This window comes from Ovis aries, chromosome 2 (genome assembly GCF_016772045.2).
Source record: "Ovis aries strain OAR_USU_Benz2616 breed Rambouillet chromosome 2, ARS-UI_Ramb_v3.0, whole genome shotgun sequence".
In the NCBI taxonomy this organism is placed as follows: domain Eukaryota; kingdom Metazoa; phylum Chordata; class Mammalia; order Artiodactyla; family Bovidae; genus Ovis; species Ovis aries.
Window position 1 is genome coordinate 105,850,798 of NC_056055.1, and position 72,089 is coordinate 105,922,886.

Genomic DNA, 72,089 nt, shown 5'->3' on the forward strand with positions numbered 1-72,089 from the left:
ATAAATACAGAAAGAAATGAAATTACCCTGAGTGTTTTTAAAATTAATTTTTAAAATATATAAATTTATTTATTTTAATTGGAGGTTAATTACTTTACAATATTGTATTGGTTTTGCCATACATCAACATGAATCTGCCACAGGTATACACGTGTTCCCCATCCTGAACCCGCCTCCCTCCTCCCTCCCTGTACCATCCCTCTGGGTCGTCCCAGTGCACCAGCCCCAAGCATCCAGTATCATGTATTGAACCTGGACTGGCGACTCGTTTCATATATGGTATTATACATGTTTCAATGCCATTCTCCCAAATCACCCCACCCTCTCCCTCTCTGACAGAGTCCAAAAGACTGTTCTATATATCTGTGTCTCTTTTGATGTATTACTCAGCCATTAAAAAGAATACATTTGAATCAGTTCTAGTGAGGTGGATGAAACTGGAACCTATTATATAAATTAATTTTTATTGGAGTATATAGTTGCTTTACAATGTACTAATTTCTACTGTACAGGAAAATGAATCAGCCATACATATACATATATCCTCCCTTTTGGATTTCCCATTTAGGTCACCGTAATGTATTGAGTAGAGTTCCCTGTACTATACAGTGAGTTCTCATTAGTTATCTATTTTATACATAGTATCAGTATTGTACATGCGTCAATCCCAGTCTCCCAATTCATCCTATCTCCCCTATCCCCCTTGGTATCCATATATTTGTTCTGTACATCTGTCCTGATATTCTTACTGAAATTAAATCTAAGAGTTGCAAGAATACTTTCTGTCAATTTTTGTCCAAGTGTGGTTTGAAAACTAATGATATATTTTCAGTACTGTACTGTAAGAATATTGAAATGGCAAGAAAACTATGTTACTCCTGAGGGACATTCTCTGACATTTTCTGACAGTAGCAGATTTCCTGAAATTTATATTCCCTTAGCTTCTGATCATGTCCACATCATACTTTGTTTGTTTGTCCTTATAGATTGAGAGTTTAAGAATGTAGAACTCCCAGATCTAGCATGCTGATGCCCTATTCATTTAATCAGGCTAGAATGGCCTTGAATGTTTGCTTTATTTTTTTAAATTAAATTTTTATTTTTACTTTATTTTACTTTACAATACTGTATTGGTTTTGCCATACATTGACATGAATCCACCAAGGGTGTACATGCGATCCCAAACATGAACCCCCCTCCCACCTCCCTCCCCATAACATCCCTCTGGGTCATCCCTGTGCACCAGCTCCAAGCATGCTGTATCCTGCATCGGACATAGACTGGCGATTCGATTATGACAAATAGAAACTATCTGAAATAATCCATAAGAATTAACAGAGGTTTTTTATATCTTACAGTCCACAGAAAAACTCTGTATTACATGTGTAATATAGAGCCATTTCTCTTACATATCATAACTGGAAATTTTTATCTTACTCTTTTCCCTAAATACATTAGAATGTGTATTAACCGTTTTTTCAATAAGAAAAAAATAATATGTAGGGAATATCATGAATTTTAGTCATCTAGGTTATCCTGAAGTACTCCAAGAACATCATCATATTTAAAATTCTTAAAACATGTCTTTTGCATGTAGTAATAAAACTTGCCTATATTTAAGAATGTTGCTGTTTTAGTCACTAAATCATGTCCAACTCTTTTGCAATCCTATGGACTATAGACTACCAGGCTACTCTGTTCATGGGATTTTACAGGCAAGAATACTGGAGCTGCCATTTCCTTCTTCAGAAAATCTTCCCAACCCAGGGATTGAACCTGCATCTCCTGTAGTGCAGGTAGATTCTTTACCTCTGAGCCATGCGGGAATCCATATGCAAGTATAACAATACTGAAACAGTGAACTGGAGAAGGAAATGGCAACCCATTCCAGTATTCTTGCCTGGAGAATCCCATGGGCAGAGAAGCCTGCTGGACTACAGTCTGTGGGGTTACAAAGAGTCAGACATGACTGAATGACTAGGCACAAATAGTGAATAAAACATGCCATACAGTTTTTTTCTACTCTCTTTCCAAGTATTATCATACTGTTAATACCAGTAGGTAGGTACTATTGTTAACCTGAGAGGAAGGCCTAAGAGTAGGGCCCAACAGTAGTGCTGAGGGAAAGTCTTTCAGAAAGTTTAATAGGAAACAAATCATGTAGCAAATTAGGGAAAGAAGAGAGTTTTAACTTACTGTTTGAACCTTTTTTTTTTTGCATACCATTACTAATCTCTGACCTAATAGAAGCAGAAGATATTAAGAAGAGGTGGCAAGAATACAAAGAAGAACTGTACAAAAAGATCTTCACAACCAAGATAATCACGATGGTGTGATCACTCACCTAAGCCAGACATCCTGGAATGTGAAGTCAAGTGGGCCTTAGAAAGCATCACTAAGAACAAAGCTAGTGGAGGTGATGGCATTCCAGTTGAGCTAATTCAAATCCTGAAAGATGATGCTGTGAAAGTGCTGCACTCAATATGTCAGCAAATTTGGGAAACTCAGCAGTGGCCACAGGACTGGAAAATGTCTTTCATTCCAATCCCAAAGAAAGGCAATGCCAAAGAATGCTCAAACTACCACACAATTGCACTCATCTCACACGCTAGTAAAGTAATGCTCAAAATTCTCCAAGCCAGGCTTTAGCAATATGTGAACTGTGAACTTCCAGATTTCAAGCTGGCTTTAGAAAAGGCAGAGGAATCAGAGATCAAATTACCAACATCCGCTGGATCATCGAAAAAGCAAGAGTTCCAGAAAAACATCTATTTCTGCCTTCTTGACTATGCCAAAGCCTTTGATTGTGTGGATCACAATAAACTGTGGAAAATTTTTCAAGAGGTGGGAATACCAGAGCACCTGACCTGCCTCTTGAGAAACCTATATGCAGGTGAGGAAGCAACAGTTAGAACTGGACATGGAACAACAGACTGGTTCCAAACAGGAAAAAGAGTATGTCAAGGCTGTATATTGTCACCCTGCTTATTTAACTTCTATGCAGAGTACATCATGAGAAACGCTGGGCTGGAAGAAGCACAAGCTGGAATCAAGATTGCCAGGAGAGATATCAATAACCTCAGATATGCAGATGACACCACCCATATGGCAGAAAGTGAAGAGGAGCTAAAAGCCTCCTGATGAAAGTGAAAGAGGAGAGTGAAAAAGTTGGCTTAAAGCTCAACATTCATAAAACAAAGTTCATGGCATCTGGTCTCATCACTTCATGGGAAATAGATGGGGAAACAGGGGAAATAGATGGGGAAACAGTGGAAACAGTGTCAGACTTTATTTTTTAGGGCTCCAAAATCACTGCAGATGGTGACTGCAGCCATGAAATTAAAAGACACTTACTCCTTGGAAGGAAAGTTATGATCAACCAAGATAGCATATTCAAAAGCAGAGACATTACTTTGCCGACTAAGGTCCATCTAGTCAAGGCTATGGTTTTTCCAGTGGTCATATATGGATGTGAGAGTTGGACTGTGAAGAAAGCTGAGAGCTGAAGAATTGATGCTTTTGAACTGTGGTGTTGGAGAAGACTCTTGAGAGTCCCTTGGACTGGAAGGAGATCCAACCAGTCCATTCTGAAGGAGATCAACCCTGGGATTTCTTTGGAGGGAATGATGCTGAAGCTGAAACTTCAGTACTTTGGCCACCTCATGGGAAGAGTTGACTCATTGGTAAAGATTCTGATGCTGGGAGGGATTGAGGGCAGGAAGAGAAGGGGACGACAGAGGATGAGATGGCTGGATGGCATCACTGACTCTATGGATGTGAGTCTGAGTGAACTCCGGAGTCGGTGATGGACAGGGAGGCCTGGTGTGCTGCAATTCATGTGGTCGCAAAAAGTTGGACACGACTGAGCGACTGAACTGAACTGAACTAATCCTCCAAATGTGTGGGTTGTATACATATGACTTTCCAGAGTGAACTCTAGGTTTTTCAGCCTCCAAGCAGCCACATATAGCTGGCCATGTATAACTGTATCCTGACAATGAGACAGAAGAGGAAGCAACCTGTGATAGTTTTTGATCGACTTTCTTAAAAGATAGCTAGTATGTATGTTTGGTATTTTTCTCCTCATTTTTTCAAGGTGATGCTGGGAATAGAAATTAATAGCTGGAATTCCATATTGGATCATAATAAGTTCTAAACCATGAGCTTTACCTGGTAAGGCTAGTCTTAAAATACTTTGGGTACTTTATTCTAACTCTCAATTGCTTAATCCCCAATATTTCATGAAAAAGAAATTTAACTTATGTCTTGTTTCACTCCCTATTTTCATCTCTGTATTATTTATAGCTGAATGGAATCCTTACTGATAAATTCATTGTTATATTAAATAATATGAAGTTAAAATATTTGAGAACACTGGTTATATATGTTTATATTCACTGTATTAAAATTAAAAGGAAGGAATTAAAAGCATGTATTAGCTAATTTTAAATGATAGTAATAAAACATTACATGTTAATATACTTAATGAAGAACAATTATATTTTCCAAAGCAAAAATGTAAAGAGAAAAGTGACAGTTTTTAATGTCAGGTTTAATAAAAGAGATGTTGAATGGATTCTTATATCTGATGTTTGAATTTAATTTTTTGTCATGTGATTTACTGGTTAAAGTATATGAACAAAATTTAGCCTCATAGAAATAAAACTGCTTTTGGAAAAGAGAGGAGTATCAATATTTTTGGGTAATTATGGATATTTTCGTCAAGTACTATTTCAAAACTCAACAAATGGTAATTTCTTAAATGTTAGCTGCAATCAATGAAACTGAAAGCACATCAATAATAATTTTATCCAGTTACATTTAAAATTTATTGGCATATCTTACTTTTTGGATGAATATTTTACCACTTTGGAAAATTACTAAGTAACAAAAAGCTTCCACATTTGATACATTTCAACAAAAGAAGAAAAAAATTAAAAAAAGTCACAGCTAATCTCATCAGGAAAGACATTGTTAGAAAATGTGGTGGTTCCAAATTTTTCAAAATTCTAATATTTGAAAGCTTAAATGTTATCATTAACAAAAATAACTGTCAGTTGCTGTCACAATAGGCTTTGTTCATTTTAAAAGAAAATACCCTTCAGATAACTAGAACTGAATAACTATTGTTAATTGGTTGTTCTTTCTAGTAAAAATTGAATTCTGTAAATGTAGCTAGTTTAGTTCTTGTTTAAGACAATCTCCATATCTCAGTGTTCACCGAAAATGCTTTACATGAGCTCCCCATTTTATCACTTATAATAATAAAAAGATGTGTCCTGAAGTGTAACAGAGCACAGTGAGCTCGGCCTTTAGCACGGCAGTCATTGCTGCGCATCATTACTCTGCACCCTGTTACCAGGCAGTGGATCCTGCTCAGCCATTGGGCAATGCAGCAGTGGGCCCTGCCCAAGGCAACCAACTAAGAAACCACAGTTAGTGAGGGGATTCAGACAACAGCGGAGTGGTGGTTGTGAGGTGGGGAATGAGGTAAGAGGTGAATCCTGGCCTTCCCTTCCAGGCCCTTCAGGTCACCCAGCCTTAGGCCAGCAGATGAGCTGGGGACCCTAGAGAACATGTTTGGGGCTGTGTCCTGCAGGGCTTCAGAGCCCTCACGAAAGTCACCCACTAGCCTCAGCCCAGGCCTTGGGGCAGCAGTGAACCTCTCTCCCATTCTGCTCTCTGCAACCTAATAGCAGTGGCAGTCTGCTGGGTCGCAGTCTGTGGGACCTAGTCTCCCACTTTGGGTGTCATGAGAAGCCTGAGAGCCAGCTAGGTTGGGCCCCTGGCTTCTTTAGAGAAGACAGCTGGGTGGAGTCTGGGGACCCAGCCCTGAGGGAGCTGCCAACTGAGCTCTGTCTCCTCTTAGCCAAGATCAGGACCTTGGAGGGTGAAAGTTGTACCTTGGGACCTTGCCCTTTCTTGTCAAGTCAGAGAACAAGATTCATTTGGTAGAGATTTACAGAAACATCATCGCCTGGCCATGACCTGACCTCAAGAACCAAGGATCTAAGCCAGGAGATTTGCAACAACTAACCTCATCCCTCCCTCACCTTTTTTTGCTTTCAAAAGGGCTTTGATGAGAGCTTTCAGTAATTTGCGGGGTTTGTAGAGCGTGAGCCCTCATCTGTTTACATGGCCCTGTAATAAACCTTTCTCTCTTCCAAACTCCAGTGTTTTAGCATTGTTTGGCCTCACTGTGTGTCGGACACTTGGACTTGCATTGTTCAGCAACACAGGGAGAAATATGCAATAAGATTAATGCTACTGTTTCATCAGGCAGAAAGCGGCTTTTTAAAAAGTTCTGAGTGAGTCACCCCATCATGTAGAGGTCCTGGCCAAAAGAGACATCAGCTGAGGGCAAAGAGAACAAGAAATGGAAACAAGGAATCTCTGTCATCCTAATACACATACATAGCATCTGTTTTATATATCCTTGCATATATTATAAATTAAGCAGCATTATCATTTTTTCCTCCTTGCTTTTCTCTCTTACTTTGGGATATGGCAAATTGGTGTTGGTGAACTTTATAATTTGGTACTTAGAACACAGACTATCAAGGTGAGATTATAAGTGACTTAGAAAAGGAATGAACATTATTCAAAGATAGAGACAACAGGCAGATGGCATATTTGATATTTCTTTCTGAAGCCACCTTCCTTCCTCATGGAACTGCCAGTTGGGTTCCCAACTGGAAGTTACCCCTGCCTACAGCTCTTCCACTTACTTTTTGGTTTTCCAGTTTGCTGCCTACAGATTTTGGGGCCTCTCAGCCTCCCTACTCCGGTGACCAATTCTGAGCTCTGTCATCAAGGAACGCGTGAAATGGAGAGCAGGAAGTGTAACTTCCTGTGGGAAACAGGTGGGCCAAGTTCTGAGGAGAGCTGCTGTTTCACTTCACTCTGAAGGTAGGCCTACCTCAAAAATAAAAAAAAGTTCAGGTATTCCACTTATTGTCTCTGTCTCAAGAGGACCATTCATTTCTTTTCTGGTTCACTCATATTTGTATCACCTCTTGGTTCTGTTTCTCAGGAGGACCCAGCTTTATGATTTTGGTCTATGAGTCCTTTCAGACTCAAGTTTAGAGTCTCTTTCTCTAGCCCTTAGTGTGAATTTTGTACTCAACCAATTCCCAGTATTAAATCTTCCTTTTTAATGTGGTGGAGGGGTTTTTCTATTTTGCAGTGGAAGCCAGGCTGATGCAAATAAATTAGTTGAACGTCACTCCAAATTGTAATTACTTCTTTGTGATTGTTTCCAGTAAACATAATTTTAGGTTGCTTATTACCCTGGTCAAATAATTACTTGAAATCTCAGTAGGAATCAGTTCAGTTCAGTTCCGGCACTCAGTCGTGTCCGACTCTGCGACTCCATGAAATCACAGCACGCCAGGCCTCCCTGTCCATCACCAACTCCCAGAGTTCACTCAAACTCATGTCCATCGAGTTAGTGATGCCATCCAGCCATCTCATCCTCTGTCGTCCCCTTCTCTTCCTGCCCCCAATCCCTCCCAGCATCAGGGTCTTTTCTAATGAGTCAACTCTTCGCATGAGGTGGCCAAAGCATTGGGTTGCAACTTCAGCATCAGTCCTTCCAAAGGAATCCCAGGGTTGATCTCCTTCAGAATGGACTGGTTGGATCTCCTTGCAGTCCAAGGGACCCTCAAGAGTCTTCTCCAACACCACAGTTCAAAAGCATCAATACTTCGGTGCTCAGCTTTCCTCACAGCCCAACTCTCACATCTATACATGACTACTGGAAAAACCATAGCCTTAACTAGATGGACCTTTGTTGGCAAAGTAATATCTCTGCTTTTGAATATGCTATCTAGGTTGGTCATAACTTTTCTTCCAAGGAGTAAGCGTCTTTTAATTTCATGGCTGCAGTCACCATCTGCAGTGATTTTGGAGCCCCCAAAAATAAAGTCTGACACTGTTTCCACTGTTTCCCCATCTATTTCCCATGAAGTGATGGGACCAGATGCCATGATCTTCGTTTTCTGAATGTTGAGCTTTAAGCCAACTTTTTCACTCTCCTCTTTCACTTTCTTCAAGGGGCTCTTTAGATCTTCTTCACTTTCTGCCATAAGGATGGTTGTCATCTGCATATCTGAGGTTACTGATATTTCTCCTGGCAATCTTGATTCCAGCTTGTGCTTCTTCCAGCCCAGCGTTTCTCATGATGTACTCTGCATAGAAGTTAAATAAGCAGGGTGACAATATACAGCCTTGACCTACTCCTTTTCCTATTTGGAACCAGTCTGTTGGTCCATGTCCAGTTCTAACTGTTGCTTCCTGACCTGCAAATAGGTTTCTCAAGAGGCAGGTCAGGTGCTCTGGTATTCCCATCTCTTGAAGAATTTTCCGTAGTTTGTTGTGATCCACACAATCAAAGGCTTTGGCATAGTCTACAAAGTAGAAATAGATGTTTTTCTGGAACTCTCTTGCTTTTTCCATGATCCAGCAGATGTTGGCAATTTGATCTCTGGTTCCTCTGCCTTTTCTAAAACCAGCTTGAACATCTGGAAGTTCATGGTTCATGTATTGTTAAAGCCTGGCTTGGAGAATTTTGAGCATTACTTTAGTAGCATGTGAGATGAGTGCAATTGTGCGGTCATTTGAGCATTCTTTAGTATTGCCTTTCTTTGCGATGGGAATGAAAATTGACCTTTTCCAGTCCTGTGGCCACTGCTGAGTTTTCCAAATTTGGTGACAGATTGAATGCAGCACTTTAACAGCATCATCTTTTAGGATTTGAAATAGCTCAACGGGAATGCCATCACCTCCACCAGCTTTGTTAATAGTGATGCTTTCTAAGGCCCACTTGACTTCGCATTCCAGGATGTCTGGCTCTAGGTGAGTGATCACACCATCATGATTATCTTGGTTGTGAAGCTCTTTTTTGTACAGTTCTTCTGTGTATTCTTGCCACCTCTTCTTAATATCTTCTGCTTCTATTAGGGCCAGACCATTTCTGTCCTTTATCGAGCTCATCTTTGCATGAAATGTTCCCTTGTTATCTCTAATTTTCTTGATGAGATCTCTAGTCTTTCCCATTCTGTTGTTTTCTTCTATTTCTTTGCATTGATCGCTGAAGAAGGCTTTCTTATCTCTCCTTGCTATTCTTTGGAACTCTGCATTCAGATGCTTGTATCTTTCCTTTTCTCCTTTGCTTTTCACTTCTCTTCTTTTCACAGCTATTTGTAAGGCTTCCTCAGACAGCAATTTTGCTTCTTTGCATTTCTTTACCATGAGGATGGTCTTGATCCCTGTCTCCTGCACAATGTCAATGAACCTCTGTCCATAGTTCATCAGGCACTCTATCAGATTTAGTCCCTTAAATCTATTTCTCATTTTCACTGTAAAATAAGGAATTTGGTTTAGGTCATACCTGAATGGTCTAGTGGTTTTTCCTACTTTCTTCAATTTGAGTCTGAATTTGGCAATAAGGAGTTCATGATCTGAGCCACAGTCAGCTCCTGGTCTTGTTTTTACTGACTATATAGAGCTTCTCCATCTTTGGTTGCAAAAAATATAATCAGTCTGATTTCGGTGTTGATCATCTGGTCATGTCCATGTGCAGAGTCTTCTCTTGTGTTGCTGGAAGAGTGTGTTTGCTATGACCAGTGCATTCTCTTGGCAAAACTCTATTAGCCTTTGCCCTGCTTCATTTCGCACTCCAGGGCCAAATTTGCCTGTTAGTCCAGGCATTTCTTGACTTCCTACTTTGCATTCCAGTCCCCTATAACGAAAAGGACATCTTTTTTGGGTGTTAGTTCTAAAAGGTCTTGTAGGTCTTCATAGAATCGTTCAACTCAGTAGGAATAATTCCTTTAAAAATGATGAAATTAGTTCAACTTATCAGAAAATGTATACATCTCCTATATTTCCATTAAATGTTTACATTTTACGACATTGTCTTCTCTATTCACTGATTTTTAATATATATGACAACTGTTATTTGTATTGACCTGTAAGAATCCTTTACTTATTGATTAAAATATTTTGTATTTTCTAAACTTTTTTTCTTAGCTTTTAGAACTTTTATAGTAGAATTTTATATGTAGAAATTCATGTAAGCTACACTTAATGACAGTTTTTATGTTTATTTTTCAGTTCCATAATTTTTAATTCTCAATCTAATTTTTCTGGGTCCTGAAATAAAAAGTTAATATGAATAGTGACATTCACGTTGCTGTACAGCCGAAACTAACAGATTGTAAATCAACTATACCTCAATAACAATTTAAAAGTGGTGACGAAAAACAACATTCATGCATTCCTTTTCACTGTGAACTTCATTTTAAAGAATGTTCAATGATTAATTTTCAATGACATTTATTATTAGGTCAGGAAAGCTTGCTTTTATTCCTACTTGGCTATGAAATACTTTTCATTGTCAGAAGAGTTGAAATGTTATTTAACGCTTTTTTTTTGTATGTGCTGTGATGAGCATATGTTTTATTTTTTTAATATCCAGTAAGAAATTATATAAACTATGCTTGCCTTTAAAAAAAAACCCTACTTTATGAAAATGTTATTTTCTTCCTTCTGCTTAAGATGTTATTTCCTCATTTTTGCTGAATTTGATATACTTGTTATTTGTTACTTTTGCTCAATCTCTGTACATGAAGTCAGTATTTCTTTCTTGTATTGTTTTTGTCCAGATTTTTACTGGATGCATAATATTAATGAAATACCTTATCCTTTAGTTTTATCCTATAAAGTAATTTCTGCTTGTGAATAACTGAGATCTGTTCCTTAAGGTTTAACACTCAGCAGCTTACCTTTGAGGACTACTGTTTGCGGGTAAAATGTAGGGAAAATTATACATTTGTTATTAATTTCATTTTGTTAATCAGATGTTTACTTTTTATAAATTGATATTATTCATTTATAGTTTTACTTAAAATGACACATCCTATGTATGTTTCTTAGTAATTTTTTCATATGTTTAAATATCTGCTATGGTGGCTCAGAGGGTAAAGAATCTGCCTGCAATGCAGGAAATCCAGGTTCAATCCCTGGGTCACAGAGATCCCCTGAAGTAAATGGCTACCCACTCCAGCATTCTTGCTTGGGAAATCCCATGGACAGAGTAGTGTGGCAGGCTACAGTCCATGGGGTCCCAAAGAGTCAGACATGACTGAGCAACTAACACTTTCAACTTTCTTTCACTGTTGCAAATAGTGGAGGTTTTGCTGTCCAGCATTTGAAAGTGGACTGCCAGCTTTATGACTCTAATAGCAACAAACATAATAACAGTCCCTCAGAAATGTAACACTGAGACCAAAGAAGGGCACAGCTAAGAAAATTCCTCCTGGGATCAGAGTCATCAGCATGTGTCTAGAAGGCTATGCACACGTGCTAAGGAGTAACTATCCACTTAGAACAATGGGAGTATGGTATGGGCAGACTTGAAACATTTCCAGGCCACAGTGAAATTTATTAAAAAAGGGTGAAACTCTCATTGGCTACTGGGAGTCAAGCACATTTTGACCAAATACTAGCTGTAGAAAAGGCCACTCTGAATATCAGTGAAGGCATAGAATAAAAATGAATATTTCAGACCAAATGGAGAATCTTAAACTGAAGTAGAATAGCCAAAGTTAAAAATAAAATTAAACTCCCTTTTAAAATCAAAGGGAAGAGGTAGTCTTCTTGGGATCTTTACAGTAGGTCCTGTGGGTCTAGTATGTGATCCCTGAGGAAAGGGTTAGCCTACCTGGTACAGGAAACTCAGGGATTTGGTGAAGATTTAGACCTGGGACTCAAAACTGTGAGGCTACAATGCTTGGTAGCAGTGCCAGTGTGTCTGAGACTTATAGTCTTGCTGGTTCTGAGTGTAACCGAATATGTATATAGCAGAAATTATGGTTGATGCTAAGGCAAAAGCTGTTAATGAGGCAATTCTGACATGAACACAAATCAAATTTTCCCTGGGTTTCAAATCTTTCTCTAGTTCCTGCCATTGGCAGAAAGGAACAGGAGAGGATTGTCATATAAGACATATAATTTGTAGGTTACCAGTCCTTGTGCGACAAGGCCAGAGTACAAAGAGGAAGGGCATGTGGGATAGAGGAACAGTAAATCAGTCACACACACGAACACCATCCACTGACTGTCTCTGCTTAAGACACACACGGAGAATAATTCCATAAAAATTGACCACATAAAATCGCTTAAAATAATGGAAAGTAGAAATAGGCTAGGGATTAGCAAATTTTGTTTACTGGTTGTTTATGGTCCCAAATGATTAGAAAAAGTTGGAATTTTCCACCAATGATCTAGGACAAATGTTATATCATTGTTACTTCCAGGAGATTACAGTTTAATACTTGGGAAAGATCATTAGGCTTTGGTAGTCTCTTGAAATAGGAGCTATTGGTTTTTCCTTCTTTGTTGTTTTTCCAGTGGGGCACACTCTGTGTTTCTTCCTTAGGTAAAGTTAGAATATTCTGTGCTTACATCCTAAGTGAAACCGTAACACATGTCTATTCTTTACTCAGTTTTAGGTGGAACAGGCGTCTCTGCTTTAGCATCTGTTGGAACAGGCGTCTCTGCTTTAGCATCTGTTGGAACAGGCGTCTCTGCTTTAGCATCTGTTGGAACAGGCATCTCTGCTTTAGCATCTGTTGGAACAGGCTTCTCTGCTTTATCATCTGTTGGAACAGGCTTCTCTGCTTTATCATCTGTTTTTTTTCGTCTCATGAAAAGCAAAAGCAAAAGCAACAGACATAGTAGTAGAAGCAAAAGAGGAATCAGTAAATATGGCAGCGGGTTACTCTTTTCTACCCTTTCTTCTGCCTGGGAGGCAGGGGGTGGGCCACTGTCCACACTGCCCCCTCTGCCTTTTTGCTGGCAGGTGGGAGGGTCCCACTTGGGGTCGCAGTGGCAGTGATGTCTGTTGTTGCAGATTCCCCTCAAAGAGCAGAACTGAGGTGAGCAAAAACGTGGAAGGGTGGAAGAAGAGACACACTTCCTGCTGATGCAGATGTTTTGGGGACCACACATTGTACCATCTTTCACGTCACCAATATCAGCTGTTCTTATCCCATGGTGGTAGTCTACACCCCAGCAAGTGTTATTATTGATTTTAGTCCAATGCAGAGTAGTATGACCGCGCATTAGAGGAAGTCCTTTCACGTTCTCACACTGAATCCTCCCACACAGGCTGTCTGACATGTTGCATTTTTCGTATGAGCTGGCTGTGATACCGCAGTTACCGAAACGGTCACCTCGGGTATTCACTGCCCTGTAGCAACTCACGTTTGCACTCCTGGCCTCTTGGCCAAAGATTTGCCTACACTGTTCATTGCGCTCATTGCATCTCTTTTCATAGCAGTAACCACCGCCTGTGCAGGAGGTCCCATCCTGCATGTACACATCTTCTGGACACTGAGAGGATGTCCCATTGCACCACTCTGGAAGATCACATTCATTTTCTACTTTCCTACACACGGTGCCTGATGGCATGAATCTGCAGTTATGGCAACAAAGCCCCGAACTACAGTTTACACCAGCTGTCATAGTGCAGTTTAACTGACAACAGGGATCAGCGGTACACTTCTTTACGGGTCCACAGTCACACTCTTCTCCTTCTTCAACCACACTGTTTCCGCAGCGTGTCTCCCTGAGGACTGTAAGTGGATCTGGTGCTATGTACAAACAATGTCTTCTATGAACGAGGTTCCAATAATCAGCATAGCTGCAGTTGGTGTATTTAGTTGTTACTCCTACATATGGGAACATTATGCACCTTGATGCGGCACATTTACATAGATTGGTATTATCATGATTCATACCCAAAACATGACTCGTCTCATGAATCACAACATGAGATAAAGTAGAAACACCTTCATTGTGGAAAGACTCAATTCCGCAGCTATAACGATCTGAACACACTGTTCCAATAAAGCTCCAGCCAATAGTGTTACCATAATGCCTTTTTACAAAAATATGCGCCAGATCATGGGGCACACGGTTTTGGAGGCCGTTTTCCTTCCATTTGCAAAACTCGTCCAAGGCCTTCCTAATACCTCCTCCTAAGGCAACAAGGCTTCTTTCAGTCCATATCTCTATTCCCATTAAAAGTAACTCCAGATCCAGTGTTTTCAAAACGTCACTTACTACATTTAAAACAAGGAACACTTCTTTCTGCACAAGCGAAGCATTACTTCCATGATGAAGATATCGACTGTGATCTACGACCACTGCAACTTCAAGAAAATAGCTGTGGGTCCACCAGCCTGCATAGCTACTTTGCTTCAAAGTGGAGTTAATGCTTTCTTGAAACTTCAATTGGCCTGCTATTTCTTCATCTGTTAACCCACATCTAAAATATGAAAAATTTGTCTCCTCATTGTCTAGCTTATATATTAGATGCTCAAATGCAGTAGAAAACCTTTTGGGTTCAATTTCATAAACAATGTCATTTGTCTGTAACATTCCCTGAAAGCCCCCGAAGCAGTTATTGAGGGAAACCAGAGACTCTGGGTCCCCTTCCACATAACCACGGTAATAACAGTCATCCTGGACAAAAGGTTGGTCTTCCAGGAGAACACCCGTGTCTGCATAGGTGAACACTGGGAAGTTTTTGGACAAAAAATTCTTCTTGACCTTCATATGAACAACATGTCTCTGGCCCCCAAAATGCAGTTTGTAACACAACCAGCCTTGAAGCTTCATGCCTCTGCCAGTGGGTGTAACCCTCAGGGGAATCACCACTTCTGGGGGGCCAACTCTTTGGGAGTGCCCAACCTGGGGCCATTCAGGAAGGAAGAGGAATACTTTCAGCCAGAGAAGCATGAGAGTAACCTTCATATACACCAGGAACTCACCAACACCTATTGCGGAGCCATCATATTTAGCCATTGGTAGAAAAAGAGGGCAGGACAGGATACATCAAGGTTCGGTCTCCTCCATCTGAGCTGATGTATTCAATGTTAACCTTTAGTTTGTTCTCTGGCAAAGTCATGCAGTCAAAGCAGCAGCACTAAAAGAAAAATAAATAAGTAGAACAGGGACTGGGTGGGAGTTATGAGCAAACCAAGATAGAGGAAAAAGGAAGGGTACAGGTTTGAGAGTTTGGGATGAATTTAGTCCAATGCAGAGTAGTATGATTGCTCATTAGAGGAAGTTCTTTCACGTTCTCACACTGAATCCTCCCACACAGGCTGTCTGACATGTTGCATTTTACGTATGAGGTGGCTGTGATACCACAGTTACCGAAACGGTCACCTCGGGTATTCACTGCCCTGTAGCAACTCACGTTTGCACTCTTGGCCTCTTTGCCAAGAAATTCCAAATGAGAGTCTGGCTTAAGGCATGCCTGACATGCTCTTAAGTTATGGTGAGGCAGAGTGAGACTGTGAGTACACAGGAATGGTGACTGGCCTACGATGGCATTTGTTGAATCTAGAGGAAGGGCACATAGTGATTCGTGATACAGCTCTTTATATCTATTAATATGTGCAAAATTTCCACAATATATAACACAAGAGAGTCTTACTGGAAAGATGAATGAATATCATATACTGATAAAGGAGTCTTGTGTTACACATTTGGATGTTATGATAATAAACTATAGGTCTTCCTTTTACTTACAAGTGAGAATTATTTAATCATAATACTCAGGAGACATATAAATTTTATTCACAGATATTATTTTTTCTCATTGTCCATATAATGCATTTCCATGTAACAAGTTAGTATTTGTCCTAAGTCCTCTGCATTTCTCTTCATCTAAATCTACGAAATTGCAGGAGTCCAACATTGCTAACTTTCACAGCTTTGAGGATCTACTGTAATGCTACCTAATTCAATGATCAGTAGACCAAGGTGGCCTTGGGAGGGGGAATATGTTGGGCTGTTGATGGATGAAACTCAAATGTATTTATATTCTATTATACTGTTAAGAAGAACAGCATTTAAAAACCTGTACCCTTATGGAAGGGAATCAGTGCAGCTGGGAGGGTAGCAACTGAAAATTGGAATGTACTGAATGCAAAATAACCTTCAGAAGTAAAAGGGAAATCAGTGGCTCCTTGAAGGAAGAAAGCTTGGAGTAAAGAAATATTGTCTTAGAGTGGCAAAGACATCAAAGTCTCCACATTATAGGATTTTAAGGTCATCAATTCCTGAGTGCAACCCCACAATGTATTATTTCATAATAAAAACAGATAATACATATACCATATGAAAATACCATCTATGATGATCTCCATAATACAAATGTGTTGTCATATATTTGTTAGCATGAAATCTGATAACATGCCTGGCTGGCAATACTGATGTTCTGCTTTCTTCTTTGAATAAAGCATTTCAAAGACATGTAATGTTCATACATGATGGTATACACTTAGAAAACATACATGAACACACAGATCAAGATTATTAACTGGTCTAGAGCTCTAATTTGAACAGAGGTTTTAGGGGAAACAGCACGTTTGGAATTTTTAAAAGTGCTTTCAATACTTTATATTTAAAATGCTTGCTTTAACTTACCTAGTGAAGTATCCACTGTCTTTATCAGATCATGAAAATAATTCTGTTGCTTACAGTCAGAACCCTTGGCCTAGTTGAAAAAAACACAGAAAAGCTAGCTCTGAGGATTCTAATTCAGGTTGATCTAGTCTACTTCCCACACTAGGTATAAAAATGAAAGATGCGTGATTAAGGAAGGACCTACCATCTACTAGATCCTGTAGTAATTTCTGCTTAATTAGAAAATATTTCATTTCTATGTTCCTTGACTTCCTTTCTCTGGAATTGTTTTCCTGTCATTTATAGAATTTTCATTTCATAAAAGGAAGAAACAATGTCCTGTGTGCTCACACTTCTTCACAGAAAGCCTCTTATTCCTAGTTAACTCTGCTAAACCTTTAAATCAAAAGGATAAGGGGACAATGTGTAGCCCAGCAGAGAAGATTTCCAGTCTCAGAATCACCATGTGCCATACAGACTAGACATTTGTTAGTAATTTGCTTTGATGATCAAACATACTTCCAGACCTCTAAACAGCTAGCCATCTCATTAAGCTGTGCTGTGCTTGATCATCTAGTTATGTCTGACTCTTTGTGACCCCATGGACTGTAGCCCACCTGGCACTTGTCCATGGAATTCTCCAGACAAGAATACTGGAGTGGGTTGCCAGGCTCTCCCTTCAGGGGATCTTTCAAACCCAGGGATTGAACCCAGGTCTCCTGCATTGCAGGCAAATTCTTTACTGTCTGAACCACCAGGGAAGCCCCTCACTAAGCTACCATTTACAATACATTCTTACTCTTAGACCAATTCTCAAATCAGTCCTACACAAACCTCTAAGAACTGGGCATCTGATTTACTAAGGTATTATCCACCAATAATTTCACTTATCTTCTGGGTGAACGTTTAGGTTAATTTCATAGCTCATTTTCAACAATGCTTAGACATTGACTTAAGGACATGGCCTGTATCTTAATGTCACCTTAACTGCCCTAACTCCTACATATTATGAAACTGAGTCGAACACGACTGAGCAACTTCACTTTCACTTTTCACTTTCATGCATGGAGAAAGAAATGGCAACCCACTCCAGTGTTCTTGCCTGGAGAATCCCAGGGATGGGGGAGCCTAATGGGCTGCCGTCTATGGGGTCACACAGAGTTGGACACGACTGAGGTGACTTGGCAGCAGCAGCAGCAGCAGCAACCACAACCTTACTCCTAATAAAAATTCAATCCTCAGATTTATAAAGGATGAAGATAACTTTTCATCATTTCTCCCCTTTTCAGGGCCCTTTATTTGACATTTTACTACTGTAGTCTTGTTTTAGATCCCATCAATTCAACCACTGTTGAGTAAAATCCTCGACCCAAACTAGTGCAGATTTTTTCACTTGCTTTCACACTCTTAACAAAAACGGCAGAACTCATCAGGAAGTAAATCACAGAGTATGTTTGTGGTAATTAATGAGTAAAAGGCAGGCTAAAACTGGCATGAGGAACCTGGTGTGTGTGCTGTGTGCTGAGTCATGTCCAGCTCTTTGCCATCTGTGGACTGTAGCCCACCAGGCTTCTCTGTTCATGGGATTTCCCAGGCAAGAATATTGGAATGGCTTGCCATTTTCTACTCCAGGGGATCTTCCTGAACAGGGATTGAACCTGTATTCTCTTTCATCTCCTGCATTAGTAGGTGGATTCTTTACCACTGAGCCACCTGGGCCTGAGATCCCTGATATTTCAATCAAAATGATGATATAATGAACTGATACTTTCTTCAACACTTTGTTTTTAATACATTGAGCTTTTTTGCCTGCATATATAATATTGTTGAACTTGCTAGTTTTCTAAATTTTCTTTTCTGCCTGGATATAATAATGTTGTTTCTTAACACGCTAGCTTTCTAAATTTTCTCTTCAGTACCTACGACCCTCAGCTTAGCAATCTACTGTCTTTATTTCCATGAGTAGTTATTATTGAATTTAAAGAATGGTACTTTAAACCATAAAGCCACAAAATTTTTATTTTGTGTGTGTTTAATGCAGAATTTGATACTTCTGTCCTTTATTGTTGCAGCTAGTTGGTGGAGGACTTAACTTTTTAGATTATTATTTTTTTTTTCACCATTTAAGTAACCTGAGATCCTGGGGTATTACGGTACTTTTCTTGTGCTAAAGAGGAGCATATTTCACAAAATATCAAGGCTCCATAATGAAGGAAGATCCTTAAATGGACTCCTTAAATGGGATCTTTTTTAGGACAGCAACCTCTAAAGTAGAATCCTTGCAATTTTCACCTCTACAGTCTACGTATGGGAATACATGGGATGAGAATAAGGATGATAGTCATTATATAGTCCTAGTCAGGGACTCTGGGGGCTCTGCTCATGAGGGAATATAACACTCTCACTAGTAATGCGGTACAGTGCCGTATACTAGCACTCACACTCCAGCCTAGACTGCCACGTTATCTCATAGATTCCTTTTTTCATCTTTTCCATAGCTTCATCAAATTCAGTCATCTTGGTATCATAATTATCACCTGCTTCCTCCCTTTCATTTACAGCCCAATTCAGTATTTCCCAAATTGCAAAAATGCATTTTTACACTATTTTTCAACTCTCAATCAAGTAGAATAGAGCAGAATAGGACATAATATAGGTCATAGATACCCCTCTAGTTTCGAAAAATTCACAAAGAATCATGTTGTGTTTGTGAATTCATGTATGCACAAATTCTAGCACTTTTCCCTTCACAGTTAAATTCTTGAAAGACTTACCACAGGTAAAATTAACGGTTACCACGGTATTTTCTAGTTATAACTTTGTGATAGTTTGTGCCGCCAAGGTCTGTGAACAAAGATTTAAATTGAAACATCACATGGCAAAGAACAGTAAAAATCTCTCCCCTTTCATCTCTTCATTCTTTATGTTCCAGATTGAAGTGCTTAGCAACAAGGCTCCTCCAGTTCTAAAAACCGTGGCAACTGGATAAAGGTCTTCCACATTCCGGCTTTGCCTTCTCCATCATACTCTAATGACTCCTCAGTGTGACTAAACCTGACTATAGACCTTATTCCCATCCCATGTATTCCCTGCTCATGGTATACGTGTTTCGTGTTTTTTATTCATACTTCAGTGCTTTTGTTCATGCTGTTTCCCTCATCTCAGATTATTTCATCAGCACAGAACCTCATAATGAAACAGTTGAATTGCATCAAGTTCCAGAAATACGTTTGATCTGGTTTAAACCATTGCTCAAGGATTGAGGCATCAGTAACCATCTATGACTTTCACTCTAAGGTTAAGGATAACTTAGAGACATTTCACATGTGTAAATAAGTGTGCCTCATCCATTAGCAAGAACTGTTGTCAGTAAAGAAGTGGCACAAAGAGATTACAAAGAAGAGAGAGATGAAGAAAGTAGAGTGTGGGTGGTGATGCTAGCATCATAGTGGCATAGGTTGCTCCCATTTTCTCTGTCTTCATTTTACAGTTAATTTGACACTCTTGTATTAATAAGACTGCTTGATTCCAGGAGGGATTTGGGGAAACAGTCATCATTTGTGCATCAGAAAATAAACAAGAACTTGTTAAGGCCTTGAATTCCTTGGAATTGGATTAATAGTACCCACGGGGCTTCCCAGGAAGCTCAGTGGTAAAGAACCCGCCTGCCAATGCAGGAGATTTGGGTTTGATCCCAGGGTCAGAAGATACACTGGAGGGGAAAATGGCAACCCATGCCAGTATTCCTGATGGAAAATCCTGTGGACAGAGGAGAGTGGGGGGCTACTGTACATGGGTTCACAAAGAGTCAGACATGACTAAACAACTGAGCACACACACATGGTCTTTTCTAGCTTTAGCCCTATCATAGGAGAAGGCACTGGTGACCCACTCCAGCACTCTTGCCTGGACAATCCCATGGATGGAGCAGCCTGGTGGGCTGCAGTCCATGGGGTCACTAAGAGTTGGACACAACTGAGTGACTTGACTTTCACTTTTCACTTTCATGCATTGGAGAAGGAAATGGCAACCCACTCCAGTGTGCTTGCCTGGAGAATCCCAGGGACGGAGGAGCCTGGTGGGCTGCCATCTATGGGGTCGCACAGAGTCAGACAGGACCGAAGCGACTTAGTAGCAGCAGCCCTATCATAGGGAGTAGCCATAGGAAGTAACTTGATCGCTGAGCAAAGATTTTTATTTGAGATCTTACATGACATAAGAGAATAAAAGGCACCTTTAAAATATTCATGGGAAGAATAGATGCTGAAGCTGAAACTCCAGTACTTTGGCCACCTGATGCGAAGAGTCAACTCATTGGAAAAGACCCTCATGCTGGGAAAGATTGAGAGCAGGAGGAGAAATGGGTGGCAGAGGATGAGACGGTTAGATAGCATCACTGATTCAATGGATCTGAATTTGAGTAAACTTCAGGAGATCACGGAGGATGGAAGAGCCTGGTTGGTGCAGTTCATGGTGTCATAGAGTTGGCCATAACTTAGTTGAATAACAACACCACTCATTCTGCTATTCATTCTTTATATAATTTTTAAAAAAATTCAATAATTGAATTATCCATGTCTGATTGCATAGTTTTTATATCTTCTTGTTCATTGTTAAAACAGGCACTGCTTAAATCATTTTTCTTAATTCAGTTAACATTTTTACCACCAATATTTTGAATTCTTTATCTGATAAATTGCTGATTTCTGTTTCATTATTTTCAGTGGTTCCTTTTTTTTTTTTTCCAGTTGAGAGTAGTTTCTCTGCCTTTTCACTTTGCTTAACTTTCTCTGCCTCTAATAATTTGGGTAAAACAGTTACCTTTTGAGGTTCTTACACGTGAGCTTCCTTATATGGGCTGTGTGTGTCCAGCAGCTTTGATGATAGCACAGACTTGATGTAGATACAGGTCTTTGCTGCTTACTACAGCCTTGGCAGGTGATGGGGCTGCATATGAAGGGGCTAGAGCCAGTGCCTTGTGTGAGGTAAGACTTCATCTCTGCCTAGCAGTCATCAACACCCTGTCAGAGGTGGGGGTCTGATAGCAAGTTTCAGGAGCAGAAGCCCTGAGAGCCAGAATTGATCTGGCTCTGTTCCCATCAAGTGTGTGTTTTTCTCTCCCTCTGCATCACCCCAGGACCTTTGCCTACAAGGAAGAGGATGTGAAGCAAGTAGGACCCATGAACAGATGGAGGCCCAGTGTATTGATTGTATAAGCATCTATGTCTCTGTTCAGATGCAGCCATGATCACAAGCCCCTTTTGTCTCTCATAGCCAAGAACTGCACCCCTGTCTCTAGCTCTGCCCCTTGCTCCAGAACTGTTGTGGAACTGCTCCATGGGCTTGGCAGGTGTCTGTATGGACTCTCAGCATGAGTAGGGAGGTCAGCTGTGGTGGAGACATGGGAAAAAATGATTATGATTTAGCGGCCCCTCAATGTCTAACTTGTGAATCTAGCCCTGGCTAGTAACTAAGAGCACTGGGTGCTTCTTCCTTCAGCCGATGTCCTTTCACTGGGCCAGACCGAATGCTTAAATCACATACAGTATCAGCAAGGGCTCAGGGGAAAACATAGCTAGCAAGTGTCCAAATTTTCAGAAATTCTTTTTGATGCCTGAAGTTTTAGTTTTTTTTTTACTCTATGTTGTTGCTTCAGCTCTCCGATGTCCTTAAATTTGGTTCTTAAAATACAGTTGGTATTATCTAGGGTTGTTCTAGAGGAAAGATGGCTGCTATGACTTACATATCCTAAAGAGAATTACAAGCATGTTCTTCATCCATTTTAGAGATAAAAGTTATGAAGTTTGAGTGGCACATATGATTTTCCTCTTTTTTTCTGATTTTAAAGTTATTCTAAGTTTAAATTATGTCCCCAAGATGGTAAGCGCCGTAGTGTGAATATTTTGAATCTTCTGATGTCAGACTCCTTTCTGTGTTCTCCATTATGCCACATACTGTATCACTCAGAGTTCAGAGAGGAATGCACACCATGGGGATAGCAATGAGTTATGAAGAAGATGTAGCTGTTACTGCTTGGGCTGGGGCTTGAAGGGAAGAGGTAGTATTAATAAACCTACATGTTTTGAATAGGACCCATGAATCTAGGCCTCCCTCTAGGACTCAGGTATTTGATAACTCAAGGACCTGGGACTGAAAACAAAGAAAGGTAAGATGCCTGGTGGCCATGCCAGTATCTCTGAAGCTGAAAAGTAATGTCTGTTAAGGAATCACTAATATATAAATATAATGTAATGTACTATTATATATAGATATGAAAACTCAGTATATGTTTATTTGAGTATATAGTAATAAAACACAGACTGAAATTTATCTTCTTGTAAAGAGAGAGCTATTAATGATACAACACTGACATGAACAGTGCTGAAAATTTTCCCAGGTGTCCAGTCTGCCCAGGCTCCCTCTAGCTCTGTTAGCAGAAATGAATGATAAGAGGACTGGCAAAAAGAAATGAGATTCGTAGGTTTCCATTCACTGTGTGACAAAGCAGAGTACAAAGGAGAAGGATGTTTAGAATTCAGAGACAGCAAATTAAAAGTACACACACATACACACTGTGTGGGCTGTGCTTTTGCTCAGGAAACACACAGGTAATTTTATGAAAAATTAACCATTAAATTGCTTAAAATAACAAAATGTTCTGGAATTAGCATATTTTTACTCATTGTTTAATTGGTAATATTTATGATCCAGAATACTGAAATATCTCGGGTTTTCTATGATCTCTGACACATTCTGTAACATGTCTACTAACCTAAAAACAAAAAAGTGAGAAATTTCAAAGATTTTGAATTTTTTTTTTAAATCACAAATCTAGGCTTTTATTTCTAAGATGAAGTTGGAACTTTTTCCCTTTTTCCTTAGGTGAAATCAGAGCATTTGGTACTTTTTCCTGAAGTATTGTCTCAACATATTGTCCTTCTCACTGAGGTTCAGCTGGAGCACTTTTCTCTTCTTGCCCAATTAATTCTTTTAGTTTCTTCAACAGCCAAATTAACAAACAAAATAACATAAAAAAGAAAGGAGTCAAGCGAAATAGCAGCAGGTAATGGTGGTCTTGTGCTTCTCTGCCTGGCGGTGGGCCACTGTCCACACTACCTCCAATACCTTTTTCCTGGCAGTGGGGAGGGTCCCACTCGGAGCTGCAGTGGCAGTGCTGTCTGTTGTTGCAGACTCCGTTCATATTGCAGGTCTCAGGTGAGCAATCATTTTGGAAACTGGGCATAAAAGTACACTTCCTTTCGATGCAGATATGATTTGCACCGCACTCTGTACCGTCTTTCACTTCACCAACATCAGGTATGGTCATCCCGAGATGGTAGTCTGTACCCCAGCAGTTGACTCCGTTTATTCGAGTCCAATGCACAGTAGAATGATCTCTCAGGAAGGGGATTTCTGTCACATTCTCACACTGAACCCTCCCACACAGAATATCTGGGATTCCACATGGTATATACGACCTGGCTGTGAGACCACAGTTACCAAAACGGTCACCTCGGCTATTTACTTCCCTGTAGCAATTCTCATTTGCATTCCTGGCCTCTTTGCCAAAGATTTTCCTACACTGTTCATTGCGCTCATTGCATCTCTTTTCATAGCAGTAACCACCGCCTGTGCAGGAGGTCCCATCCTGCATGTACACATCTTCTGGACACTGATAGGATGTCCCATTGCACCACTCTGGAAGATCACATTCATTTTCTACTTTCCTACACACGGTGCCTGATGGCATCAATGTGCAGTTCTCACAGCAAAGGCCAAAAGCACAAGTAGCCCCAACTCTCAGAGCGCAGTCTGACTGACAGCAGGGGTCTTTTGCACATGTGTATGTGGAACCACAGTCACACTCTTCTCCTTCTTCAACCACACTGTTCCCGCAGCGTGTCTGCCTGAAGATATTCTCTGGATTTGGTGAAATGCGCATGCAGCTCACTTTTCCAACAACGTTCCAGTATGAAGCATAACTGCAGTTGCTGAATCGAGTTGTCACAGTTTTACTTGGAAACATTATGCATTTTTTACTTCCACATTTACATATATTATCATCATGTCGCATACCCAGATTGTGACCAATCTCATGTGATACAATATATGCAAACTCTTGCACTTTGTCATTCAGAAAGCTGTCAACCCCACAGTTATAAAGTTGATTACATACAGTTCCAACATAGGCTAAGCCAAGAAGGCGACCATAATTTTCCTTTATGAAAATATGTGCAATATCATGTGGTAAGCGGGTATTAAAACTATTTTTCTTCCATTTGCAAAATTCTTCCAAGAGAATACTTATGTTTGTTGTTGGAAGGAGGTTGTCTTTAGACCAGATCTCGATTCCAACCAAAACCACATTAACATCCAGTGATTGTAAAAAGTTATCTATTCCATTGACAACCATGCATACTTCAGACTGTACACTTGAGGTATTACTTTGGTGATAAAGATACCGACCATGGTCTACCAGCACTGCCAGTTCAAGAAAACGCCTGTGAGTCCACCAGCCAATATACCCACTTTGCTTCAAAGTATAATTAACACTCTCTTGAAGAAATTTCAGTTGTCGTGCTATGTCTTCATCTGTTAATCCACATCTCTTGGGTGGAAGTTCTGTATCATCTACCATCTTGTATAGCAGATGTTCAAATGAGGTAGAAAGACTTTTGGGCTTGATTTCATAAACAACATTATGTATCTGTAATGTTCCTTGAAAGCCCCCCAAACATGTGCTGAGGGCAACCAGGGATTCTGGATCCCCTTCCATGTAACCCTGATAGTAGCAGTCATTCTGGACAAAAGGCTGGTCCTCTGTTAGCCCGTGCTGGTCTGTGTAGGTGAACACTGGTAGGTGTTTAGAGAACAAAAGCTTGTTGACTTTCACGTGAAGAATGTGTCTCTGGCCTCCAAAACGCAGGCTGTAAGAGAGCCATCCAGGAGGCTTCACGCCGCTGCCATTGTATGTTATCTTCAAGGGTACCACCACCTCTGGAAGACCATGGCGTTGGGAGTGCTCAATGTAGGATGATCCGGAAAGGAATAGAAACACCTCTAACCAGAGCAGCAGGAGACTGATCCTCACATACACCAGGGTCTTACCCCCAGCCATTTATGACATCATGTGGAGCCAGTGGTGAGAACCTAAGAACAGAGCAGGCCACATCACTGTGAGCTGGTGGTGTACAGCACAAGCCTTTGATCTGTTTTCTGTCAGAGTCACCATGCCAGAGCCATAACACTAAGGAAAAAAAAAAGACAAGAGCAGAGACAGATCTGGGAGTTAGGAGCAAATTAAGGCAGAGGGTGATGAGAAGGGCACGGGTTAAAATAACTACAAGTTTGGCTAAAGGCATGGCTCATGATACTGCATTGCATTGCCGTCAAGTAAGGTGAGGCAGAGTGAGGCTGTTGGTGTCCAAAGCAGTGGTGATTGGCCTAGGGTGACACTTGTTGAACCTTGAGGAAGGGCAGATAGTGCTTCATTGTTCTGTCCTCTAAATATATGACACTGTGTGGACATGTCTGCAGAAATAAGTAAGACAAAAAGGCCTTAATGGAAGGAGGATATAGATCTTCTTTTCATTTATAAAAAAATAAAGGGAATTTTTATTTATACATATTGACTGAGTATAATTACCACTTTATAGTGATTCTTTTCCATTTCAATGGTAAATTAGTCACATTACTTAGGACAGATATTAAAAAAATACATATATCATTATTTTCTCTCATTCATGTAACTAATCATTACCTGTCCTACCTTCTGTTTTCCCTTTTTCTCTTCAGTTCAGTAGCTCAGTCATGTCCGACTCTTTGCTACCCAGTGGACTGCAGCTCACCAGGCCTCCCTGTCCATCACCAACTCCCAGAGTTTACTCAAATTGATGTTCATTGAGTTGGTGATGCCACCAGCCTCTGTCGTCCCCTTCTCCTCCTGCCTTCAATCTTTCTCCTTCTGCCTCCTCCTTCCCCTTCTCCTCCTGCCTTCAATCTTTCCCAGCATCAGGGTCTTTTCAAATGAGTCAGTTCTTCACATCAGGTGGCCGAAGTATTGGAGTTTCAGCTTCAGCATCAGTCCTTTCAGTGAATATTCAGGACTGATTTCCTTTATGATGGACTGGTTGGACCTCCTTGCTGTCCAAGGGTCTCTCAAGAGTCTTTTCGAACACCACAGTTCAAAGGCATCAATTCTTTGGTGCTCAGCTTTGTTTATAGTCCAACTCTCACATATATACATGACTACTGGAAAAACCATAGCTTTGACTAGATGGACTTTTGTTGGCAAAGTAGTATCTCTGCTTTTTAATAAGCTGTCTAGGTTGGTCATAACTTTTCTCCCAAGGAGCAAGCATCTTTTAATTTCATGGCTGCAGTTACTATCTGCAGTGATTTTGGAGCCCAAGAAAATAAAGTCCGTCACTGCTTCCACTGTTTCCCCATCTATTTGCCATGTGATGGGACCAAATTCCGTGATCTTAGTTTTCTAAATGTTGAGTTCTAAGCCAACTTTTTCACTCTCCTCTTTCACTTTCATCAAGGGGCTCTTTAGTTTTTCTTTGCTTTCTGCCATAAGTGTGGTGTCAGCTGCATATCTGAGGTTATTGATATTTCTCCCACAATCTTGATTCCAGCTTGTGCTTCATCCAGCCCAGCATTACTCATGATGTACTCTGCATATATGTTAAATAAGCAGGGTGACAATATACAGCCTTGACTTACTCCTTTCCTGATTTGGAACCGTCTGTCATTCCATGTCCAGTTCTAACTGTTCCTTCTTGACCTACATACAGATTTCTCAGGAGGAAGGTCAGGTGGTCTGGTATTCCCATCTTTTGAAGAATTTTCCAGTTTGTTGTGACCCACACAGTCAAAGGCTTTGGCATACTCAATAAATAAAGTAGAAGTATATATATTTTTTAAAACTCTTGCTTTTTAGATGATCCACTGGGTGTTGGCAATTTGATCTCTGGTTCCTCTACCTTTTCTAAATCCAGCTTGAACATCTGGAAGTTCATGGTTCATGTACTGTTGAAGCCTGGCTTGGAGAATTTTGAGCATTACTTCGCTAGCGTGTGAGATGAGTGCAATTGTGCAGTGTTTGATTCTTTGGTGTTGCCTTTCTTTGGGATTGGAATGAAAACTGACCTTTTCTAGTCCTGTGACCACTGCGAAGTTTTCCAAATTTGCTGGTATATTGAGTGTAGCACTTTCATAGCATCATCTTTTAGGATTTGAAATAGCTCAAGTGGAATTCCATCACCTCCACCAGCTTTGTTCATAGTGATGCTTCCTAAGGCCCAGTTGACTTCACGTTCTAGGATTTCTGGCTCTAGGTGAGTGATCACATCATCGTGATTATCTGGGTCATGAAGATCTTTTTTGTATAGTTCTGTGTATTCTTGCCACCTCTTAATATATTCTGCTTTTCCTTTTAATTCTGTCCAACTCTAAGGATCAGAGAATCAATTGTCTTACACATAGAGTAGTGGGGTCACTTGATAATAGGCAGTTTTATATTTGGGATGGGAGGACCATGCATTGTGATGGGTGTTGTTCAGTTATTTTTTTTTTTAAGGAAAAAAAATTAAGGCAGTTTTATTGGATATGTTCAAAAGATCTCTGCAAAGTTTATGCCATTTTGGAATTTTTTCGTATAGTTCTGAAATAAATATTTTCATCAAGCATACAGATTTTATTTATTAGAGGATGGCCCCTTCAACCAGGAGTGCTGTATTGACTCTACTAAGGTTTAGCTAGTTGAAGGACATTGGATACACATAAGCCTGGTTCAGACCCTAACACTCTCACCTACTCCTTGCTTGGCCCTGGGTAACTCACTATGCTCTTTTGTGTCTCAGATACGTTTGTATTTGATTATTCTCTAAAGAAGGACAACATTTTCTAATCATCTGGAAATATATAATTGAAGGAAATCCAACTTGCTCAGAATGTAAGAGTTAGAGATGGGAGCACAGTGGCTTTCTTTATCTACAAAGTTCAATTCTCCAGATTAAACCAGTTGTGAACCAAAAATATGTAGGAAAAAAATCCAGACAGTTCTGAAAAGCAAGACCTGAGCTGCACACTGACAGAAATTTATGTAACATTTGCATCCTATCTAAAACTTTCTACATAACATTGAATTCGTATTAGTTAGTTTAAGTAACCTGGAGATGATTTGAGGTATATGGGAAGATGTGCATAGTAGCTTATACGCAAACACTGCAACATTTTACATAAGGTCATGAGCATTTGTGGATTTTGGTATTCAAACCACTTCCCCAAGGGACAACCATATACTGAAGGCCAAATAAATGCAGAAATGCAAGGAAAATCAGTCAGTCACTAAAAGAGGGAGGAAAATGTTGGGGCAGGTATTATTTTCTACAAGGGCAAAGGCATCTAAGTTCCCTCATTTTTGGGATTACAAGGTAACCAACTCCCAAGTTCAACCTTCCTATGTACAAATTTTATAAAAAGTATGTACCTATACGAAGAATACCTATACACAAAGTTTTACAGGAATATCACACATTTGTAAAAATGAGGAAACTGGTACTAGCACAATGCCTGTTTATCAACACTGATGTTACATTCTTCCTTGAATAAAATATTAATAAAACACATAATCTGCTGACATTGTTCTACACACTTAGGAGACATAAGAGAACTAATTAAGCCTAAATAATTTGATGGTCTTGAGTACAAATTTAGACAGAGGGGTTGAGGCAAAGATGCACAGTAGGTATTTGTAAAATTGCATTCACCATTTCACATAAAATGTCCACTTTTATTTATCTAATGAGTATCCAACCGTCTTTGTCAAATCATTAAAGTACACAGACTGCCTGAAGTAATGATATCAAGAACAGCTGGACAAACTGGAAAAACAGAAGAAAATGAAGTCACCTTTGAGGGTCGTAGAACACCCTGACCAAATACAGACTTCATAGTAGGTCCTGCTGCTGCTGCTGCTGCTGCTGCTAAGTCGCTTCAGTCGTGTCCAACTCTGTGCGACCCCATAGATGGCAGCCCACCAGGCTCCGCCATCCTTGGGATTCTCCAGGCAAGAACACTGGAGTGGGTTGCCATTTCCTTCTCTGATGCATGAGAGTGAAAAGTGAAAGTCAAGTCACTCAGTCGTGTCCGACCCTCAGCGACTGCGTGGACTGCAGCCTACCAGGCTCCTCCATCCATGGGATTTTCCAGGCAAGAGTACTGGAGTGGGGTGCCATTGCCTTCTCTGATAGTAGGTCCTATAGAAATGTTAATTGCCTGATTCTGCTGCTGCTGCTGTGGATAAGTTGCTTCAGTCGTGTCTGACTCTGTGCGACCCCATAGACGGTAGCCCACCAGGCTCCATCGTCCCTGGGATTCTCCAGGCAAGAACACTGGAGTGGGTTGCCATTTCCTTCTCCAATGCATGAAAGTGAAAAGTGAAAGTGAAGTTGCTCAGTCGTGTCCGACTCCTAGCGACCCCATGGACTGCAGGCAACCAGGCCCCTCCCTGCATGGGATTTTCCAGGCGGACCTGTCATATCCTGGACCATGTGCCCATTTCTGCTCAATTTTTTAAAAACCTTGGTTCTACATTTGATGTCTTTTCTCTAGAATCAGTTTTCTTTTCCTCTTGGAATTTTATTTTCATGAAAAGAAACAGAAACCTCCTCTCTCCTCACACTTCTATACTTATTCCTACCCAATTCTGTTAAACCTGTCAACAATGTGAAGTCAGCAAAAAAGAAAATTTTTGTGTTTAGAATTCCTGAATGATACACGCACTAGTGTTCTGGTTGCAATTTGCTTGGATTACCTAAGCCACTTTCAATCCACTGAACCAGTAGCTGTCTCATTACACTGCTATTTATCTTTCTTTTTCACTCTTACATCAACTAACTCTCAATCAATCCTATGGAAATGTCAGAGTTTGGACATCTGTCTGATTTACTGATTTATTAGTCACTCAGTCGTGTCTGACTCTTTGCAACCACCTGGACTGTAGCCCACCAGGTTCCTCTGTCCCTGGGGATTCTCTAGGCCAGAATACTGGAGTGGGTTGCCATTTCCTCCTCCAGGGGATCTTCCCAACCCAGGGATCAAACCCAGGTCTCCTGCATTGCAGGCAGATTCTTTACTGTCTAATTTTAGCCATATCTTCTTTTAAGCAAGCATGCAGACAACCCATACAACACTCAGGTTATTTTACCACTGCAACTCCTTTTCACCTCTGACATTATCTTATTAGCACCCATGACTGTATTGATGCTTATATAAAAAATCGTAACTATTACTCAATATGTTTATTTGCTATTCAATCTTTCTAATTTTCTCCAATTTTTTTTTTCCATTTTACTTTTAATCTTCATGGTTACCTCTAGGCTCCATCACTTTCAACCACTGTCACCTAAAATCCTCAACTCAAACTAGATTAAACCTTTTTGCTTACTTTCCTTATTCCTACAACAAACTGTCAACACTGCTGGAAAATAGAGTTCTAGTGAGGGGATGCGTCAAAGGAGGAAATTACCAATCGGGATGACATAGTCTGATACTTTAGACTAAAGAATGAAGTAAAAAAATATTTCAACTCTTTATGCTTGCAATAATTTGAGTTTTGTTTTTCATATTCTTCACTTTCTGATTCTAAATTCCTTCATCAATACATAGGGCTTTCAGTTGAAAGCTCCATTTTCTTTGTTTTCTCAAGTTGTAATTATTACATTTCAAAAATGTTAGTTTTGACTGTAATTCCAATAATTCTGCATTTTGTGGTGTTTAATACAGGATCTGGTATGATACTTTGTGTTTGCTTTTTTGTTGCAAATTCTTGGTGGGAGACTTGTTTCAGGCCAAACACTATTGTCACCATTAAAGTGACCTGAGTTCCTAGGGTACTTGGATACTTTTCTAGTACTAAATGGGAGGAATATTTCACAAAATCTTAAGAACCCAGGAGAAGAAAGCATGGTCACTAAATGAAATTTTCGAGGCTGGTATTTCTAAACGGTAACTATAGTCCTAATATGCTGGTTTATTCTCCATGTCTCTCTTGGTATATATTTTAGAATTGTTATGGAATATGAATTACTGTGATTAAAAAATGAAGTATTTATGAGTATTAGGAACAGATAGAGTACTGTTGAGCATGAACTTAAGTAGCATCATATCATCAGAATTTATTCCTAATATCTCATCTTACAAGCAGGCAGCAGGAGAACAAATTCCAAAGGATATTTAAGCAATACTACATTTCCCCCATTACATTATTTATACAGTGAGTAGAGAGGCCACATCTTCTGAGAGAATATAACAGTATCATTAATGACGCACTGAGGTGTACAGTGGTACAGAGCCTGCCAAGTAGGCTGTTGTACATCATTTTTCATAAATTCTTTTTGTCTCCTCACAGTTTGACCAAATTCATCTATCTTTTGTACCCCAGTTACCACATCCCTCCTCACTTTCATGTATAGCTTAATCTACTCTTATCCAGAATATGAATAACATAGTTTTGTGGCTCTCCACCAAACGAACCAGAGTAAAATATGAAATAATCAGTGCCATAGTTCCCTCTCACGATCTAAATACTTGGTAAAGACTCATGTGTGTGTGTCTTCAGACGTACATAAATGCTGGTGCTACTGATCTATACAATCAAATTCTTTGTATGACTTATCAGATGAATTAGTAATTCCCGTGGTCTTTTCTAGCTATAGCCATGTCCATAGAGTTTGTAAAGCTTATTTCTATGGACAGAGTTTTTTTTTTTCAGACCTCATGTGACAAAGAGAAATCTAAACCCCTTTCTGTTTTGACTCTGATTTGATTAAATTCTGGATTTAGCTGCTCAGTAGCAAGAGTCTCCTAGTTCTACAGATGGTGACAACTAGCTAAAGCCCATCCTCACTGTGGCTCCAACATTTCTTTCAAACTTTAATTTTAATTACTCTTCAGTATGAATAAATTGGTATGTATTCCTGACTCTCAACCACTGAGCTCCAAACATACATTATAAGCACTTTAGTTTCAATACTTTGATCATTCCCCTACTTCTTTTTAGGTCACTGAATAACTCAGAGACACTTCATGTGTGCGCATAATTAATCTCTTATGGAAACATTGTCATTAAAAAGGTCAGCTAAATTTAGAAGAAGAAAGAGTTGAGTAAGGGAACAATGTGGGAATAAATTTAACAGGCAAATTTACTAAATGGCAGTTAAAACTTGATGTCATAAATTACTGGTAAATAGCAGGTTGGCTGGAGTAAACAAGGGAAGCAAGATTATTGATAATCCTTGCGATTTTATGTCTGGGACCCAGAGAAGGTCATTGGCAGGTCTACAAGTCTGGAGTCTGCTGGTTTCTTTCTGGTACCTTTCCACATTAGGATGTCTATATCTGTACTATTTCCAGTATTGGAAAATTTCACTTTCTCTCTGGCTTTCATCACAACTACTTTTAAAAATGGCCAAATTGGCTGTGACTTTGTTCATCTCTCTATTATTTCACTAGGTCTGCTCTAACAAAGTATAGCAAAATGAGTGATATAACAGAAATTTATTGCCTTACAATTCTGGAGACGAGAAGTCCAGTATCAGTGAATAGTCCGATATCAGTATCAACAGAACCACAAAGTTCTATTCCTTCTGAAGGCACTAGGGAAGGCTCTATCCTACCCTTCTCTCATAGGTCCTGGAATTTCCCTGCCTTGAGGCTGCATAATTCAGTTTTCATATGATGCTCTCTCCTGGTCCAAAACCATTTCTTTAACTAGGAAACCAGTGATATATACAGTCTGTCAGCTTACAGCTATTCATCATATTCTCTTATAAGCCTTTGTATATCTGTGGAAACTATTGTTATTTCTCCTCTTTCCTTTTTTAAATGATGAAAGTATGGTAACACATTTACAGGAGACTTGGAAATGCAGAACAAAATTACATATAATTCCACTATATATTACAATTATTTTGTAAGTAGATAAATTAATATTTTTAGTTGGAGTTTTGTTATCAAACTCTCAAAAATTAATAGAGTGGATATACAGAAAGGTAGAAGGATACATTAGACATGAAAAGCACCATGAACCAATTCAACATGATTAAGATTTATACAATTTTCACACAACAGTAGGATACACATTCCATTCAAGTTCCCATAGATTATAAACTAGGAGACATTGGATCTTATTCAGGGACATAAAACAAGGTGCAAAGAGTTCATGGTCTAAAGGTGTTGAAATCATACAGAGTTTGTTCTCTTATCGTGAAATTATGTTAGAAATCAATATCAAATGATGTTTGAAAATAACCCACATATTTTCGAGTGCAATGTGACATTTACTAAGAGAGATCTTTGACTTAGCCATTGAAAACCTCAATGAAGTTAGAAGACTGGAAAAACAGAGGGTGATGGCAAAGAAGAAAGCATTTACGTGAGAAATTAATATCAAAATGAGAAATTAATATCAAAGGTACTTAAAAAACCCCATGTATTTGGAAATTAAATGTCCACCTTTAAATGATAAGTGTACTTAAGAAACCCTAACAAGGAAAATCAGAAAATATTTCAAGCAGAATAAAAATGAAAGAAGAACTATGGATGGAGGTTTATAACATTGTACAGGAGGTGGTGAACAAAACCATTTCAAAGAAAAAGAAATGCATGAAGGCAAAAGGGCTGTCTGAGGAGGCCTTATGAATAACTGAGAAAAGAAGAGACGCGAAAGGCAAAAGAGATACAGCCAACCGAAGGCAGAGTTCCAGAGAATAACGAGGATAGATAAGAATACCTTCTTAAGTGAAGAATGCAAAGAAATAGAGGAAAGCAATAGAATAAGAAAGACTAGAATTCTCTTCAAGAAAATTGAAGATACCAAGGGAACATTTCATGCAAAGATAGGGATAATAAAGGACAGAAATGGCAAGGACCTAGCAGAAGCAGAAAAGATTAAGAAGAGGTGGTAAGAATACACAGAACTACACAAAAAAGGTCTAAATGATCGGGATAACCATGATGGTGTGGTTACTTACCTAGAGAGCCAGACATCCTGGAGTGCGAAGTCAAGTGTGCCTTAGGAAACATTAATATGAACAAAGCTAGCGGAAGTGACAGAATTCCAGCTGAATTATTTAAAATCCTGAAAGATGATACTGTGAAAGTGCTGAACTCAATATGTCAGCAAATTTGGAAAACTCAGCAGTGGTCATGGGACTGGAAAAGGTGAGTTTTCATTCCAATCCCAAAGAAAGGCAATGCCAAACAATGCTCAAAGTACCTCACAATTGCACTCATTTCACATGCTAGCAAGGTATTGCTCAAAATCCTTCAAGCTAGGCTTCAACAATATGGGAACCGAGAACTTTCAGATGTACAAACTGGGTTTAGAAAAGGCAGAGGAACCATAGAAAAAGCAAGAGAATTTCAGAAAAGCATCTATGTCTGCTTCATTGACTACACTAAAACCTTTGACTATGTGGGTCACAACAAAATATGGAAAATTCTTAAAGAGATGGGAATAACAGAACACCTTATCTGTCTCCCAAGAAACCTGTATGCAGGTCAAAAAGAAACAGTTCGAACCCTACATGGAACAACTCTCTCCTAGCCTGTAGAATTTCTGCTGAGAAATCAGCTGATAGCCCAGTGGTAGTTTCTTTGTAGGTTACTTTCCTTTTCCCCCTGACTGCCTTTAAATATTTTTCTTTGTCATTGACTTTGACAGCTTTTAATCTGAGGTGACTTTGCCATTGATTTTAACAGTTTTTAAAATTTTTATTTATTTATATTTTTAAAATTTTTTATTAAAAAATTATTTTATTTTATTTTTTTACTTTACAATACTGTATTGGTTTTGCCATATATTGATATGAATCCGCCACGGGTGTACATGAGTTCCCAATCCTGAAACCCGCTCCCACCTCCCTCCCCATATCATCTCTCTGGGTCACCCCAGTGCACCAGCCCCAAGCATCCTGTATCATGAATTGAACCTGGGCTAGTGACTCGTTTCATATATGATATTATACATGTTTCAATACCATTCTTCCAAATCATCCCACCCTTTCCCTCTCCCACAGACTCCAAAAATCTGTTCTATTCATCTGTGTCTCTTTTGGTGTCTCGCATACAAGGTTATCATTACCATGTTTCTAAATTCCATACATATGTGTTAGTATACTGTATTGGTGTTTTTCTTTCTGGCTTACTTCACTCTGTATAATCAGCTCCAGTTTCATCCACCTCATTAGAACTGATTCAAATGTATTCTTTTTAATGGTTGAGTAATACTCCATTGTGTATATGTACCACAGCTTTCTTATCCATTCATCTGCTGATGGACATCTAGGTTGCTTCCATGTCCTGGCTATTATAAACAGTGCTGCGATGAACATTGGGGTACACGTGTCTCTTTCAATTCTGGTTTCCTTGGTGTGTATGCCCAGCAGTGAGATTGCTGGGTCATATGGCAGTTCTATTTCCAGCTTTTCAAGGAACCTCCACCCTGTCCTCCATAGTGGCTCTACTAGTTTGCATTCTCACCAACAGTGTAAGAGGGTTCCCTTTTCGCCACACCCTGTCCAGCATTTATTGCTTGTAGACTTTTGGATCACAGCCATTCTGACTGGTGTGAAATGGTACTTCATTGTAGTCTTGATTTGTATTTCTCTGATAATGAGTGATGTTGAGCATCTCTTCATGTGTTTGTTAGCCATCCACACACAACTCAATTCCAGAAAAATCAATGATCCAATAGAAAAATGGGCCAAAGAACTAAATAGACATTTCTCCAAAGAAGACATACGGATGATTTTAACAGCTTTTTAATGCAGTGTTTCTTGCAGAAAGAAGGTCTTTTTGTATTGAGGTAATAATTAGCTGTTTTCTTAGCTTCACAGACCTGAATATCCAGTTCCTTCCTCAGGATTAGGAAGTTCTCAGTGTTTACTTCTTTCGTTTCTCTGCTCTCTTCTCCCCACCTTCTCCTTATGTACTAATGTTGCCCTTCTTGATAGAGTTTGATTGTTATAGAATTTCTTCATGGTTTTTAGATCTTAATTCTCTCTCCTCTACAATCTGTATAATTTCTAGATTTCTATCTTTTAGCTCATTAATTCTCTCTTTCATATGGTCTGTGCTATTTCTAATGTTTTCTAATGCATTCTTTATTTTAAAACGTTTATTTGCTTATTTATAGTCTGCACTGGGTTGTCACTGCTGCGTGTGGGCTTTCTCTAGTTGCAGGGAGCAGGGGCTACTCTCTAGTTGCAGTGCATGAATTCTCACTGAAGTGGCTTCTTTTCTGAGGCACAGGCTCTAGGGTGCGTGGGCTGCAGTAGTTGTGATGTATGGGCTTATTTGCTCCACTGCATGTGGGATCCTCTTAGACCAGGGTTTGAACCCACGTCCTCTGCATTGGCAGGCAGACCACCAGGGAAGGCCTCCAATGCATTCTTCATCTCACGTATTGAATTCTTCAGTTTCCAAATTTCTGTTTAGCTCTCTTTTCTAGTTTGAGTCTCTTTAGTAAAGTATTCCTTCTGTTCAGTAATTTTATCCTTGAACAAAATTTCTGAGTTTTCTTGTAGCTCTATGATTTTTTCTTTTTTCTTTTTTTTTTGGTGACAGCTACTTTGAATTCTCTCTCAGATTGCAGTATTCCATGAGTTTAAGCTTAAATCTGGTTTCTGGAGAATTGTCATTTTCTTTTCTGTGACACTGTGTTATGCAGGTTCTTCATGGTGCTCGATGAGTTGTTCTTCTGCCAGCACATGTGAAGTAGTAAATAATGTTCTTTTAAAGTAAATCTTTTTTTTAAAACTTGCTTCTACTGAGTCAACAGATTAATAATTAGATGCCTTTTTTGTTTTCCAATAGGTGGTGCTATTGAAGAATTGATCTGATGCTTTTGAACTGTGGTGTTGGATAAGACTCTTGAGAGTCCCTTGGACAGCAGGGAGATCCAACCAGTCCATCCTAAAGGAAATCAGTCCTGAATATTCATTGGAAGGACCGATGCTAAAGCTGAAACTCCAATATTTGGGCCACCTGATGTGAAGAACTGACTCATTTGAAAAGACCCTGATGCTGGGCAAGATTGAAGGCAGGAGGAGAAGGGGATGACAGAGGATGAGATGGTTGAATGGCATCACCGACTCAATGGATGTGAATTTGAGTAAACTCTGGGAGTTGGTGATGGACAGGGAAGCCTGGCATATTGCAGTCCATTGGGTCGCAAAGAATCAGACACAACCGAGCGACTGAACTGAACTGAACTGAACTGAACTGAGGTGTGCTGTATAGTACAAGCTTTTATTTTCTCTTACCCGTGCTGCCTCTGGTTACATTTTAGAATTGGCATGTTTTACCCTCTACCACCTCTGTCAGATGTGTTGCCTGCTGCCCTCCTTGCTGTTTGTGCCCCCAGGGCCAGTGATGCCTCACCACAAATGGTGTCACTGACTGGGCTACCAGGATGGTGGTTTTTCCCAGCCACATCTGGGGTCTACTTGGTCACAGACTCTGCCACTGCAAGGTGGGGAATAGAGGGAGTGGAAACAAGTATTCCAGGTGTCTCAGCCATGACCAGGATTTTCGGGCTCAGAAACTGCCGTGATGAGCAGCAGGGGTGGAATCATGGGCACCTCCACAACGGGCGGGGCAGAGTTGCAGGCTCCACCACGCCTGCTGTCAGGCTTCCCGCGGCTGCAGGCGCCACTCGGCTGTACACTGGGTGTGGTGTGGGTGGCTTGTCCTAACGCTGCTCGGCTCGCTGGGACTGTAGGCTCAGCCACCATTGCTGGGGGTCACCACTTCCACTGTTTTGTGCTTCCAGCTGTTTTGTATGGTCCAGGTCACCTACCTTTAGATACACGATGTGTAGGATTTTCTCATAATGGGGTGTGTGGGGCAGAGGCGCCTTTGTTGAGTTACAGATGTTTTACTGCTTATAGATAGAAGAGGAGAGACAAAGGGAACATCTCATGCCACCAAGATACTGACATCACTCCTGTATTTTCTTCATTTTGATATAATTATAAGTGGTATTACTTCTTAATTTCTGTTTCTGATAGTTCATTATTACTGTATAGAAATACAACAGATTTCTCTATCTTAATTTTGTATTCTGCAAATTTACTCAATTCATTAGTCCTTAGGATTTCCTGTGTATAGTATCATATTACCTGTAAACAGTGATGGTTTACTTCTTCCTTTCTGATTTGGATGCCTTTTATTTCTTTGTCTTGCCTATTTTCTCTGGCTAAGACTTCCAATACTATGTTGAATAAAAGCAATGAGTGTGGGCATTCTTGTCTTGTTCCTGATCTTAGAAGAAAAACTTTCAGCTACTCATTGTTAAGTGTGATTTTAGCTGTAACTTTGTCAAAAATGGCCTTTAATATGTTGAGGTACATTCCTCCTATATCCATTTTTATCATAAATTGACATTGAATTTTATCAATAAAACTTTATCAGATTCTTTTCTCACATCTTTTGAGAGCATTATATTACTTTTAAACTTTGTTTTGTTAAGCTGGTATATCACATTGATTGATTTGCAGATGTTGAATCACACTTACATCCCTGTAATAAACTCCACTTTAATCTTGGTGTATGAGTCTTTCGTGTGTTGTTGAAGTTTGCTTGCTAATGTTTGTTTGTTGGCCTCGCTACATGGCATATGGGATCCTAGTTCCCAAACAAAGGATTGGGCCTGTGCCCCCTTCTCAAGAGCCCCAGCTGCTGGACCATCAGGGAAGTCCCACTTGCTAATACTTGGATGAGTAATTTTGCATCAGTGACATCAAAGATATTGGAAATTTATATATATAATAAATTTATTATGTATAATATATCTTCTATAAATGGTCTCCTGAATTGCAGGCAGATTCTTTACTAACTTGATTTTGTTATCAGGATAGTATCAGTCTTATAGAATGAGTTTGAAAATCTTTCTTTTCAGTTTTTTGGAATAGTTTGAGAAGCAGAGGTATTAATGCTTCTTAAAATGTTTGATATAATTCACCTGTGAAATTATTAATATCTAGTCCTGGACTTTTGTTTGTTGGGATTGTTTTGATTACTGATTCACTTTAATTACTTGTATTTGCTCTGTTCATATTTCCTATTTGTTCCTGGTTCAGTTTTGGAATTTTGTGTGTTTCTAGAAATTTATCTGTTTTTTTCTAGGTTTTCCAATCTGTTGTATAACTGTTTGCAGCCGTCTCTTATGATTATTTTATTTCTGTGGTATCACTTATAACGTCTCTTCATTTCTGATTTTATTTGAGCCCTTTCTCTTTTTTCTTTATGAGTCTGGATAGAGATTTGCCTATTTTGTTTATCTTTTCAAACAAAGGGCAGGCTTTTAAGCCAGTTTCATTAATATTTTCTTTTTTAGTGTCTATTTCTTTTATTTCTACTTTGATTTTTATTAGTTCCTCCTTCTTCTAAAGTTGGGCTTTGTTTATTTTTATTTTTCAAACTGTTTAAATGTAATGTTTGATTGTTTACCTGTGATTTTTCTTATTCTTTTGAGATAGGTCAATATCTCTATAAACTGTCTCTTTAGAACCACTTTTGCTGTGTCCCATTGATTTTTAGAAGATTGGATTTCCATTTTCGTTTGTCTCAGGTATTTTATTTGGGTGCCCTAGGTAGGGTGGGAGCCACCTTGAGAGGGGTCCAGTCCTAGGTAAGGTTACCTGCCTTGGGAAATAAGAGCTGCTTTGGAGGCACGTTGACTAGCCTGGGCTGTCTGCTGTGTGGGGCTGAGCAAGAGGCCATGCCAGTTCCAGCTGTGGTCACCCACCAGAAATGGTGGGATAGGAGCGTCTTTGACCACACACTGTATGTGTCTGTGTGGATGCTGCTTTGGAGAGGTGGTGGTCAGGTCAGGGAAGTCTACAGGGGAACACCAGGGTAGAGTGAGCAGTGCTAGCAAGGTAGATGATGAATGTCAAAAGTGGTGCCCACCAGTGCCAGGCCGTAATAGCTGTTTCTTGATCTCATGTTGAAGTTCCTGAATATTCCTAGCAAACCACCCTTGTATGCTGACCACACTCTATTTTCCTGTCTCTGTCTCTTTTTATTCACTAGTATTTATTGTTGTGGCAACTTAGTAGCTCAGTTGTGTCCGACTCTTGCACTCTTGTGGACTGTAGCCTGTCAGGTACCTCTGTCCATGGGGTTTTTCCAGGCAAGCATACTGGGGTGGGTTGCCATCTCCAAGGGATCTTCCCAAGTATTACAATACACCAGACAGTATCCCTACTTCACAAGACCCTTGTGATAATTAGATATAACTGTTACAGAGTGCCTGGTGTATTGTAGGTACACAAAAATGACATAAAAATTTGCTCTACTTCTGAGGGGACCTGTGTTCAGTTGGTCCGTGAATGGTGGATTGGAGTCTCTTTCTGGCCAGGAGTTGATGCTGCCTAATCTTAGCTCTAGCAGATATGACAGGTGTTTGCCAGGACCCACAATTACTTCTAGAAACAACAGTAAATACAACCAATTATTCCCATTTCTTGGCTCAAGCAGCACCATCTTTGTATAATAATAACCCTGCACGAGGACTAGGACAATCTCTGTGAAATCTGACTCCTTCGGTTGAGAGGCAAAGTATTCACACAGGTGAAATCTCCTAAAGGACTGGATCAGTCCTTGTTGGTCAGTATTCACACAAATATCTTGTCTCTCTTCTGTGAAATCAGGAACAAGGGAAGGTATTTCTGGTAACTTGAACTTGATCCCCGTGACCACACTCTGTCTCAGTATGACATCATCAAGGCCTATGCCAGGACTTTCAGATTTATGTTTTCATGCCTGATCTTTCACTTAACCTCTGGAATCATTTTGGCTGAATATCTCACATCTCCTTTTAAATATTTGTTAGATGTAAAAAAACAACACCCTAATAAGTTAGAAAAATGAAGATGTCTCTCAAAGGATGAATGGATAAATAAAATGTGGAGTATACATACAACGGAAAATTATTCAGACTTTAAAAGGAATAAAATTCTGACACATGCTACATGGGTAAACTGAAGATATTACACTAAGTGAAATAGTCGCCCTTGCCGGAGGAGACAGATGCAAAAAATAATGCCAAAGCTGTGTCAAAGAGTGTACTGCCTATGTTTCTTCTAGAAGTTTTACAGTTTCAGGTCTTATATTTGTCTTTGATCCATGTTTATTTTTATTTATAATATGATAAAGTAGTCCAGTTTTTTTCTTTTGCATCTAGCTTTCCAGTCTTCCCAACACCATTTATTGAAGGGACTATCTTTCCCCCACTGTATGACCTCCTTTGTCGTGGATTAATTGCCTATATAAGTGTAGATTCATTTCTGGGCTCTATATTCTGTTTCATTGATCTGTGTATCAGCTTCTTTGCCAGTACTATACTGTTTTGATTACCACAGTTTTGAGTATAGTTTAAAGTCACGGAGTGTGATAACCCCTGTTTTGTTCTTTTTTATGGTGTTTGCTGTTTGGGATCATTCATATTTTCATACAGATTTTAGAATTATTTATGTGAAAAATTCTATTAGTATTTTGATAGGGATTACATTTAATCTCTAGATTATTTTGGAGTGTATCATCATTTTAGCAATTTTAACTATTCCTTTTCATAAAGTTCTTGTGAAAGTAATGGTATATATTTCTTATGTTTTTGAAGATTTCACTGAGAAGACTATTTGACCAATTCTCTGAAACACTAATTAAACCTCTTTAATATATTTATTTCTAATGTTGATTTGGTAGTTTGACTTGTACAATAAACTTTTTTATTTATCTAAATTGTCAAGTTTTCATTTTTTCATTATACATGTTCATTTGTGATGTCCCCTTTCTATTTATGCTCATGGTAACCTGTGTTTTTTTCTTTATTTTCTTCATGAGTTTTGATATTTTAAGTTCATTTAATGAACCAAATTTTCTGCTTGCTGAGTTTCTCCATGTGCATTTGTTTTAATTTCATTGATTCCTTCTGCTGATTTATTATGGCTTTCTAATTGCCTTAAATCTAAAGTGTTATTTTTCTAACTTCATGACATATAAGGTTAAATCAATGCATCTTCAGTCTTTTCCTTTTTTTTTTTAAATTCAGCATGTGTATATAAGGCTGTGAAAGTGAAAGTTGCTCAGTCGTGTCTGACTCTTTGTGATCCCATGGACGATACAGTCCATGCAATTCCCCAGGCCAGAATACTGGAGAGGGTAGCTTTTCCTTTCTCCAGGGGATCTTCCCAACACAGGAATCAAACTTGGGTCTCCTGCATCAGGCGGATTCTTTAGCAGCTGAGCTATATACTACTGTACCTCTCCCATAAAACACTGCTTTAGTGTAAATACTGTGTAATTTACATATATTGTAGTTATTTGGATTTCAATTCAAATTATTCCTTAATTTGTTTTAATTCCTCCTTGACATATAATTATTTGGAAATATATAGTTTATTTCCAGTTGTGATATTGTGATTTGTGATAAGACATATATATTTGAGCTTAATTCCCTGTTTCTGTCACAGAGCTACTAAAAACCTTGGAATTTTTTAAGGGTTGAGAGGAATAAAGTTGCCCTTTGTTTCGTTAATGAGGGCGACTTTCAGAAAGCAAACCTTGTGATTACCAGGTAGAAATTTTCAATCTCCCTCGCCTCTCACCTCCATGGAAGGGAAAGGGACTGGGGCTTGAGGTCAATCATCAATAACTAATAATTTAATGAATCATATCTAAGTAATGAAGCCTCCATAAAACTCCACAAGGGTGAAGTTCAAAGAGCTTCTGGGTTGCTGAACGCATAGATTCAAAGAGAGAGGTGCACTTGGAGAAGGCATGGAAGCCTTTCACCCTTCACATGTATCTTGCCCTATGCATTTCTTCCATTTGTCTGTTTCTAGTTATATCTTTTGATCATAAGCTGGTAATTTAGTAAGTGAAATTTTTATCTAAGTTCTGTGAGCTGTTCTGACAAATTAACTGATCTCAAAGAAGTGGTCATTGGAACGTCCAACATATATACAGCTGGTTGGTCAGAAACACAGGTTACAGCCTAGACTTATGATTGGAATCTGAAGGAGGGGAGAGCAATCATATAGGACTAAGCCCTTAACCTCTGGGATCTGACACCATCTCAAGGTAGTATTAGAATTGAGTTGAATTGTAGAACACCCAACTGGCCCAGGAGAATTGCTTGATGGTGTAAGAAACACCCCACCCTCTACACGCATTGAAGTTGGGTGCAGAATGTTAATTGAGGTCAGATGTGGGATTAGAGTCAGAACTGTTTCAGACAGTTGGAGTTTTTCTAGTTATCTTTAAAGCTATTAGGGGCTTCCCTGGTGGTGCAGAGGTTAAAACGTCTGGCTGCAATGTGAGAGACCCAGGTTAAATGGCAACCCACTCCAGTATTCTTGCCTGGAGAATCCCATGGACGGAGGAGCTTGGTGGGCTAGAGTCCATGGGTCGCAAAGAGTCGGACACGACTGAGCGACTTCACTTTCACTTTCACTTAAAGCTATTGACTTTCAGCTTAACTATAATGTTTAGAGAAAATATACTTTCTAAAATTAAAACCATGTGAAATTTGTTGAGACTTTCTCTTTGGCCCATCATAAGGTTGACCTTGATAATAGCTCATATGCAGATGAATTAAAGTGAATTTAGCCATGTTTGGTTAAATTATATCAAGTTTATATAACTATTATATCAAGTTTGTTAACTATGTATTGAAAATGTCCTGATCTTCATATACCTATTTTATCAAGTTTGTTTTTGTGTATCTTTGTGTGCTTGCTCGGTCATCTCAGTTGTGTCCAACTCTTTTCTGGCCCCATGGACTGTAGCTCACCAGGCTCCTCTGTCCATGGGATTCTCCAATCAAGAATACTGGAGTGGGTAGCCATGTCCCCCTTCAGGGGATCTTCTGGACCCAGGGATCGAATCCATCTCTCCTGCGTCACCTGCATTGCAGATGGGGAAGCCCTTGTACAACTTTGTATATCTATCATATCAAGTTTGTTAACTATGTATTGAAAATCTCCTGGGCCTGCAGGGTTTATTTTCTACTCTTTTTGTTACTATTGAGAGAACTGTTTGAAAAGTGCCCCTGTTGGTGATTGTAGATTTGCTTATTTCTGTACTTCCCTGTCTTTATTAATGGATGCATATACATTTAAGACTGTCATATCTTCCTGTTAATTTACTTTTTATCATCACAAAATATTGCCCTTTCTTTGTCATAATGCTTTATGCCTTAAAGTCTTTGTCATCAGATATTAAAAGAATTGTTATTGTTGTTGTTTAGTCGCTAAGTCATGTCCGACTCTTTTGCAACGCCATGGACCATAGCCTACCAGTCTCCTCTGTCCACGGGATTTCCCATGCAAGAATACTGGAGTGGGTTGCCATTTCCTTCTCCAGGGGATCTTCCTGACCCAGGGATTAAACCTGCGTCTCCTGCTTGGCAGGTGGATTCTGTACCAGTGAGCACCTGGGAAAGCCCATTAAAAGGATTATACCAATTTAATTTGGTTAACATGTGCATGAAAATTTTTTAAAGTTTTACACTCTATGTCTTTGCTTTTAAATTGTTTCTAATAAACTGCATAATGCTAGAAATTATACTTTGTTCACTCTGAAATATGTCAATCTTCTGTTTGGTTGGTGGTGTGGTGGTTTCGTCTCTAAGTCATGTCTGACTCTTTGTGACCCCATGGACTGTAGCTTGCAGCGCCTTTGTCCATGGGATTTCCTAGGCAAGAATACTGGAGTGGGTTGCCATTTCCTTCTCCATTTCTACCTGGTTAATGTGATCCATTTTACACAGATCTTGTATCCACCAGTCATCTATTTTTTTATTCCACGTCTGCATTATGCTTGTTTTCCCCTCACTTGCCTGTATTTGTAGAAATAAATGTCATTTATTATGCCTCTTGTTATAATACATTTCTTAAGTGTATAATCCTTTTGAATGATTACCCTAGATTTGCAACATGCATCTACACATCATATAGTATAATCCACATCCTTAAGTTACCTCTTCCCAGTACTGCTAGAAGCTTAGACCTTTTATCTCTATTTACATACCTCCCAACTTTTGCTCGGAGAAGGCAATGGCACCCCACTCCAGTACTCCTGCCTGGAAAATCCCATGGAGGGTGGAGCTTGGAAGGCTGCAGTCCATGGGGTCACTGAGGGTCGGACACGACTGAGCGACTTTACTTTCACTTTTCACTTTCATGCATTGGAGAAGGACATGGCAACCCACTCCAGTATTCTTGCCTGGAGAATCCCAGGGACGGGGGAGCCTGGTGGGCTGCCGTCTCTGGGGTCGCACAGAGTCAGACACGACTGAAGCGACTTAGCTGCAGCAGCAGCAGCAGCAACTTTTGTGACAAATATATTTGCATCTACCTCAACATTCATGTTTCTTTCTGGTATCATGTTTCTCCCGACTGGAAAAACAAAACACCCCAAAGTGGTATTTCTTTGAGTGTTAGCCTGCTGGCAATGATTTGTTTGCCAAAGGAAAGTTTTGTTTTTCATTACTGAACAGTATATTCACAAACAAAAGAATTGCAGTTTAGTAACTTCTCAGGTGGCTCAGTGGTAAAGAATCTGCCTGCCAATGTAGGACACACAGGAGACGTGGGTTCAATCCCTGGGTTGGGAAGACCCCTTGGAGGAGGAAATGGCAAGCCACTCCAGTATTCTTGCCAGGAGAATCTCATGGACAGAGGAGCCTGGTGGGCTGCAGTTCATGAGGCCGCAGAGGATCAGACATGACTGGATGGCTGAGCACAGCAGCACACACAATTGCAAGTTACTGAGTAAATATGTTATTTCAGTGTCTTCTGCACTCAATCATTTTTGTTGAAGTTAATAATCTCTTTTATTGTCATTTAAGATACAGATTTTTAAAAAATCTCTGGCTGCTCTTAAGATTTCTCAGTGCCTCTTGTTCAATAGTTTTATTATGATATGGTTAGGTGTGTATTTCCATGTGCTTGTTCTGCTTGAAGTTCATTGATTTCCTTAAAGCAGTAGGTTAATATATTTCCAAATATATTTTCATACTTTGGGGAAACTCTCCTTCATTATATGTTTTTTATTACCTCAATTCTTTTTCCTCAAATGATGCTCCTTTTTAGTGTTTTCAGATTTATTGATCTGTTTCACACATCATTTCTGTATTTTAATGTTTTTTCTATGTTGTTAGTCACTGATTTTTTTTACTAACTTTTTTTTTTTAAAATTAGTTAACTAATTTAGGTAATTTTACAATGCAGTCTATGATTCAAACTGTCCACTGATTTTCTGAATTTAGATATTTTATTTTTAAGCTCTAGAATATGTATAGAACAAGTCTGCATAGATGCCAATTTTCTGGTGAAATGAATCTACCGTCTTTCATGTGGTCTTGTTCATTTTTCTTCTAGTTTCTCTGAAATAGTAGTCATAGGTATTTTTCTTCATTATCATCTTTTCCACTCTTTGGGTCATTCTTCAGCTGGCTTCTATCTTTGTTTTTACTCTTTGTTGTTGTTTTCCCTTTATTATTGACCTTTTTTCCTTTTATATATGTAATAATGCTTTATTGTATGCTAGGAGGAAGGCATGGCAACCCATTCCAGTATTCTTGCCTGGAGAATTCCATGGACTATAGTGTTGCAAAGAGGCAGACACAACTGAGCGACTTTCACTTCACTTCACACATGTTCCATATATAAGGAACCACAGGAGTTCAGAGTAGACGTACCTTCAACTTGAGAAGTTTATATTTTTTCTCTGTTTGGAAGATAGGCTGAATGATAACTTAATACAACAGAGAATTGACTTTGGTCAGAAATAAGTGTAGCTTTGGAAAAACATATATACCTTACTGTACTTTCTACTGGGAACCCATAAGCCTGTATTTTCTCAGCTGCAAAACCAATGGGTGACTATGTTCTAATACTTAAATCTTCAAAACTAAATTCTCTAGCTTATACCTCAAGCTCCTTCAAAATCAGCCAAATGTTTTAAAGGGAAGAACTTACCTGTTCTTGAGTCAAACTCCATTCCACTAGGCCTTCTCTCCCTAACTACAATAGACTGCAGATAACGCTGTCCTTAAAGACTTCAACCTATTGCCCAGCAAATGAATCTAAACTCAGCAAAAGTGATGTGGGAAAAACTGATTGTTAGTTTGATGCCCTTAAGTGCCTAATTTACGAATCTAGTGTATTCCACACATCAAGAGTTTTTCAGGTTTCTTTTTCTTCAACAGAGGAATTAGAACTGGATAGGTCAAACTTGATCATTAATTAATATTCAAAGTCATCAAGTTACATGGAACAAACATTTCTGTTCCAGGGAAAAACGTACTGACAATTCAAATTGTTTTCTCTTCCTCGTAATTTTTAAATCTTCTAATCTTCATTTCCTCCACATTTCTGTGACTGTTTCAAAGTACATGTCATTTTCAGAAATGTACTTGGCATTGTACGGGTGTTATTTTCAGAAAAATTGCTTGTCTACAGAGACTTACCTAAAATTGAAAGTATCTTTCTTATTCCATTTTATAATTACAGAAACCCAGAAATTTAGAGGCAACTGTTACTACCATTCTGTAATTTTAAAAATTTTGTTGGAAACTTGAGGTAGATTTCAGTAATTTCCCCAAAATAGTTGAGGGCAGTGGTAAAGAAAAACTTAAGCAAACAAACCAAAAAATGGATATTTCTTCAGTCCCACTTTTTTCATTATACCAAGATGAGTTCAGATCAGTCACTCAGTTGTGTCCGACTCTTTGCGACCCCATGAACCGCAGCATGCCAGACCTCCCTGTCCATCACCAACTCCCGAGTCCACTCAAACTCATGTCCATCGAGTTGGTGATGCCATCCAACTATCTCATTCTCTCTCATCCCCTTCTCTTCCTGCCCTCAATCTTTCCCAGCATCAGGGCCTTTTCAAATGAGTCAGCTCTTCGCATCAGGTAGCCAAAGGATTGGAGTTTCAGCTTCAACATCAGTCCTACCAATGAACACCCAAGACTGGTCTCCTTTAGGATGGACTGGTTAGATCTCCTGGCAGTCCAAGAGACTCTCAAGAGTCTTCTCCAACACCACAGTTCAAAAACATCAATTCTTTGGTGTTCAGCTTTCTTTAGAGTCCAACTCTCGTATCCATACATGACTACTGGAAAAACCACAGCATTGACTAAACGGACCTTTCTTGGCAAATTAATGTCTCTGCTTTTTAATATGCTATCTAGGTTGGTCATAACTTTCCTTCCAAGGAGTAAGTGTCTTTTAATTTCATGGCTGCAGTCACCATCTGCAGTGATTTTTGAGCCCCCAAAAATAAAGTTTGACACTGTTTCCACTGTTTCCCCATGCCATTAAGTGATGGGACCAGATGCCTTGGTCTTAATTTTCTGAATGTTGAGCCTTAAGCCAACTTTTTCACTCTCCTCTTTCACTTTCATCAAGAGGCTCTTTAGTTCTTCTTCACTTTCTGCCATAAGGGTGGTTGTCATCTGCATATCTGGGGTTATTGGTATTTCTCCCAGCAATCTTGACTCCAGCTTGTGCTTCTTCCAGCCCAGTGTTTCTCATGATGTACTCTGCATATAAGTTAAATAAGCAGGGTGACAATATACAGCCTTGACGTACCCCTTTTCCTATTTGGAACCAGTCTGTTGTTCCATGTCCAGTTCTAATTGTTATTTCTGACCTGCATACAGGTTTCTCAAGAGTACCAAGATGAGTACTGTAACAGAATTCAGTCAGAAAAAGCATACTTAGTGATTGTAGGGGGATAGAATTGAATATAAGAAATTAGGTACCAAAGCTACTTAGGAACACAGCAAGTAAAGGGAGGCATTGTGCTAGTAACTGGTTAATAGCCATAAAATGCCAATTAAAGATGGTGATTTCATTCATGGAGCCAAAGAGTAAAGAGAAGAGATTGAGATACTTGAATCTAGAGAACTGTAGGACTGGCTCCATGGATCTCAAAAATGAGACTCAAAGCTCTTCCTGCAGGTACTGTTAGGCTAATGCAAAGAATTTGAGACATTGGTAGAAAGATCAAAGACCTGGGGCTCAGTCCTAGCCAGCTCTGCTAGCTTGTTTTAGACCCACAGTAAGGTTGGTCTGGATTGAATTTTGTTTTATTTTCCCTTTATTTTGGATTGAATTTTTTAAAAGGATATTGAAATGAAGTATAATTTCCACTGTAAAATCTGTTATTGAGATAAGACTGACATACAGGAAGCAGGCCACCCAGATTTCCAAGTCCCTGGCATTTACCCTACCACAGATCTGAGGGCTGATACTGCAGAAATGTGGTTCCTATAATGCAGAATACAAAACGGGAAGCAGCTTTGGAGCTGAAAAGCAGTAACTTAAAAACTGGTAAACCATCCATGTGTCATGCCTTTTTCTAGAAAATATACAGAAATAAATGTCAAGAAAAATAAAATTTCTAATTGTTTAAAATAAAGCAGAATAAGTAGGAACATTATAGGAGTTAGGTTTTTTAATGCATATCTATTCAGATACATTTTTTGGGTAGTAATTGTTTTTATTTCCCACGATGACTTGGAGTTTTTTGCTTCAGATTTTCCTCTTGAGGCTGATTTTTCCCCTTAGGCTTTTTCCTCATACAAAGCAACAGAAGACAACATAATAAAATTAACAATGAAATAAATAATGCTATTGCCACGTAAATCTTGGGTATTTTCTTTCTCTTAGGCGGTGGGCCGCTGTCAACACTACCTCCATCGCCTCGTTTTACGCAGTTAGGAGGGTCCCACTTATAGTTGCAGTGGCAGTGATGTTTATTGTTGCAGATCCCCCTCAAGTTACAGAACGTAGGTGAACAATTACTATCCAAGCGAGAGATATGGACACACTTCCTTCCAATGCAGACATGTTCTGGGCCACACTCTGTGCCATCTCTCACTTCACCAATATCAGGCAAGCCCATCCCAAAATGGTAGTCTGTACCCCAGCAGGTGGCATTGTTAAAGCGAGTTCCATGCATTGTAGAATGCTCTGTCAGAAGAGGAATTTCTGCCACATTATCACACTGAATTCTTCCACAGAAGATGTCCGACATATTGCATTTTAGATAGGTAGGGCCTTTGGTTCCACAATTACCAAAACGGTCACCTTGAGTGTTTATTTGCCTGTAGCAGTTGTCGTTTGCATTCTTTGCTGTTTGGCCAAAAATCTGCCTACAGTGTGCATTGCGATCATTACATCTCTTTTCATAGCAGTAAGAAATGTCATTACAGGGAATTCCATCCTCTACATATACATCATCTGGGCACATATGGGATGATCCATTGCACCACTCTGGAAGATCACATTCATTGACCTCCTTTCTACACATTTCTCCTGATGGCAAGAACTTACAGTCCTTGCAACAAAGCCCAAAAGCACAGACAGACCCAAAACTCAGACTGCAGTTTGTCAGACAACAGGCATCTCTTGAACACTGCTGAAAAGATCCACAGTCACACTCTTCTCCTTCTTCAACAACACCATTTCCACAGCGCTTCCTTGAAAATATGTCCTTTGTGTATATAGTGTACCGCAAACATTTTGCCTTCTGTACACCATATCCCCAAAAAAAAGAATAACTACAGTTGCTAAACTTCGCTATTGGTGGGTTGTCATGACGCATTATACATCTATTGTAACCTGCTGAACACACACACAATATAGTATCATGAGTCATTCCCAAATTATGACCTAAATGATGAGCCACTGCAATTCCAATAATGGCCAAGGTTTTGTTTGCAAAAGTAACAGCTGCGCAACTGAAGTGTGGTCTGCACATTCCTGCGATAAAGCCTATACCACTTAGTCCTCTTAATGTCTTCTGCATAAAAATATGTGTAGTATCATGTTCTATGCGAGCATCAATGTTATTAGCCTTCCAGACGCAAAAATCTCTCAGAGCTCTCTGAACAGCATCTATTTCAACAAGGTTTCTTTGAGTCCAGAACTCCAAACCGATTAGTAACACCTTCATACCAAATACCTGATAAATGGAATCCACTATATTTACAATAGCAAATAAATCTTCCTTTACCTTTGAGACATTCTTTTTAAAATAATTATATAGAGTATAGTCCACCACCACTGCCATTTCAACAAAGAATGAATGGATCCACCAGCCTTCAAAATGACTTTGTTTCAGAGTAAAATTACCAGTCTCTTGAAACTCAAAATGCTCTTGCACAAAACCAGGTTTCATAATTGGGAATCGGGTCTCTTCACTCTCCATTTTATACACCAGGTGTTCAAATTTGGTAGAAACAATCATGGGCTTAATTTCATAAACAACATTATTTATCTGTAATAATCCTCGAAAGCCACCAAGACAGGTACTGAGAGCAACAAGGGATTCTGGGTCCCCCTCCACATAACCATGATAGTAGCAGTCATTCTGGACAAAAGGTTGGTCCTTCAGGAGAGCACCCTCTTCTGAGTAGGTGAACACTGGGAGGTGTCTGGACAGCAAATGTTTCTTGACCTTCATGTGGAAAACGTGTCTCTGACCCCCTAAATGCAGGCTGTAAGAGAGCCGACCTGGAGGCTTCATGCCTCTGCTAGTGCCAGTTATCTTCAAAGGAATGACCACTTCTGGGGGACTGTGATATTGAAAATTCTCGGCCTGAGTGTGTCCTGTAAAAAACAGAAACACTCCAAGGCAGTGTAGCAGGGGTACGATCCTCATACACAACAGAGATTTGATCACAGTCATTATGAAGCTACCATTATTGGTTCAGAGAGGAAGGAAGGCAGGGCTGGGAGTCACAGTTGGTCTGGCTCCTTATTCTGAACTGTAGAACTAATCATTAAGTCTTTGTCTTCTGGAAGAGTGGAATCATTAGAACATCGGCACTATAAGTAAAACAAAATACAACATATGGATGGGGATGGTTAGAAAAGGGCCTGAAGGAGAGAAAAGGAAACACATACAATAAAAGTGATTACTGTTTTCATCACGGAATGACTCTAGAAACTGCACAGAATTTGTTTCTAAAAATTTATAAGGCAGAGAGGCACTGGGGGAGTCTATAAGACTGAAAACTGGCCATAGATTTATAGTTATTGAACTTGGATGATGGGCGATTAAGGATCCATTATACTATTCTCTAAATATATGTATATATGTAAATATTTCCACAATAAATAGTTCAAAGAAAAAAATTTTAAGGATAAGGTGACCATAAGTCCTGGATTGCTGGGATTATCCTAATTTACATATGTTAAATTGATATAAGTAGTAACACCTGTTTTTTTCAGCCTCAAGCTATAAATTACTCAATTACCTAAGATACATATTAAAAGCAACAACAGCACAAAAACTCAGTAAATGTCTCCTGTTATTTTAAAATCTGTTCTATAGTACCTACCATTCCCTCCCTACAATAAAATGTTTAGTTTTCTTTTATCTTTCCTACATTACTCTCCTCACTAGACTTGTCATATTAGTAATACTCAAGAGTATTATCTATGTCTTTCATAAATGTTAGTATCTCCTATAAAGCCTAACTAAATTCTTTATATAGTAAATAATGGTCAACTTGACTTTTATTGTTCCTTGGAGTGTTACTGAAAAGCTATTTACATTTGATCACATTTTAATGTAGAACACTGTTCGATATCTGTAACCAATTTTGCTTTTGGAACAAAGTGGTGTAGGCCCATGTTTTTCTGCTTACTTTCTCTAAATACAACTGAATACTCTGGATATAATTAAACGGAAGACAAAAAATACCTCTGAAAGCTAAAAAGCAAAAGACAGACTGACTAGAGCTCTCCAGACTTGAGGAATGGCAGTAGGGTGCCATAGTTCATATTTATCGCAAATTAAGTGCTAGAGAGGTCTTTAATACAGAATCACCATTAGGCATAGACAAAAGCAGGAAAAAAGCCTCAAAAATAATTTTCCTCTCTCTTGAAAAATGACAGAGAATGAAAACCTCAACAAAGAACCAGTAAGATGCTCCAGCATCTACTCTTGAGCAAGTCAAACGTGACTGATTCACCCAGAGTGACAACTTCAGGTATTTGTAGGCCAACTCAAAACACATTCCACAATCAGAGAACTAGTGGGCTGTCCAGCCCACTTGCACTGGCAATATAAAGCCTTGGCAGGCCAGCCTAACCCTCATTCAACATCTAGGTAACAGATCTGCCTTCAGAGGCAGCAGCAAAATCCCAACAATTTGATCCAACCTCAGCTCAACACTATGACAGAGAATGGAACCCTATATTAAACATAGCAGCATCATTCATAAAGCCTGAAATATCCCACCCCTTCACAAAATGACATAGGTGACATAGCCTATTGGCTTCTGTTCTTCACATCTCCAGATCTGAATATGGCCTAGTGACAACAGTTAAATCCAAAATGAAGATTCATTAAAACTGTGCAAAGTCAAAGACAAGAAAATTTGAAAGTGGTAAGAGCAAACATGTCACATACAAAAGAACCACCACAGAACTGTGAGCAGCTATTTCAGCAGAAATCTTGCAAGTCTAGAGGAAGTGGGGTGATGTCAAAATGTTGAAAGGAAACAAACTATCAACTAAGAATGCCATAGTTGGCAAAACTGTCTTTGAAAAAAATAAAGAGGATACAAAGACATCACCAAACAACAAGCAAGAGCTGAAGGAGTTTATCACTGCTACAATTGCCTTATAAGCAGTGCTAATGGGAGTTTTCCAAGTTAAAAGAATGCTAAAGAACAACATGGTAGTAAAAAAAAGTATGAAATATACATACATATTTCATACAAAAACACATAAATGTAAACTAATCTATAGCAAAACTAGAATACATTATTAATTTAATTACGGTGAGTGAACATATGGTGTTCATATGTTGGATATTCATACAGTGGGTGTTCATATGGTGAACACTTTTAATTTTAGAATCAAAGTCAATCCCCTGGAGGAGGGCATGTTAATCCAATCCAGTATTCTTGCCTGGAGAATCCCATGGACACAGGAGCCTGGCAGACTATGGTCCATGGGGTCACAAAGAGTTGGACACAACTGAAGCAACTTAGCATGCATGCATCAAAGTAAAAGATGAAAGAACTATAAGTAACTAAAGCTAAAAAACCTACACAGTAAAAACTGATATCTAAGTTATAACAACAATAACATAAAATGTGAGCTGAAGAGAAGTTACAGTGTAGAGTTTTTATATGCAATTGCACTTACAAACATTGCATACTTTACCAGCGATATTTTATGTAAGCCCCAAGTTAACCACAAAAAAATATAGCTATAGAAGTTACATACACACACAAAAAAACCCAGAAAGGAATTACTATATGTAAAATACCAAAAAATCAACAAAATGTGACATGGAAGGCAACAAGGGAGGAAGACAGATAAAAGAACAAAAAAGACTAATAGAAAACAAAGAATAAAATGACAACATCAAATCATTCCTTATCAAATAATAACTTAAAATATAAATGGATTAAACTCTCTAATCAAAAGACAGAGAGTTACTGAATGGGTATAAAAAAATTAGACTCAATTATATGCTGTCCAGTGGAAAAAACATTTACTTTAGATATAAGAAGACCTCAATCAAATCCTTTATGACTATAGAGTGGAGGTACTGTGGAGGTGATGAATAGATTCAAGGGACTAGGTCTGGTAGACAGAGTGCCTGAAAAACTATGGATGGAGGTTTGTACCATTGTACAGTAGGTGGTGACTAAAACCATCCTCAAGGAAAAAAAATGCAAAGTGGCAAAGTGGTTGTGTAAGGAGGGCCTTACAAATAGCTTAGAAAAGAAGAGAAGCTAAAGGCAAAGGAGAAAAGGAAAGATATACCCATCTGAATGCAGAGTTCCAAAGAATAGCAAGGAGAGATAGAAAGCCTTCTTAAGTGAAGAATACAAAGGAATGAAGGAAAACAATAATGTGAAAAAGACTAGCAATCTTGTCAAGAAATTAGAGATACCAAGGGAAAACTTCATGTGAAGATAAGCACAGTAAAGGACAGCAAGAACCTAATAGAAGCAGAAGAGATTAAGAAGAGGTGGCAAGAATACACAGAGAGCTATACAAAGAAGGTCTTAATGACCTGGATAACCTTGATGGTGTGGTCACTTACCTAGAGACAGACCTCCTGGAATGTGAAGTCAAGTGAGCCTTAGGAAGCATTACTACTAACAAAGCTAGTGGAGGTGATGGAATTCCAGCTGAGCTATTTCTAATCTTATAAGATGTTGCTGTAAAAGTGCTGCACTCAATATGTCAGCAAATTTGGAAAACTCAGCAGTGGAAAAGATCAGTTTTCATTCCAATCCCAAAGAAGGGCAATGCCAAAGAATGTTCAAACTGCTGTATAATTACGCTCATTCCACATGCTAGCAAGGTAATGATCAAAATCCTCCAAGACAGGCTTCAACAATATCGGAACTGAAAACTTCCAGATGTACAAGCTGAGTTTAGAAAAGGCAGAGGGACCAGAGATCAAATTGCCAACATCTGCTGGATCATTTAATAACTAAAGGAATTCCAAAATAATCTACTTCTGCTTCACTGATTACACTAAAGCCTTTGACTATGTGGATCACAGCAAACTGTGGAAAATTCTTAAAGAGATGGGAATACCAGGCTACCTTATCTGGCTCCTGAGAAACCTGTATAAAGGTCAGGAAGCAACAGAACAACAGACTGGTTCAAAATTGGGAAAGGAGTATGTCAAGTATCATCACCCCACTTATTTAATTTATATGCAGAGCACATCATGAGAAGTGCAGGGCTGGATGAAGTACAAGGTGGAATCAATATTGCCAGGAGAACTATCAGCAACCTTAGATATGCAGATGATACTACTTTAATGGAAGAAAGCAAAGAGGAACTAAAGAGCCTTTTGATGAAGGTGAAAGAGGAGAGTAATAAGCCTGGCTTAAAACTCAACATTCAGAACACTAAGATTACGGCCTTTAGTCCCACCACTTCATGGCAAATAGATAGGGAAAAAGTGGAAACAGTGGCAGATTTCATTTTCTTGGGCTCCAAAATCACTGTGGACAGTGACTGCAGCCACAAAATTAAAAGACGTTTGCTCCTTGGAAGAAAAGCTGTGACCAACCTAGACAGTGTATTAAAAAGAAGAGACAACACTTTGGTGATAAAGGTCTATATAGTCAAAGCTATGGTTTTTCCAGTAGTCATGTATGGATGTGAGAGCTGGACCATAAAGAAGCTTGAGCACTGAAGAATTGATGCTTTCGAATTATGTTGGAGGAGACTCTTGAGAGTCCCTTGGACAACAAAATCAATCCAGTCAATCCTAAAGGAAATCAACCTTGAATCTTCACTAGAAGGACTGAGGCTGAAGCTGAAGTTTCAATACTTTGGCTACCTGATGTGGAGAGCAGACTTGTTAGAAAGACACTGATGCTGGGAAAGATTGAGGGCAGGAGGAGAAGGGGGTGACAGGGCATGAGGTGGCTGGATACCATCACTAACTCAATGGACTTGCTGCGCTGCGCTGTTGCTTCAGTCGTGTCCGACTCTGTGTGACCCCATAGACGGCAGCCCACCAGGCTCTCCCGTCCCTGGGATTCTCCAGGCAAGAACACTGGAGTGGGTTGCCATTTCCTTCTCCAATGCATGTAAGTGAAGAGTGAAAGTGAAGTCGCTCAGTCGTGTTCGACTCTTAGCGACCCCATGGACTGCAGCCTACCAGGCTCCTCCGCCCATGGGATTTTCCAGGCCTGAGTTTGAGCCAACTCTGGAAGATGGTGAAGAACAGGGAAGCCTGGCACACTGCAGTCAATGGGTCACAAAGAGTCAGACATGACTTAGTAACTAAACAACTGGAACAACAAAGCAACAGATAGTTAGTGGTAAAGGCTGTATAACTGTGAATATACTCAAAACTGCTGTATCCTACACTTTAAAGGCTGAACTTAATGTGAATTATATCACATCAGCACTATCATAATAAAGAGAAATACAGGATGATGAACTTTATAATTATGACCCTAAACAATAAACTGTGGAGAATTCTGAAAGAGATGGGAATACCAGACCACCTAACCTGCCTCTTGAGAAATCTGTATGCAGGTCAGGAAGCAACAGTTAGAACTGGACATGGAACAACAGACTGGTTCCAAATAGGAAAAGGAGTACGTCAAGGCTGTATATTGTCACCCTGCTTATTTAACTTCTATGCAGAGTACATCATGAGAAACGCTGGACTGGAAGAAACATAAGCTGGAATCAAGATTGCCAGGAGAAATATCAATAACCTCAGATATGCAGATGACACCACCCTTATGGCAGAAAGTGAAGAGGAACTAAAAAGCCTCTTGAAGAAAGTGACAGAGAGAGTGAAAAAGTTGGCTTAAAGCTCAGCATTCAGAAAACGATCATGGCATCTGGTCCCATCACTTCATGGCAAATAGATGGGGAAACAGTAGAAACAGTGTCAGACTTTATTTTTTGGGGCTCCAAAATCACTGCAGATGGTGACTGAAGCCATGAAATTAAAAGACGCTTACTCCTTGGAAGAAAAGTTATGACCAACCTAGATAGTATATTCAAAAGCAGAGACACTACTTTGCCGACTAAGGTCAGTCTAGTCAAGGCTATGGTTTTTCCTGCGGTCATGTATGGATGTGAGAGTTGGACTGTGAAGAAGGCTGAGCGCCGAAGAATTGATGCTTTTGAACTGTGGTGTTGGAGAAGACTCTTGAGAGTCCCTTGGACTGCAAGGAGATCCAACCAGTCCATTCTGAAGGAGATCAGCCCTGCGATTTCTTTGGAAGGAATGATGCTAAAGCTGAAACTCCAGTACTTTGGCCACCTCACGCGAAGAGTCGACTCATTGGAAAAGACTCTGATGCTGGGAGGGATTGAGGGCAGGAGGAGAAGGGGACAACAGAGGATGAGATGGCTGGATGGCATCAGACTCGATGAATGTGAGTCTGAGTGAACTCGGCGAGTTGGTGATGGACAGGAGGCCTGGTGTGCTGTGATTCATGGGGTCGCAAAAAGCCGGACACGACTGAGCGACTGAACTGAATTGAACTGAAAGAATGGTATGGTAGGCATGCATCTTCTTGATTTTCTGTAATTGAACTAATATCTCTAGGATTTTTTTCTGCCTTGTGTTAGAGAGAGACTTGTCAGCAACTCAAATTACACTTGGCCTTCTCAGTGTTTTCTCTCAGCTTGAATTTACACTCAGAGGACTCAATATTTTGCCCCCTTTCTTTTCTCTGGAAATTTCTCCCATTTTTAAGGGGCTTGTATGTCTTCTAAGCACAGTGAGGAGAGAACAAAGCCTGGGTTCTGTGAATGAGTTTTGTCCTTTGGTGGCTGCTGTTCTCCTCATGCTCACGCAGAGATCACCTGGCGTATAACCCACTAACCCCAATCTGGCCACTAATTTTATATGAATCGATGTGCTTTGTTCTCTTGACTCTTCTTCAGACCATGTAGGATGTAACTGTGAGGATGCCCCATCTTCTTCACTTCATTCACCTGTCAATGAATGATGTTTAAGTTTTGTCTATGTTTTGCTATTGTAAATAGTGCTGCTATGGATATAGGAATGCATGTATCTTTTTGAATTATACTTTTGTCTGAATATATGCCCAAAGTGGGATTGCTGGATTATAGGGCAGCTCTGGGCTTCCTGGGTAATGCTAGTGGTAAAGAACCTGCCTGCCACTGCAGGAGACATAAAGAGATGCAGGTTCCATCCCTGGGTCGGGAAGACCCCCTGGAGGAGGGCATGGCAACCCACTCCAGTATTCTTGCCTGGAAAATCCGATGGACAGAGGAGCCTGGCAGGCTACGGTCCGTGGGGTCACAAAGAGCTGTACATGACTGAAGTGACTTAGCATGTATGCATGGCAATCCTATTTTTTGTTTTTTGAGGAATCTCCATACTGTTTCCCATAGTGGCTCCATCAATTTACATTCCCACCAACAGTGCAGAAAGGTTGTTCTTTCTCTACACAATCCAGTATTTATTTGTAGACTTTTAAAATGATCGCTATTTTGGCTGGTGTGCAATGGTACCTCATTATAGTTTTGATTTGCATTTCTCTAATAACTAGTGATATGAGCGTCTTTTCATGTGCCTATTGGCCATCTGTATATCCTCTCTGGAGAAATGTCTGTTTAAATCTTCTGCCCATTTTTTGATTGGGGTTGTTTGTTAGAAAACAGTTTTTAGATATAACAAAAGCTTGGTTGTAAAATAAAACAAAATACAATAAATTGGAACTTAATGAAATTAAAAACAGTTGCTCTAGAATGTCTTAAGAGAATGAAAACACATGTCACAGATTGATAGAAAATATTTGCAAATAATTGCTAAAGGATTTGTACCTGGTTTATATAAAGAACTCTTCAAACTTAATAATAAAAAACAAACAAACAAAAAAAAACACCCCAGATTTAAAAAATATTCAAAATGTTTCAGCAGACATTCCACCAAAAAGATATAGAGATGACAAATAAGCATATAAAGATAGTATCTTTATTCATTGGTAAATGCAGTGGAAAATGAGATTGTTTTCTTAACCTCTCATTTTGATAGTTCATTATTAGTATATAGAAATGCAACAGATTTATGTGTATTGATTTTCTATCCTGAAAATTTACTAAATTTATTAGTTCCAACAGTTTTTTGGTGGAGTACTTAGGATTTTTTATATATATAATGTGTTATCTGCAAATACGATAGTTTTCTTTTTTCCTTTCTTATTTGGATGCCTCATTTCTTCTCTTGCTTGTTTGCTCTGGTTTAGACTTCTGATACTAAGTTGAATAAAGGTGGAAAGACTAGATATCCTTGTCATGTTCCTTATCTTAGCAAAAATACTTTTAGCTTTCAACTTTTTAACCTTGAGTGTGGGAAGAGCTGTAGGTCTGTCATATATTGTGTTGAAGTGTGCCTTTATTGTGAAGAGTGTTCTCTATATACCCAATTTGTTGAGCATTTTTATCATGAATAGATGCTGAATTTTGTCAAGGGATTTTTCTGCATCTATTAAGTTGATTGAATGATTATTGGCAATCATATTATTTTGTTATCATTTATCATTTATTATCGTTATCATTATTAACTGGTAATAATGATAATTAGTGTTTGTTGAATCACTCTTACATTCTGGAAGTAAATTTTACTTGATCATGACTTATGATCCTTTTAATGTATTGCTAAATTCAGTTTTCTGATTTTAATATTTTGTTGAGGCTTTTGACATCTATCTTAAGCAGGCGATATTGACATATTGGTCTTATATGTCATTTAAGTCCAATGTTTCCTTTTTGATTTTTGGCTTGGATAATCTACCCATTGATAAAAGTGTGGTGTTGGAGTCCTCTACTATTTTTGTGTTGCTCTTTTTTTCTCCCCTTAGGTCTGTTCATGTTTGCTTTATACATTTATGTGTGTGCATAGAAAGAAAGTGACGTCGCTCAGTCGTGTCCAACTCTTTGTGACCCCGTGGACTGTAGCCCACCAGGCTCCTCTGTCCATGGGATTTTTCAGGCAAGAGTATTGGAGTGGGTTGCCATTTCCTTCTCCAAGGGATCTTCCCAACATATATATCTACAAATTTATATCCTCTTTGGTTTGAAGCAAAGCTTCTGTAGGCTAAGTAACCTATGACTAGGAGGCAGTGTTATAAAGTGGGTATCAGTCTGAAGCATTGTTGCTAGGTTGTAGTACCAGCACTTATGCTCACTAGATGTACTGACTAAACTATCACAGAGTTGGTTTCTTTTTTTGTAAAATAGAAATGAAATGTATACTTCCTAGGATGGTTTTGGTGGTTAAATGAGATAACTGAAGTTAAATATTTTGGACAATGCCTACCATGTTAAATATTTGCTAAATAATAGTTTTATTATTTTTAAATAAAACCAACAATGTTTTCACAAGTTTCCAGTTCATTCTGTTTAATGATCTACAAAAGATGCTTTCTTTTATACTAAACAGGAAGTAATTTTCTGAAATGGATTTGGAGGGAAGTTGATTTTCATTAAAGAGTGTCTTTGAAGCAGTGTTTCTATTGTGTGATTCCATATCTTTAGACACATCTGCACCTTAATACTTTGATTCTATTTGTTTTTCAGCAAGCAAGAAAACAGAAATATGAACTAAGAATTTTCAGCTTTTTTCTAAACCTTTCAAAGTAATTTTTGTCATCAATTTTCTTCTAATATTTTATCTTCCGTTTGGTTCACTTCTCTGTTTTTTTTGGGAGCACAAGATTTTGCATAATGAATTGAACAGCCACTTCCACTTTCCTTTGAAATGGATACTTTTCCTGGTTCCTTTTTATTGGCGTAAGTGCAAGAGGTGTGAAAACTCTTTCAGATTTAGTGATTTAAAACAAAATATTCCTGTGAACATTTGAGTTGAACAATTTAAACACTTGAGTTGAACAGTTATAAAAGAGAAAATTGCTTAAAGTATTCTGCCCTCCCCCACCCCCATCTCATTGTGAGGTATTTCCCTTCATCTTATTTTTGACTGAAGATTCATTTAGTTAATTTAATGATATATTTTTTAGCCTTGGAGGCTTGAACATAGGAAAGGAGCAAGATCACCATGATATTTTAGTAGCAAAAAAGAAAAAAAGCAAAACTGCTTTTTAGAACAGTTTTAGATTTACAGAAAAATTGCAAATATATTACATAGTTCTCATATACACTCATGCCCATTTTCCTCATAAGTAACATCTTATATTAAATTTTCTATGTTTTTATTATATTATATACTTTTATATAATTATATCTTATATATTAATAGATTATATAATTATATGTTATATTACCCTTTTCACAGTTAACAAACCAGTATTGACACATTATTAAAGCCCACATTTATTTCAGATGTCCATATTTTCTACCTAATGCCTGTTTTTATATCTGAGACCCCATCCAGGACACCACATTATGATAAGCCATTGTGTCTTCTCAGGTTCCTTTGGCTATGACATTGTTGTTTTTGATGACCTTGACATATTGAGGAGCTCTGGGCAGTTGTTTTGCAGAATACCCCTCAATTGAGGCTTATCTGATTTTTAAAAAACGATTAGATTGAGATTATAAGTTTTTGTAAGGAAGGTCACAGACGTAAATTTCCATTTCATCACAATATATCGGGGTGCCTACTAACAACTGATATCACTGTTGATGTTGATCATCTGGCTTGGTTGTTTTTGTTGTTCATTGCTCAGTTGCTAAGAAACATCTGACTGTTTGAGACCCCCATGAACTGTAGGACACCAGGCTCCTCTGTCCTCTACTGTCTCCTGGATTTGCTCCAATTCATGCCCATTGAGTAGGTGATGCCATCTAACGGTCTCATCCTCTGCTGACCCTTTCTCCTTTTGCCTTCAATCTTTCCCAGTCTTTTCTGGCTTGGTAGTGTTGTCCAATTTCTCTACTGTAAAGTTACTCTTTTTTCCATTTTTTCATATTGTACTCTTTAAAAAGATGTCATTTTGTGCAGCCCATATCTAAGGAATGGGGAATTATGCACTTACCCTAGATTTTTAACACACGCTAGTTCTTTTATTGCCTTTTCATTACATTTTCCAGAATGTCATGTAACTGAAATCATACTATGTAGCTTTTTAGATTGTTTTCTTTCACTTAGCAGTATGCACTTAAAGTTCATGCATGTTCTTTTGCTGTTGTTGCTTCCTGTGTCTGTGTGTTTGCTCAGTCATGTCCAACTCTTTGTGACCCCATGGACTATAGCCCTCCAGGCTCCTCTATCCATGGGATTTCCCAGGCAAGAATACTGGAGTGGTCTGCCATTTCCTTTATAGTTCACTTCTTTTCATTACTGAATGTTATCCCAATGTGTTAATAAAATCAGCATGTTTATTTATTCACATATTGGAAGTCATTTTGATTTCATTTTTTCTGATTGTGGATAAAGCTGATAATAATTTTTTATTATCAAAAAAAGTTCTAGTTTTTGTACAAACATAAGTTTTCAAATCATTTGCATAAATACTGAGGAGTATGATTGTTGGATTTTATGGTAAAACTATATTTAACTCTGCAGGAAACTTACAAGCCATCTTCTAAAGTGTTTGTACCATAGTGCTTCTACCAGTAATGAATGCTCTGCATCCTTAGCAGGAATTTTTATTGTATGTTTTTTGGATCTTACTCATTCTAACAGGTATGTAGGAGTATTTCATTGTTGTTTTAATTGGCAGTTTCCTAATGAAAAATGATTTTGAGGATTCCTCCTTCTGCTTATTTGCCATTTATATATTTTCTTTGATAAAGTGTTTGTTCAGATATTATTTTGCATTTCTAAGTTGAGTTGGTATTATTATTGTTGAGTTTTAAGGGTGATTTGTTTTATATTTTGGCTCAGATCCTCTATCATATATATATATACTTTGCATATAATTTGTCCAATCTGTGACCACTTTTCAAATTTTCCTTACAATGTTTTCCACAGAGCAGAATTTTTAATTTAATAAAATCCAGTATATCATTTTTATTCTTTTATGAATCATACTATTGGTGTTAAACCTAAAAAATTGTTGTCAGAGCATCCAGACATTGTTTTATGTTTTCTTCTGGAAATTTTACATTTTCATGATTTATATTTATGTCTATGACCCATTTTGAGTTAATATTTATGAAAGTTATGATTGTGTCTTTGTTCAGTATTCAATCATTTGTCCAAAGATCATCTTTCTCTGTTGACTTGCCTGTATTACTTCAACAAAAATCAGGAGATTATATTTGTGTGGGTTTGTTTCTAGGCTCTCTATTCTGTTTCATTAATGTGCACACTTTCACCAGTGCCATGCTTTTTTTTAAAAAACAATGACTTTATACTGAGCCAGATAGAATAGTCCTCCAACTTTATTGTTGTTTAAAATTATATGGGTTATTCTAAGTCTTTGGCCTTTCCTGAAAACTTAGAACCTGTTGATAACTATCTATAAAATAGCTTCCTGGGTTTTTGATTATAACTGTGTTGAATATATAGACCAATTTGAGAAGAACTGATACTTTAATAATATTTAGTTTTTCAATCCATAAACATATTTATCTTTTTATATCAATGTTCTTTGATTTTTTTAAATCAGAATTTTATAATTTTTCATACTTAGATTCTGCATACATTTTGTTCTACTCAAACTGATGTCTTTTTTTCCATAGTTTTGAACTACTGGCAAATTTTTATATTTCCAAATATTTGGAAATTTTCCGGTTCATGTTCCAATGTATTTTTTATTTCTAGCTTAACTCTGGCGTGGTTTGAAAGCATGCTTTATTTGAGAAATTGGCAGTCAGAGAAACAGTAAAGTCATAGAAGATGTGAATGATCCTATAAAACATCTTGATCTGCCTCTGGTAGGACACTGTGCCCTATTTGTCTAACACATACATTCTCTTCAAGTGTGCATGGAGCATTCGGTAAAGTATACCACACGCAGGATCATAAACCAAAGCTCAGTAGATTTCAAAGTACTGAAACAGTTCAAAGTATGTTATCTAACATAACAGAATCAAATTAGAAGTTCGTACTAAGATATCTAGAAAAGCCTTTAACATTTGTAAACTGAGCGGTACACTCCCATATCGTCTATATGTTGGAAAGAAATTTCAAGAGGAATTAAAAAACTGTTTCAAACTGAATGGTAATGAATAATAAAACATCTAAATTAGGAGTTTGTAGCTAAAGCCATTCTTTTATTGGGAAATATTAAACATATGCTATTAGAAAAACAGAAAATGCTATCATTAGAAATTTTCTAATAACAAGAAAGACAATCAGGGAAGAGAAAGAGCAAATTAAATCTAAAGTAGGCAGAAGGAAAGATATAATAAAGAGTAGAAACCAAGGAAACAGAATTAGCAAGGCAAAATTTTCTTCATTGAAAAAGCTAATAAAAATGGTGTGTCTCCAGTGAGAATAATCAGAAAAGAGAAAGCATACATTACCAATTTCAAGAAAGAAAAAAGTGATATCACTTCAGATCCTACAGACATTAAAGGGATGAAAGGGATATTATGAATAACTTCATGAACTGAATGATTTCCTGGAAAACATACAATTTAGCAAAAGTAATCTAAGATTACATAGAAAATATCAATTGCTATTAGTCTTTCAAAGAAACTGAATTTATAAATCTGCTCCGAGAAAATTTCAGGCACAGATGATGTCATTGCAGTGTTCTAAAACCATTTCGGGAAGAAATAATACCAGTGAAACTCCTTCTGCACAAGGAGGACAGAATGACTATCTCAACTTGCTTTATGAGGCAAACTGAACTCTCATATCAAAACCTTTCAAAGATATTAGATATCAGAAGTAAATTTATTAGTTATTATCAGACCTAGCCTCAGTCTGAACAAAATATTAACAATCAAATCTATAAAGTGGTAGTATGGCATGTCCCAAAAGGAGTTTATTACAAGAATCAAATTAGCTTACATTTGGAATGAGTACATGTAATCACAGGAATAAAAATTTGCAACCATGTGTGGGGGCAGGAGGAGAAGGGGACGACAGAGGATGAGATGGCTGGATGGCATCACGGACTCAATGGATGTGAGTCTGAGTGAACTCCGGGAGGTGGTGATGGACAGGGAGGCCTGGCGTGCTGCGATTCATGGGGTTGCAGAGTTGGACACGACTGAGCGACTGAACTGAACTGAACTGATGGCAACCGCTTTTAATTAGATTTATTGAGGTGATTATTTTTTAGAGTTAGAACATTACTTTGCCTACCTGAAACTAATGTTTTGTGTCGACTATATCTCAATTAAAAATAATAAAAATTTGCCTTGGGGTTTCCCTGGAGTCTCAGTGGTAAAGAATCCGCCTGCTAATGCAGAGGGCGTGGGTTTGATTCCTGATCTGAGAAGATCTCACATAGTGTGGAACAACTAAGCCCATGAGCCACATCTACTGAGCCTGTGCTCTGGAGCCTGGGAACTGCAACCATTAAACCCACTTGCCACAGCTGCTAATGCCTGCTCACCCTAGAACTCATGCTTCATAACAAGAGAAGCCACAACAATGAGAAGCCAGTGTGCCACAACTAGAGAGCAACCCTTGCTTGCTGCAACTAGAGATAAAGCCACACAACAACAAGACCTGGCACAGCCACAAACAAATGAATAAATAAAATTATTTTTAAAAGTCTGCCTTAATAATAAAAAAGGTCAAGAATATAAAATTGAAAAGTATTTGAGTATGACAATAACAGAATTTGTGCTCAGTTCAGTTCAGTCATTCACTTGTGTCCGACTCTTCGTGACCCCATGGCCTGCAGCATGCCAGGCCTCCCTGTCCATCACCAGCTCCCGGAGCCTACTCAAACTCATGTCCATTGAGTCAGTGACAACATCCAACCATCTCATCCTCTGTCATCCCCTTCTCCTCCCCCCTTCAATCTTTCCCAGCATCAGGGTCTTTTCAAATGAGTCAGCTCTTTGCATTAGGTGCTCGGTTTAGGCAATTTCAGGCTACAGAATGAGTCAGAGGAACACTTGGGGAGAGTCTTGGTTGCTCTATGGTTTACATTCGTTTCTAATAAATAATTTTTAAAACACAATTGCTACTTCTACAGGGACACGTATGTAGTTAGCATAATCAATAATAACTTTTATGACTTTGTCTTTTGATGTCACTCTCTTTCTATCTTTCAGTGATCAGTGGAACAGCACCATGTAACATATATTAATATGGAAAAGAAGTATTAAAGTTACATGTATAATAATGTAACATTATGTAAAAGTGAATTTTGAAGACCATTAATGATTTCTGTTTAAAGTGGATTCTGGAAGTTTAAAGTGGATTCTTCCCTGGTGGCTCAGACGGTAAAGCATCTGTCTACAATGCAGGAGACCCGGGTTCGATCCCTGGATTGGGAAGATCCCCTGGAGAAGGAAATGGCAATCCATTCCAGTACTATTGCCTGGAAAATCCCATGGACAGAGGAGTCTGGTAGGCTGCAGTCCATGGGGTTGCAAAGAGTCGGACACAACTGAGCGACTTCACTTCACTTCAAAGGAAATACAGATCTTCCTCAACTTACACTGGGGTTATGTCCTTATAAACACATTATGAATTGAAAATATGTGTGTCAAAACGCATTTAATACACCTGATGTACCAAGCATCATAGCTTAGCCCAGGCTGCCTTAAATATGCTCAGAGTACTTACATTAGCCTACAGTGAAGCAAAATCATCTAAAATAGTGTCTGTTTGTTGAATATTTCATGTAATTTATTGAATTCTGCACTGACAGTGAAAAACAGAATGGGCATATGGGTAGAGAATGGTGGTAAGTAGATTTAGGCTTGTTTCCCCTTGTGACTGTGCTTCCCTGGTGGCTCAGAAGGTAAGGAATCTGCCTGTAATGTGGGAGACCTGGGTTTGATCCCTCCGTTGGGAAGATCCCCTGGAGGAGGGCATGACAACACACTCCAGTATTCTTGCCTGGAGAACCCCCATGGATAGAGGAGCCTAGCAGGCTATAGTCCATAGGGTTGCAAAGAGCTGGACACAACTGAGCAACTAAGAACATTCACATATACACACATACCCTTGTGATTGGGGCTTCCCTAGTGCCTCAAATGGTAAATAATTTGCCTGCAATGCAGGAGACCCAGGTTTGATCCCTGGGTTGGGAAGATCCCTTAGAGAAGGAATGGCAACCCACTCCAGTATTCTTGCCTGGAGAATCCCATGGACAGAGAAGCCTGGTGGGCTATAGTACATGGGGTCCCATAAAGTAGGATACAGCTGAGTGCCACACACACACACACACACACACACACACACACACACTCTCCTGTGATTGCATGGCTGACAGGAAGCTGTGGCTGCCACCGCCAAGCATCACAATAAAGCATCAGACAAAATATTGAAAAAAGCTCAAAACTCTAAATTCAAATACAGTTTCTACTGAATGCATATGGCTTTCTCACTATTGGAAAATTGAAAAATCCTAAGTTGAATCACTATAAATCGGGAATCCTCTGTACTTCATTGCTGAATTTCATTCATTCAGATTATTCTAGTAATATTAAAAATGCCAGAGTTATTTTTAGGGATTCAAGCACAATATTTTTCTTGTAAAATCACATAGATTCACTCTGAAAGGCCAACATCATATCTAAAGTTACTCTGCTCTGAACTACTAACTACCTGTCCTCTTTAGTGACATTTTGGGCTAAGAGTTGGTGGCATTTTCTGGTTGGCCTTGACAAGTCTCTGAACCATAGCATGCAGAATTCACCCTATTTCTGATTGTTTTGTAAAACATGAAGAGGCTGAAGCAGAGGAAAAACTCCAGAATTCTCCTTAGGTGATTAGGGTTTTGGACCTAAAATCCAGGTCCAGATGATCTCACTTGAGAATTCATTTAACTAACTCTTTTGCCGAGAGTGGAAACTGACGGGTGGCAATGGGTGCTAGGTGACGGCCTCACCTACACCCTTAAGGCACGCATCAGTGTGAAAAGGTAACATATCCCTGTCCAGTTTTGGATAATAGCCAGTAGGCTTTTGTATTCCAAACTCATTATCAGTTGCTGGAGGGCACCCAGTGAGATTTTTTATCAAAACGCCCTTGTGGATTTGTCCAATAATATTTTAAAGTTTGGGTACCATTTATTAACAAAAGTCAATGAAATAAATATCTCCTCACTAATGTTGAGTGAGTACAATGACTAATTTATCCTAGATGTGTGGGTAATTAATATCATGTAAAAATTTTCAAGATTTTTATCTGAGGCTATAAGCAGCCACTCTAACTGTGGAAGGAGTTATTTCCATTAATAAATGTGTTTTTTCTTACTCTGGACTAAAGGCTGACATTGTATAATATTTCATAATATTGTCTTTGATATTCTCCAAAGACATGGTCTCTTTAGTATTGTGAGGTTTGGGGTCTTAATAGTGACTGCCTGTTTGGCACAATGATCAACAAGGTCATTTCCTTTGGCTTGAGTATCTCTTTATGAATGGGGTGTCTATCTTGAAAATAGCCAATTCCTTAAAAAAAAAATTAGAGCTATTAAAATGTCCCTAATATGCTGACCATTCTAAATCAGGGTTCCTCCGTAGATTAAGCATCTCTATTCTAAAGCTTTTAAAAATAGATTATTTCCAAAAGGTTTCTACGATTAGTGTCTGTATAAACACCCTACGTTTTTCATTTAGCCAGGAAGCTTATGGGGATCAGAACCAACTTTGTCATCTGTGCGAATTTTGTTTCTGGGAAGGGGTCATATTCTAGTGGTGAGTTGAGATCCATTATAATGTATCCTGCCTAATATTTTCTGGTTCCATTATTAAGATATGATCTACAAACAAGATTAAATCTAGGTTTCTAGGCATGTTTTAATAAAGTTATTAGGATTGTCTTGGTAAATCTATCAGATATTTGAATACCAGCAGTTAGGGACTAATGAGCTTTCCTTCTGTGCAAGAAAAGTAGACTCTATTACAATGGTGAATGAAAATACAGTAAGTAATATGACTTGATAGGAAGTAGCCTACCTACTGGCAAATACTGCATAGTTTTGGTGGGCAGCAAAATTCAGCAGCTTAAACCATTAAGTTTAAGACAAACCCTAAAAGAAATTATGTTAGCAGAAGCCTCTACGATGTGGCAGCTGTGGCAATCAGCTTTAAATGAGTAGAACTTTGATACTGGGTTAATGGAAAACAGTTGCCTGATACTGATCTGTGATAATTCCATAAAGTGGAGTCAGAACACTGAGGGCTTGTTCAGATCTCTTATGCATGAATAGGTAGTGAGATCAGTGACAAGGTAGGCCTATAGTGGGGCTTCCCTGGTGGCTCAGTGGTAAAGAATCTGCTTGCCAATGTAGTAGATGTGGGTTCATTCCCTGGGTTGGGAAGATCCCCTGGAGAAGGAACCCACTCCAGTGTTCTTGCCTGGAAAATTCCATGGACAGAGGAGCCTGGTGGGCTACAGTCCATGGGGTCACAAAGAGTTGGACACAACTTAGCCACTAAACAACAGTAACAAGGCCCTTTGTGAGAGGTTATTGAAGAGCTAATTTTTTAAAGCACAAAATGCCTATTCATGTTTAAACTCCCAGGTGAGAGATTTGGTTAACAAAGATGTGGTTAAGTCATACAGTTTTGGCAATTTCTGAAAATTGATGTGGTAGGCAGAATGCTTAAAAGAGCCCCCCAAATTTCCTGATATAACCCTGGTATAATTGTCTCCTCTTGTGTGTAGATAAGGGCCTGTGAAAATGATAAATAGCACTTGTGTGATTAGATTTTGTTACATGGCAAAGGTGAAAATATTTTACGGGTATAACTGAGATCCCTAATTAGTTGACTGAGTGATTCAAAAGAATTTGGGTAGGAATGACTTAATCAAATGAAAGCTGTCAAAGCAGGAAGCTCTCCTGCTGTCCTCAAAGAAAAAGAAACAGCCAAGTTGAAGGGCACCAGTGGAGAGCACCAGTCTCCAGAGCTGAGGACATCAATGCTATAACCACAAAAAGCTAATGATCTTGGAAGAGTCCTTCCAACTCTAGACGGGACTACAGTGTGGCAGATACCTTGATTTCAGCTGGTAAGACCCTGAGCAAAGCACTCATCTAAGCCATGCCTGGACTCCTGACCCATGGGCATTGTGACATTATAAATGTATGTTGTTTTGAGCACCTAAGTGTGTGCTAATTTGTTGCTGCAATAGAAAATTAATACATTTGGGGACCCATTGCCTGCTATAGCCAATGAGAGCCAGGAGTCATCTGATGATCTCTTAGTTACTCACCTGGAAAAATTCTGAATTGTTACAATTTTTCAGGAATGAGAAATGCACCTCCTTGATATAAATTATGCCCCAAGGAATACACTTTACTTTGACGAAATTTTGCTTCTCCTCAGAAAGTGTATAGCTTATTGGAGATAAAACAATAAGTAGAGAGATGGAGTCAGTTCTAGAGCTCAGCTGAACTTGAGTCCAAAAAAGATGGTCAACATATATGATAAAAACAAAATCTGGGAAGGTAACTCAGGTCTTGGTTGAGGACTTTACTGATTTTCCTAAGAGAAAGCAAAGAAATGACTGAATAAGAAAGATGTTAAATAACAGAAAACAGATTTATAGCTGTAAATTATGAACAAAAATAAAAGAATATTTGGGATTTGTATTGTATGCAGGGCAGGAAGCAACAGTTAGAACTGGACATGGAGAAACAGATTGGATTCAAATAGGAAAAGGAGTACATCAAGGCTGTATGTTGTCACCCTTTTTATTTAACTTATATGCAGAGTACATCATGAGAAACGCTGGGCTGGAGGAAGCACAAGATGGAATCAAGATTGCCGGGAGAAATATCAATAATCTCAGACATGCAGATGACACCACCCATATGACAGAAAGTGAAGAGGAGCTAAAAAGCCTCCTGATGAAAGTGAAAGAGGAGAGTGAAAAAGTTGGCTTAAAGCTCAACATTCAGAAAACTAAGATCATGGCATCTGGTCTCATCACTTCATGGCAAATAGATGGGGAGACAG

General features: G+C 38.9%; 3 protein-coding genes across 3 annotated transcripts; all 3 read right to left on the reverse strand.

The window, feature by feature from the left end:
• Positions 1-12,501: 12,501 nt before the first annotated feature.
• Positions 12,502-14,874, reverse strand: LOC101111693 (disintegrin and metalloproteinase domain-containing protein 20-like). The gene has a single exon (XM_027964777.1). It carries the CDS (start codon positions 14,872-14,874, stop codon positions 12,502-12,504), a length of 2,373 nt encoding a protein of 790 aa, XP_027820578.1.
• An 8,551-nt stretch (positions 14,875-23,425) lies between these two features.
• Positions 23,426-25,603, reverse strand: LOC101111942 (disintegrin and metalloproteinase domain-containing protein 20-like). The gene has a single exon (XM_015092923.2). The coding sequence runs from the start codon at positions 25,601-25,603 to the stop codon at positions 23,426-23,428; it is 2,178 nt and encodes a 725-aa protein (XP_014948409.1).
• A 24,476-nt stretch (positions 25,604-50,079) lies between these two features.
• Positions 50,080-52,284, reverse strand: LOC101112201 (disintegrin and metalloproteinase domain-containing protein 29). Its single transcript, XM_027964778.1, has one exon. The coding sequence runs from the start codon at positions 52,270-52,272 to the stop codon at positions 50,080-50,082; it is 2,193 nt and encodes a 730-aa protein (XP_027820579.1). The 5' UTR covers positions 52,273-52,284.
• Between the last annotated feature and the right edge of the window lie 19,805 nt (positions 52,285-72,089).

What these genes read in the sequence shown, in the direction of transcription:
- LOC101111942 (XM_015092923.2), bottom strand. Translation starts at nt 25,603, where the DNA reads ATGGCTGGGGGTAAGACCCTGGTGTATGTGAGGATCAGTCTCCTGCTG.
- LOC101111693 (XM_027964777.1), bottom strand. Translation starts at nt 14,874, where the DNA reads ATGGCTAAATATGATGGCTCCGCAATAGGTGTTGGTGAGTTCCTGGTG.
- LOC101112201 (XM_027964778.1), bottom strand. Translation starts at nt 52,272, where the DNA reads ATGACTGTGATCAAATCTCTGTTGTGTATGAGGATCGTACCCCTGCTA.